Below are 62,394 nucleotides of genomic sequence, written 5' to 3'. Positions count from 1 at the left end.
CTTCATTTTCAAGGATCCCCCCTGCCCCATCACAAGAAAGTACTAGCATGGCAGGACCCTTAAAAGCAGGTGTTTTAAGTGGCTTAGCTGATTATTCACCACAAGAAACTTTACTTTTAAAAACCAATGTAAGGGGGGCTGGGGTTGTGGCTCAGTGGCAGGGCACCTGCCTAGCATGCTTGAGGCACTGGGTTCGATCCTCAAAACCACATAAAGATAAACAAATAAAATAAAGACATTCTATCTATCTACAACTACAAAATAATAATAATAATAAAAATGTAAGACTTTGAGTAGTTTGCTTTGGAAACAAAAACGACTCCTGACAATACATGCAAGAAAGAGCAGGCACCTAGGGAGCCATCTCTCAGGTGGGCCAGTCCAGGTGGAACCCAGGTGAGCACAGCAGGGTTGAGGGTGTTCTCGAAGGCCAGCCTGCCACCCTCTAGCTCGGCACAGAGGGAGTCTGCAGGCCTCGCATGCCTCTCCTTTCTAGCAGAACGAGCATGTGTCCTTTGCGCTCCCACCTGTCTCTACCCTGGTGAGATCTCCATAAGGTTGAGAGACTGTTATGAGAGAAGAAAAAGGAATGTAGTATCCCCAAGAGCAAATAGCAAAAGAAAAATTGCTAATGTCCCACGGTCATTTGTCACTGTGACTTATTATTTTTCCCCAAACAAAAAACACTAGAACAAATAATTACATGGCATTTTTTAAAAAATATTTGTCTTATTAAGCTGTTTGAGTCAGCTTTTTCACTGCTGTGACTAAATGATCTGACTGGTATAATTTTAGGGAAGAAAAGTTTCTTTGCGGGGCTCACAGTTTCAGAGGTCTCAGTCCATAGAAGGCTGGCTCCATTCCTTGGGCCTCCAGGTGAGGCAGCACATCATGGCGGAAGACTGTGGCAGAGGAAAGCAGCTCACATGATGATCAGAGAGCGGAGAGAGAGGTCTCCATTTGCCAGATAAAAATATGTACTCCAAAGTCACACCCCCAATTCCCACCTCCTCCAGCCACACCCTACCACTTTGATTACCACTCAGTTAATCCCTAGCAGAGGATTAATCACTGATTGGGTTAAGACACAACCCATTTCTCCTCTGAACCCTCTTGCATTGTCTCACATGTGAGCTTTGGGGGGACACTTTGCATCTAAACTAACATAAACCAAGAACTCTGCCATGACTATCACAGAATGCATGTATAGTCAAAATGTAGGGGGGATGGATGCTTGGAATCCTCACAATGCTGAATTTTCAGTATGAACTTAGCATCACCAATCACATGGGTGATCACACATTACCCAATGGCATAGATGAAAACCCCTGACTTAGTGCCTGGCATATAGTAGGTGCTCTATTCGTTATAAATGGGGATATTTTATGTAGTGTTCAAGCATCCTAAAATGTTAGAGTGGGAAGGAAAATTAGAGGTCATCTCATTGCAATTTCTTTATTTTACAAAGGAGAACACGATGTTTCCCATTTTTTTTAACTCACAAAAACAGAGAACAAGAAGAGGAGCTCTTCACCGGGTTTTTAAAAGGATGAAACGAGAGACACACGTGGAACACCTGGTGCAAACCAGCACATGCAGGCTCTCAGCAAGGGTGAAGCCTCACCTCCGTCACCTGGTGGCTGTGTTTGACATTGTGGCAGAGGGGATGACATCCTGTGAGCAAGGCAGAGCAGAAAACCCCATTTATTGGGCAAGAATTTCAGCTGTGTCAGAGTTACACGGGTTTCTTAGTTGAACAACCACAACTAAAAGAAGAATGACGAGGATGGAGAGGAATCGTTCATCTGGGACTTTCCTGGTGGCTCTGTCCCCCATGTGGCTGTGTCCCTTGTCACAACCTGATATCAGGTTTCTGCTTCTCCTCTAAGACTCCCTGGGCCTCTCATAGTCTCCCTCCATAGCTTCCAAGGAAGCTCCTGGCATAATATACCAGTATTTGAAGTAGGTGAGCATTCCAATCCTAGCAAGTATTTTTAAAATTGCAATGTTAATCTATTATTAATGATTAGTGATTAATGCAATTTTTTGTTCATTAGTTTTATATCTAAATGTTATCTGCTTTTCAGGAATATTGTTAGGAAGAAATACTGGTTTGAGTAGCTCTATTGTAGCAGGTAGGAAGAATGTCCCTCCAAAATATCTTAGATGGTGTGGGTGGGTGGAACAAAAACACAGCCTTTGTAAGAGGCTGACAGGAGCATCAGAGATAGTATCTGCATGACAGAAAGAGAAGCTGGAGTCCTCTGATTGTCAGAAGGGACCCTGAGCAGTAGTGGCCCCCAGAAGCTGGAAAAGGCAAAGAAACAGATTCTTCCCAAAGCCCCCACCAACACCAAGATTTACCCTATAAGACCCACTTTGGACTTCTGACCTCCAAAGCATTTAAGATAATAAATCTGTGCTGTTTTAAATTACCAACTTTGCAGTACTTTGTTGCAGAGGCACTAGAAGCTAACATAATTGTCAGTTTTGAATTATGTTGCAAACTTTTGCTCAAGTGTACATTAATTTTCCTTAAACATCAACTAGTGGTCAGTGACCTTCTGCTATAGAAAATGGGATTTTTTAAAAAAAAAAATAAAAAGAGCCAGCTAGCATTTTTACTACATGCTTTTGGAAATGTGACAGTTGTTTAATTCAAGCTACAATTTCATATTGCCTGAGGGAAAAGTATATTTGTAACGTAACTGCTCAGATTTGACATGGGAGGGTTCTTGTTATTCAAAAGTCTGACTAATTATGAATTTTAAGTGTTTTATTTTCACTAGTGAGAATCATGAACTACTCAGTTTTTACAAAGTGAACACAGAGTATCTTTTAATCAATGCCTAATTATTTTTCTTAATTATAGTTAGGAATTATTGGCTTTTTGGCTCCTCTAGCTAGAATTAGTGAAAATAATAATAATTATTATTATAGTAATAATAGAACATAATAAGTATATAAATGAATGCAGGGGACAGATTTCTTTAAAGGACATGTGAAAATCAATCATGATTATCACCCTCTAACCAATGTCATAGGATAATCCTAAATTGAGCATTTGGACTCTACACAGACTAGTGGGCTGGAAGGGTTGGGGCACTATTGGGTCATGAGATGTGTCTGTGAGCATCAGGCAGGTGCCACCTCTGTGTGGAGGCATCCTTGAGGGTACAGTTCACCATAAGCTGGAAGACTATTGCCTCGATTGTCCCCATATTTGCATCCACTTTGGGTGGGGTATCACTTTCACAGTCATTTGCAAAAGGCCTTGGGGCAGCCTCCCACTTTTGAAATGGGATTTATGTCATATTTGGATCATTTTCTCTTAGCAGCAAAGATCCTCTCAAGTCTGGAATTGGGGGAAGGAATAAGAGGTGTGAATTACTTGCTAAGAGGAAATGGAGAGGAGGCCCCCACTCCATGGAGCAGGATGCTGTGTTGAGACCTGGAGAGGGTAGACTGATGGACAGGTGAGCTAGACAGAGGACCTGGTGGTCACTCCAGGGTTTCCAGCCAATGGGATCCAGGCCATGACTGGGCTCTGACCCATTTTAAAAGAACATTTCACAAATGATTCCAACCTCAGACTGTTCCTGCAAGGTTGGCAGGACCGGGAGCAGTCAGGTGGATGGAAAACCAAAGAGCCAGTGTGTGTGCCTCCCAGAACCAGCAGGAGGCCTGGGGACCCTTCTGGGAAATCAGGACACGTGTGGGTCTCCCTCCTCTACAGGACTAGAACCATTTTCAAGCGAAGGTAGGCCAGGGAGGTCATCTGAGGAGCAGCCGTTTTATCCCAGAGAGACTGACCATCACGGGAGGGATGGTGTCAATGGTCAGGTTGGGTTAAATTTTTAATTTTTTTTTATACTGGGAATTGAACTCAGGGGCACTCAACCACCAAGCCACATTCCCATGATTGTATTTTATTTAGAGACAGGGACCCCTGATTTGCTAAGCATCTCACCATTGCTGAGGCTGGCTTTGAACTCCTGACTTAGCCTCCCGAGCCTCTGGGACTACAGGCATATGCACTGTGTGTAGCTAGGTTGGGTGACATTTAAACAGGATTGGGCATTTATTTACTCGTAAAGTGACCAAATGAATCATAGTCAAAACAAGGGGCTACATTTTCTCTGTGCACTTGACTAATAATGCAAGTGATTTCTGTGACCCAGATGTTTAATCTCCCTTCTCCCTCACTCTCTGCTAAATTCTATTTAGGAATCGGTTCCATGGTGTCCCGAGAGATGGGCTTCCAGACTGAACCTGAGTCTCTCCAGGGACATTGTGGTGGCTACCTGATGGATCATGGTTTGAGACTTCAAGGTGTCACTGACGCTGATGAAACCCTTTCAAAGGCTGTGGACTTTGTCACTAGAGACACACCCACAGGTACAAAGGCCTGTGCTTTGACTCCTTGGCACACGTCGCCAACTCCACTCTTAGAAGCAAAATTGAGTTTACCGGGCCTCCTTTTCTCAGTGACAGTCTGCACACAGCTCAGGGCAGTGACCGGTCCAAGCCTACAGCCCTGCTCATTTTCTTAGCAGCTTCCTCACAAGCTACCTCTGCGTGAGCCAACCCAGCTGCTCAGAGCATGACTCTCCAGAGGGCAGGGATTTGTTATTTAACTGCTCTACTCTGAGCTCTTGGATCAATTATGAGACTGTGTGTGTGTGTGTGCGCGCGCGTGTGTGTGCAATATGGAGAATTAAACCCAGGTTCTCACACATGCTAGGCAAGTGTATACCTAGCTATACTACTGAGCTACATCCCTAGCCCTTCTTATTTTTAAATTCTGAGACAAGATTTCACTAAGTTGCTGAGGCTGGCCTCAAAGTTGAGATTCTCTGGCCTCCGCCTTCCAAGTAATTGGCATTGCAGGCATGTGCCACTTCTCCTGGCTCAACACTTGTTTTTTGTTGTTGTTGTTTATTTTTTATTTAGATATGATAGTTGAATGCATTACCATTCTTATTACACATATAGAGCACAATTTATATATATATATATATATATATATATATATATATATATATATATATATATATATTAGTTGTAGTTGTCAATACCTTTATTTTTTTTAATGTGGTGCTAAGAATCAAACCCAGGGCCTCACATGCACTTTATCTCTGAGCCACAACCCCAGCCCCTAGAGCACAATTTTTCATATCTTTGATTATATACATCATATATTCACACCAATTTGTGTCTTTATACCTGCACTTTGGATAATAATGATTATCACATTCCACCATCATTTCTAACCCCGTATCCCCTTCCTTCCCCTCCAACCCCTCTGCCCTATCTAGAGTTTGTCTATTCCTCCCGTGCTCCCCCTCCCTATCACACTCTGAATCAGCCTCCTTATGTCACAGAAAACATTCAGCATTTGGTTTTTGGGGATTGGCTAACTTCACTTAGCATGATCTTCTCCAACTCTATCCATTTACCTGCAAATGCCATGATTTTATTCTCTTTTATTGCTGAGTAATATTCCATTGTGTATATATGCCACCATTTTTTTTTTATCCATTCACCCATTGAAGGGCATCTAGGCTGGTTCGACAGTTTAGCTATTGTGAATTGTGTCAACACTTGTTGAAGGAATAAATGTGCCAAGATCCTTAGATCCTTAGAATGTAAACTATTGTGGGATTCTTGTGTACTTATGTTTTTTTAAACCCATCAGCTGGACTTTGTGTTCATCTGGATACGATGCTGACATTTCTTTATGTTTTCGGGCAACATGGTGCTGTTGCTATCCTTTGTTGCTCTCCTATCACATGAACTTCCTTCTAGCCACATGCCATCTGAATTAGTCCACAAAAAATACTGAAGCTGTCCTGGGACAGGGACAGATGGGCCCAGCGGGGAATTATAAGCATTTAGCACAGAGAGGTGCTAAGGAAACTTCCTGAAGCCACCAAATCAGGTGTCCTTTGAGATTGGTTATTTGGAGGCAGGGGTTAGGTGATGTGTATTTGGCATGAACACAGGGGGCTTGGGAAAGGATTCCACCCAGCTGGTGTCACAGAACAATGGGTGGGTTGGGTACTGTATTAGCTAGGGTTCTCCAGAGAAATGGAGCCATATAGGATGAGTGCATGCGTGTGTGTATGTGTATATGTGTGTGTGTGTGTGTGTGTGTGTGTGTGTGTATGCAGGTGGCCCTTCCTGTCCATGTTCTGCATGCACAGATTCAACCAACTGAGGATCCATAATATGGTTAGGCCTAGGATAATTAACATGAACAGGTCTATTTTTTCTTGTCATGATTCCCTTAACAATATAACAAGTATTTACATAGCATTTACATTGTTTTATGCATTTTTTTTACCAGTGATCAAGAAATGATTTTTACATAAGAGGAATGTAAGGGTGACATGCAGACACTATGTCATTTTATACAGAGGATTTGGTCATCCGTGCATTTTGGTATCTGACAGAGATCTTGGAATTAATCCCCAGAAGATACCAAGGAACTGGACAGGGAGAGAGGGATGGGTGGAGGGAAAAATGGGAAAGAGAGGGAAAAGGGGTGGTGGTTAGGAGTTGGTTCAATGGTTGTGGAAGCTGGCAAGTCCAGAATCTGCAGGGTGTGCAGATAGGCTGGGGACTTGGGGAAGAGTTACAGTTCAAGTGTCAAGGTAGTGTGCTAGCAGAGTCCTCCCGGCCCCACCGGGAGGTCAGGCTTTCTTCCATTAAGGCCTTCTACTGATTGGATGAGGCTCACCCACATTATGGAAGGTAAGATTTAAATGTGAATCTCATCAGAAGATATCTTCAGAAAAATATCGATGATAGTGTCTGATCAAATATCCAGGGACCATGTCCTGGCCAAGTGGACACATGAAATCAACCATCACAGCATTTCTTAGGAAAGCCCAACGCAAAGCAACCGGGTTTCTCCAATTAGAGCAGCGTTCTCATCCCACTGAGCATTCACGTGCCTGTGTGCCCTTCTTGGAATTTCATGCCTGTGCCTCGGATCCTCTGTACTGATGCACGCTGCAATGCCCCTCGCCAACCTTGCTTCTTTACCACTGGAAGCAGTCCACTCATCTTTTACAGTGCAGATCAGATATTGGCTCTGTGACACTTTCTTCATGCCACATGCCTTGCTGAAGCTCTAATTCCTTCCTGGGTCCTTTATACCTGTCTGATTTCAGCACTTATCATAGTGCATTGCGATTGCTCCTCTATCCACAACAGGTTAGTAGAGTGGTTAAAAGTACGGATCCTGGTTCCAGGCCTCCTGGACTTAATTCCTGACCTCAGCAAGTCACCCAGCTTCTCCACATCTTAGTTCTTTTATCTGTCAAATGGGCTACAATAGCACCTACCACCTGAGTTTGCAGAGGATCTAACAAGTTAATGTGTGCAAAAATTCTGAGAACAGGGTCCAGTACATAGTAGCCACTCAAAAAATGGTAATTTTCATTCTTAGTGTTATTATTGCTAATTACTGTCATGTAGGAAGATTAGGTGTTTCTCAAAGACCAGGACGTTATTATTGTATTCTTCTTCAGACACCCCCTAAATACTGTGTGGGATGGACCAAGGGTCTACGGACACTTACTGGAGTATATGGTACCCTGGATTCCTAGAGTGCTCTGCCCCCGACACCATCACTCATATCAAACTCATAACAAACTTACGAAGTTTTACAGATGAGGAAATTGAAAAACAGACACTAAGTGAATCGTCCAATGTCACACACAGAGGGCAAGTGGCCAAGTCTCCAAGCCCAACTCCAGAGGCCTGAGAGAGCCTCAGTGTTTGGGGGATTGCTGGGAAGCCTTACTTCTCTGGACCAGAGCCCTCCACCCCAGCTTGCCCCTTCCCCACCCCTCCTACCACCAAGAACAGGGACCCTACAGTCCAGGAAGACTGCACAACCTGAGGTCCCCCTCCCACTGGGGGACCGGTTTAGGAAGGGCGTGAGCAGGAGGGGGCCGTCAGTACAAGATGTCCTCAGCAGTGACTGTGGCCTCTTCGATTTTGGTCTTGATCTCGGGCAGGGGAATCTGGCTGATGGCCACCACGACCAAGTTGGCCGCATGGGCTGACGCACTGGCCACGCAGATCCAGAAAGACTCTTCGTACCGCTCCTCCACCACGACGAACTGGAAGAGCTTCTCCTGGAAGTTGGCGACTCGCTCCGTCAGGTGGTGAGATCTCACCGCGGCCATGAAGCTGGCGATGGCCAAGGCCACCACTCCACCTGAAACCCAAAACCCGCCCTGAGTCATCAGTCACCACAGCTCCCCGCAGTCCTAAGGACTCTGTGTGAAGTGGCATTTCTGTGCCGTGGGTCACAAACTCGCTTTGGGTCTAAAACACAACACAAATTTCAATTTGTTTTAACCAAGCGGCAGCAGACCCACCCAGCTGAAGGTGACGGGTGGCCCAGGTGAGAAGGAGCATAAGCCCTGTGTTGGATCGACTGTGAATCCTTCTCCAACTCCCTCCCTCTCCCAGCACCGTTCTTTCTCAGGGATCATCTGGAGAAGTTTGGCCTCTGAACATCTGGATTTCTGTATGGAGCTGAGGGCTGGTGGGAGGAGCTGGGGAGGGGATTCTGCAGGTTGGTTTCACCTGGGACTGAACTGTTAGGTTCTCAGCTGCTGAAGGCCGTAGAAGGGGGAAAATAGGGAGGGAAAAATCCAGAATTCCCAACCTCATTTACCTCCTTATCACTTGCTTGGAACTTTGATGTTCTTGGGTCTCTGTCTTTTCCTTTCTGTCTCCCACTGGGTATATCTCCTTCCCTGTTCTGATTTAAATTAATATTTTCAAAAATGAATTTTATTATGCTTTTATGAGATTATCACATCCTCACCAAGGAGAGAATCTGGACACCAGTGACATCTGTCATCATGGAAAACACAGATTTACTTTTATCCTAAAAGCCAGGAATAAACACTTTGAACACATTAGTATATATGGCCGCGTTTCTTTCCCCTTCATACAATTGGTATTATGGTGCTCTTACTTGAATTTTAAATTTGAAATTTTTTTCCTTCACTTGAACATTTTTTCCATATTGTTAAATGTCCTGTTGCAGTACAATTTTGAAATAGGTGCAGAGTATTTTATTCTGGACACACACTTTAATTTGTTTAAGTATGACCTTATTTCTGGAAATCCGGATGGCTTCCAGTTTTGAAATTACAAGTTGTTGCAGTAAACATCATTTTATGTACATCTTGGGCTCTTGTTCTGTTATTTCCTTAGCACAAAACCCCATGTGGAGTTGTTCAAAGGCTATCCATGTTTTTATGGCTTTGGACACTATAGTTTTGTCCAACTGCTTGCTTTTTTTTACTCTCATCAGTAGATTTTGAGAGTCCCGTCTCTTTGAGGAGGGAAATTGACAGAGATAATCATTTATTTAGTAAGCAGGATTGAGAACTTTTTATATGCCAGCCGCTGAGGGTGCACACAGAGAGGAACAGGATACCTTAGGTCTAGACGTGGGTAAGCATGTGCACAGATAATTCTACAGGGAGTCAGCATCTGAAGGATAGGAAAATACAAAATTATTGATTTTTTTTTTTTGTGGTGCTGGGGACTGAACCCAGGGCCTTGTACATGTGAATCAAGCACTGTACCAACTGAGTTTTATCCCCAGCCCTAATAATTGATTCTTGATACTACATTGTACTATATGGTAAAATAACACATTATACTTGACGGCCACTTTGTCTTAGGTGAAGGTGGTGAGGGGTTATTGCCGTAATGGTTTTATTAGCCCTTGTTTCGAGGGACTTTGTTACTTTCATTACAGATGATTTGTTAAGGGCATAATTAAATGTGGATCGATTTCTGTGTATCCGTAGATTCACACACACTCACACAAACACACACGCTGTTGTCTTGGAAAAGTTTTTGGTTTGGGAATAAGACCACTGATCAACGAAAAGTCAAAGGACTTAGAATCAGTCATCTTGGGTTGCAATGCCTCTCCTCCTACTCATCGCTGTGTGACCTTTTAACTTCTCTGACTCTTCACTGGTAAATACGGGTCTGACAAACCTCCTCATGGGGATTCTGAGGCTTAAATAAAGTATGGGAAATGGCCCTCTGTGCTGTCATTGTGCTGGCTGCTTCTAGCCCCAGCTGCAGCGGTGGCCACCTTCTGACCCCTCACCATGCCCACCTCTCCTGTCCCCAGCTCTTCCCCTTCACCCTGACCTCTCCTCACTGCTCTGAGTGAAGACTATTCTAACCACACGGTCCTTTATTTTGAAAGCCTCGGGGACTTTTAGTAAAGAGGGCATTTCCTGGCCACCGAGTGACAGCTGAAGGTTGAAGGTGGACATTTAAATCCCTCCACTCTTTTCGCCCAGCCACGTGGAGCCCGCCTGGTGATGGTGTGGACCTGAATTTCTATCCCCATGGGACATCTTACCTGCCAGGACATTCCACAGGCAGATGCCTCCAGGGCCGTTGACCGCCCGGTAGGGGACCTGGACCATGTTGAGGACAGCAAAGCCCATGCTGACCAGAGCCAGGGCCAAGGCCAGGAAGAGGAGCAGCAGAATCGTCACGTGGAGGCCCGTGTGGAGCTCCTTCACCAGGTGCGGGAAGACTGGGGGGAGAGGACACAGCTGGTATTTCAGTCGGAGCTTGGTGCCTTTCAGAGAGCCCAAGCTGCCTCCCACCTGGCGTTGACCGAGAAGAGAGCTTGCACTGGGCTTTCCAGAACAGGGGCTTCCTGGGTGAAACCCTGGCCCCCCAAGTCCCCAGTTGTCAGGTGACCAGCAATCTTCTCTTCCTTGGAGTGACCACAACATCCCTGACCTTGCAGCTCTGAGACCTGCTGTGCCCTGAGGCACATGAGCCCATCCCAGGGCAAGGTGGATCTCATTGCCCCCAAGGACGAAGGGCACTTAATCCTTGTGTTGCACAATATTTTATGAAAATATGAACTCTCTGTACAAGTGTGGCAGGGTGGTTTGGTGAGAGATTCCTTTCTATTTGTTTCCTGTCTATGGGCCACCGGTACTTACTCCATCAAAGGTTGCCTGGGAGGACAGCTTCCCAACAATGGCAGCAGGGGGCGCTGTTGTCACTTTCACCCTCTGACTTGGGGGGGTCATGTGGCCTCTCGGACCCTCCGTTTCTTCGTCAGTGTAATGGAGAGTGATGATTGCCTATGAGTTGAGGGTGATCGGCTTTGGCTGAGCAAAGTCACCGGCTGAGCGTTTTGTACCCATCACCTCATTCAGTCCTCGTGGTAATGAAATGAGGATGATCTTACCAACTCCTTTACCCACAGGCTCAGAGACACGAAGGTTCCTGTCTTGGGGCAATGTGTCTCTGAAGTCTACACAGGGTTTTAGACTGAGTACTGTGTGATATAAAGAAATCCAAGTCAGTTTTTACTAATTATAAAGGACAATGAAAGGACTCCTGAGCATGCCTATTTCTCAGCAACCACTCCAGGGTTTCGGCTGAGTACCTCCTGGGGGAGCCTCTGATTCAACTGACCAGCCCTCCCCAGCCCCATCCCTTCAGGGGCCAAGACCCAAGGCCTTCCTGGTTCTACTCTCACTCCTCCCACCCTTGCTGGCCGCCTGCCTCCCCTTATTCACCAAGGCTGCCATTAGCCAAGCCTGAGAACCCAGGCTTTGAGCTCTCCTTACGCGGACGTCCTTTCTACCTGCAGGGTCTGAACTCCGGGCTTGCGTCCTTAGTTCTGATTGAACTTTCTTTCCGTTTTGTGTTTCCGTGTATTGTTGTCTCACTGACCTGGGAAACTCGACCTGGGAAGCTGAGCTCCTTTCAAGGAGTTTGTCTTTCTAAGGCATCTTCCTTCCCTCCACCTGCCTTCCTTTAGATTTTATTTTTTCACCCTTTCAACTCCTCAGGCTCTTTTTATTCCCAAAATGGTCGCTCACACTTGATTACCTGATTGTTCTGTTGTCCCCTTTCTTGATCATGAAATCCTTAGGATACGCGACCTGCTTAGTAATCAATCCTCACCGAATCCTTCCCACAGAGAAGAGTCACCCGTGAGGTGGTCACGTATAAAATATTTGCTAATTCTCCCTACTCTCAAATGCTGTAGGGATGTTGATTTTCCATCCCAGTAAGAGGGCAATTTGGCAGCATCTGTTATAGCAATTTCACTTCCAGGAATCTATTTTCCAGGCACATTTCTACAGGTGCTTAAAGCAACGTAGGTGGGATGTTCATCACAACAGCAAAAGACGGGAGAGAAACCAACGTGTGAATCCACGGGAGAGTGATTTAATAAATTAAGGAACAACCATGCAATATAGCTTAAAAAAAAACAAAACAACTAATCATACACACGATGATCCCAGCCCATATCCATATTAATTTACTAAAATGCTGAGAAGTAAGCATATTAGATGGTGAGGGAGGGGATTTTGGACATATGGAGGGATGGGGAGAGGGAGGGAGAGAGCCTAAACTTGGGCCTCCATCGTAGGAAGTGTATTAATTATATTTTAAAACAGTTCTTCATTGGCAAAGGGTGAATCTCATCTAATGCCCACATTCACGTGCCACATGCCTGGGCTCAGATGTCCCGGTGTCTTGAAAGCTGACTTATTTTCCATGTGTGCCTAGGTGGAAACTGAGTCTCTGGTCTGGAGTTTCAGGGCATCCGTTCTTTCCATCTGTCTTTGAGGGTGACTCGACCTGTGTTCCTGTCCCAAGTGCTGCCCCCCGAAAGCTGCTGCTCACTTGCCTTCGTGTCTGTCCCATTTCTAAGAGTTTTGGGTAAACTCTGAAATGTAACTTTCCAGCCTGCAATGCGTGACGTAAACACAGAAGATCCACAGTCATAAATGACAACAGCTACCTCCATCAGGTGCAAACGGTGCAGGCACTGAATACACATTTTCTTTTTACTGAGCCTGGCTACCCTCTCTCTCACTCTTACAGATGAGGAAATTGAAGCTCAGGGAAGTTAAGTAGCTTTGCCAAGGGCACACACACAGCCAGCAAGGGCTGCCTAAATTATTCTGCTGTAGTGCTCATCACTGAAAAGTCAGGAAACTTGGATAAATAAAGGTTGACAATGTTAATAATAGCTTAGCTTGAATTCGAGAAGTTTTATTTTGCATTGGAATAAATGTTCTTATTTTGTACGTATTAGAGTTGGCTTGCTTGAATGCCAGAATCAATTAATCATTCTATCAGTACCTGAAGTTTAGATAATTTGTCTGCTCCTGATCGCAGTGAAGTGTGACAGCCTGTTTAGTCCCAGCAAGGCAAATAAGCAGGTCTTGGCTGCCGGAGAAACACTTCAGGGGTAGGAAGAAGGGAGGTAACCCAAGAACTAAAAACCACAGCACTCCTATTATGTTAAGTGCTTTTACAGAAATTATTTCAAGTATCGATTTCTTTGATCCTCAATTAATTTTCTTCACAAAATGAGCATGCTAAAGTCTTTCTTCTAGTGCACCAAGATGGAAGGAAATGAATCTCAGAAAAAAGCGTGAGATCCCAGGGTGCCCTGTGCCTCCTTCACACTTCCTCTGCGAGGTCCTGGAGGGGGGGGCACTTGTCCGATTGACTTGTCCCTGGCTTCCTAGCAGCATCGGGTCTGGAAATCCTTAACACAGTTGAATGTGTGGACACTGTTAATGTTTCTCTCTTTCTTTCCCTAGCCACCCAAGGTTAACTTGTTTTGATTTCAGAAGGTCTAGGTATAAAGGAAGACCTTCACCTTTTGTGATGAATTGGGTTTTCCCTGTGATGGATGGGGAAGTGTTTCTCTTGGGCGGTTCCTGGGAGACCTCTGTGATGGTGAGAAAGGACGCTGTTTGTAAATGAGACCCGGTAAAAACTCCCTGATCACAGTTTACAGAGCGCTTTCACAGACTCCCCTTCCCTGATCTGTGCAAGGCCTTGTAAACAGGGATATTTTTCCCACAGATCCACATTAAGTGGCAGAGGTTGGTAAGTCCTGACTTCAAGTCAGAGGTGGGAGAGTCTGATACACCCCGCAGCTGCCTCAGGGCTACATGGTGCTGGAATAAAGGGCTGTAAATCTAAAGGAAACTAGATTTGCGCCAGAGGACATGATAATGTACGCAGTGTCCTGAAGTGTAGAGGTAAAGTCAGCTAATCACAGGAGGAGCCTGCCCCAGGCTCCCAGGAAAGATTTCAAAGAGAATCACTTCCAACCTTGAAAGCCCCCTCCTCTGGGAGGCCCGGGGGCAGCAGGAAACCAGACTTTCTCAGTAGCTGCCATGCTCATGATACTCACAGCTAGAGACCAATAGCATCTCTTGTGCATCTCATTCAGTTTGGATGCCTGAGGGACCAGACCCTGTTAGAGGAACCCAGAGGCCTGAGGCCCAAGGGTGTCTGTCTCTCTGAGAAGGAAGAGACAGCCCGGAAGGGAACATTGATTTGAGTTCCTCCAGAGAGCAAACAGCAAGTGCTCATAAATGAGCACTATGGCTTGTAACTGAGGCAGTTGGAATTTCTGTGGCCTGGAACGATGGGGTCTTACCTTTAAGACCCCAAGGGCACGTGAGGCCCAGTTGATCACATCTTTTCCAGTTTCACTGATGGCCCCAATGGCATCCTTTGCAGCCAGGGGATGCAGTTCAGAATCAAGTACAGCATAAAATTTTCATGGTCCCCCTTTAACACTTTCTTTATTCTAATTTCTTTGTATTTATAAACCTTTTAGGTTACGATTCATACTGGGGTCGAATCCAGGGTCTTGAGCATACTAGGCAAGTGCTCTATCATTGAGCGATGTCCAGAGCCATTTTTATTTTATTTAGAGAGTGGGTCTCACTAAGTTGCCAAGGCTGGCCTTGAACTTGCAATTCTCCTGCCTCAGTCTGCCAAGTAGCTGGGATTATAGGTGTGCACTGCCCTATTTGGTTTTAGGTTATATTTTTAATGGATCTCTTTTTCCCATGTGCGGGTCCAATTTAATTGCTGAGTAAATAAAAATATGCTCACAGATGTTTCCTAACTAAACATAAGAAACATGTCTTTTCTTCGTGTATATAAAGGACAGCAATTTGTATTACAATAGACAGTGTTGCCAGCTTTTCCTCTTTACACAGGGTAGCTTATGTGCCCTGGCCAGGTTTCTAAACACTGTGACAATCCTGCACTAAATAAAGTTCCTGATGCTCATGCATCAGCACAGGGCTGATTAATGATGGTTTTGTGGGTTGTCATTCTCATCGGCAATCTAATTTTTGGATTCTAAAGGTTTATAGAATACTGTCTTTTTTTGGTTTTCCTTCCTGGAGGATAGTTCTTAAGCCAGATTAGATTCCTGGCTTCATGACTTAGAGGACTGCTTTGTTGACATCCTGGGTGGCTCTGATCCCAGGCTGAACTCAGGCCAGTGCCAGCGTCTGCTCACGTTCCCTGTGAGCCGTCAAGCGCCCTGCCTGGGTGTCCCCACCAGTAAACAGCCACTGTGCCACAAACCCAGGGAGTCTGATCCCATAATCCATGTGCAGAGGCCCCTTGCTTTTTTCTGAGGCTGGGAAGCTGTGATATACACTGACGTGGAAGCAGTTGCCACATTTCCTCAAGGCTCATTTCTGCAGAGGGTCTACACCCGCAAGTAATTGTGGAGGACACCAGAGTCATGTGACATGCTTCTGGCCTCTGGTTGTGCTGTTTCCTGGCTGAAGGACTTCAGGCCAGGTATGCAACTCTCCAAGCCTCAGAATACTCCTCTGCAGAATAGACATGTTAATGATTCTTTCTTTATAAGTTGGTTGTAAGGTTTAAAAAAGTCAGGCCAGGCGAAGCCTTTGATGGAATGTTTGACCCATGTTTTTGACCCAATATTTTAATATTGAATATTAAAAATTTAATTGGCATTATTAGTAGAGATAAACTACAAAAATATGCAAATTCCTATTTGTAATGTTTCTCTATGCCTCTATTAAAAAAAAAAAAAAAAGGAAGAAAGCGAGTCTCTTTCTGGTACTGAATGAGAACCTCTGGCGCACGGCAGGCTTTGACATTACCCCCGAGACTGAGACATCCGTCAAATTCCACATGCACACATGAGCATCCTCGCAAATGAAAAGAAATAACAAGCATCTAAGTCAGTTTTTATGCCCCCAATATACTCACTGGTGAATTGGGACCCGCGGCCCCCGAGACCGCACTGCCGCACCTTACACCCTCGGAAGAGCCCGTAGTAAATGTCCCCAATGAATTTGACCAGCTCTGGATCCGTGGCGTTGACCAGATCCACTCCAGTCTGACACAGGATTTTCCCACTCAGCCAGTGGGGCACCGCCAGGGCGACGATGATCAGCAGGAAGGAGGAGAAGCTGAGGAAAGAGGCCAGCCCGTACCATGCCTTTTTGAACCATCCAGGCATGCTGGAGGGTGCAGGTCATCCCGGTGACAGCTGAGGTTGTTGACATCTTCTGGACACCATTTCAAGATTTTGAGTCCATCCCTTCGTCCTCCCTCAGTGCCGGCCTCCACAGCCCGTGCTGTTACAACCACATGCAGACCGTCTTCCTCGCGCAGTGGAGTGTGTTACTGAGGGGAGTAACCCTATCTCTTACCAGACTAGTATTTCAGCACAGGGTTTAATTGTTCCTCCGTCCAAGTATTTAAACAACCCTCGTTTGGACCTCCTAGTGACGGGGGGAAGTTAATAACCAGCAAAACCAGGCAGACTTGACCATGAAGAGATGCTTGCCAGTCTCAAAAAATGCATACGGTAGAAGAAAAACAAAAATGGAAGAATGAGCACTTGCCCGTTGCCAACAGGGCACGGTATCAAATGTCGATCTCTTTGATGTGTGCCCTGGCATTTCTTTCTCTAAAATGTCACTGCTGTCAGATCCTCAGAACCGTTAAAAACGCCAGCAAACCACCGGTTTCTTGAGGCTTCAACTAAAATGTGTAAATTGGGGCGTTACAGATTTATCCCTGGGTGAAACTGAAAAGGGTAAAATTGCAACATGAATCTATTTGTGGACCCTGATACTTCACATTCCTCTCCCCTTTCTCCATGTTCCATGTCATCTGAAATGTGACAGAGAAGTGTGTGTGTGTTTAATATGTCAGCAAGTAGTGGTTATACTGTTGGGGTATTTATATCTTTTAAAAATGAAGATCTCTCTTTTTCTTTTAACCTGTAGACACTAGGAATGAATTATTATTTACTTCTTGTCTTCTATTGCTTTTTAAATTTTGACTTTTATGGTACCGTGAATGTCAACTTAATGTCACATGTGACTGGCAACAGCCACTCTGTCAATACCTCAGGGAACAAAATTGGGCATAAATGGCACAGCAAATTTTCTTATTTGGTCACAAAAACCTGGAGGGGCCTCAGGAAGGTGCAGTAGTCTTGGGAATCTCACCCGTGGAGTGAGGGGGTGGCAGAGGGATGTGCTATAGAAGTAACAGCTTGCTTCTTCGTATTGGGGACTCACATCAGTGGCTGCTCTACAATGAATGTAAAGAAGAACATTTCAGAAGCATGTGGCTTTACCACACGTTCCATCATCTCTGAAGCTGAAAATGAAATTATGGCATTTGCTGGTAAATGGTTGGAAATGGAGAATATCACACTAAGTGAAATAAGCCAATACCAAAAAACCAAAGGCCAAATATTCTCTCTGATGTGCGATGCTAACTCACAATAAGGAGTGGGGGGTGGGGTGGGAAAATAGAATAGAAGTTCATTGGATTAGACAAAGGGAAATGAGGAGAAGGGAAGGGAATGGAAATAGGAAAAACAGGAGAATGAATCCGACATTACTTTCCTATGATCATGTATGAATACAAGACAAATGTAATTCCATATCACATACATCCCTAAGAATGGGAAGTTATACTCTATAATCTGTCAAAATAATTCTACTGTCATGTATAACTAAAAAGAACAAATAAAAAATTACAAAAAGAAGAATTCTTGGAACTTTAATAAATGATTCACAATGTTAGCTAACATTATTATTTTAATATTAAGTATGGTTTCAGAAAGCAGGATATGTGTAACACCTTGGTATCACTTTTTTTTTTTAAAGAGAGAGTGAGAGAGGAGAGAGAGAGAGAGAGAGAGAGAATTTTTTTAATATTTATTTTTTAGCTCTCAGTGGACACAACATCTTTGTTGGTATGTGGTGCTGAGGATCGAGCCCGGGCCGCACGCACACCAGGCGAGCGCGCTACCACTTGAGCCACATCCCCAGCCCTTGGTATCACTTTTAAAAAATTATTTATTGGGCTGGGGTTGTGGCTCAGCAGTAGAGCAATTGCCTTGCACGTGCGAGAACTGGGTTCGATCCTCAGCACCACATAAAAATAAATAAGTGAAATAAAGGTATTGTGTCCAACTACAGCTAAAAAATAAATACCTTAAAAATTATTTATTTATTTTTATTAGGTATATATGACAACAGAATGCATTTTGATTCATTGTACACAATTGCAGCCAAACTTTTCATTTCTCTGTACATGATGTAGTATCACACCATATGTGCAGTCATATATGTACCTTGGGTAATGATGTCCATCTCATTCCACCATCTTTCTTGCCCCCATACCCCTCCCCTCCCCTCCATCTCCTTTGCCCAATCAAAGTTCCTCCATTTTCCCCATGCTCTCCTCCACTGGCCCATATGGATCAGCATCCACTTATCAGAGAGAACATTTGGCTTTTGGTTTTTTGGGATTGACTTACTTTGCTTAGCATGATATTCTCCAACTCCATCTATTTATCTGCAAATGCCATGATTTTATTCTCTTTTAATGCTGAGTAATATTCCAATGTGGTATCACTTTTTTTTCCCCTTAATAGTGAACTTCTTAACTTTTGGTGCTTTAGGGATTAAGCAATCATTTCCAGGAAATGAATAATCATTTCTATGGATAACACAGGATTCCCAAGGAGCCCATGGTGTGCTGATTGGAGGTGTACTTAAGCAAATCCTGGCTGTTGAAGATCTGGGTTCAAATTTTCTCCTTGGTCATGGGATTGTTTGGTGGAATAAAATGAACCAGCACACAGGAGTCACTTACTGGCATTGACATTTATTGAGCTCCTACCACTTAACTATACCATATATTCCTCTAAGCACTATAGTATTGTCATGGAGAAAAATGTAAATGACACCTCTCTTAGCTGGCTTGAAAATGACTAATTTTGCAGACTGCATGGCTGGACAAAATATTAATAGTTTCCCAGTAGCTTTATTGCAGATGACACCTCTGACTGTGGGTTATGATGACAGCAGCTACTTAGGTTACTCTTCAGAGATTGAAGGCCACTTGTGCCGAAAACAACTCTTCCCTCGGGCCTGCAGAGTCGAACAGGCGCTGGAACTGGATGAAAAGGCTCGCCACCTGTCTCTTTCCTTGCCTTCTTTGCCTTTGGGTCAGATTCCACTCAGCACTGTATGTAGACATGTTGATCATTTTGAGAACTGTTTTGATCAAAACTATAATATAGGGTTTACTTGACACGGACTCCCTAGTCTTTATTCCGGCTTGAAGGCTAAACATAGCTACCTGCCACCAGGACCAGAAACACTAAACCATGAAAGGAACGTAAAACCGTGACCCCTGGGTTCCTGGGAGAGCTCCACCTATTCCCAGAAAATAGGAATATTTTCCTATTCCTCGCCGTTGTTAGCTTCTCCATCTTATTATTTGTACCCTACATGTCCTCCACCCCCTAGAGTTGAGAAGTTGATTTGTCAGCAAGAGAGCTCCTGCTTTTTTCCTTCGGCCACCGGATAAAACCTTCCTTCCTTCCTCTCCTGTTTTGGATCCCGGTTTTTCCGAGGATGTGCTTCCGAACCTGGGTTTGCTAACAGCATTACCTTTTGCAATCCTTCCCCAAACCCCGGGGAAACAGAATATTCTTCCCAATTCACTCCCGAGGAAACTGAGGCAAGGAGTCAGAAAGGAAGTCGCTTAGGCCACACAGCTTTCGAACAGTGGGGCAGGCAGAGTCCGCACTCTTACTTAGAAAAATAATGTATTTTAGGAGGTTTGTTTTGTTCCAACTCCTCGTGCAACGGCGCTGTGCAGCCACGCGCGTTCTCGGTCCACCAAGCTGCGCTCCACTGTCCGGGGCTGGACCCTCCTGAGTGACAGACGGTCGGAAGGCGGGGCTTTGCCGGTGTCTCCGCCCCCGGGGCGTGGTGGATGTGGGCGTGGCCGCAGGCGCAGGTCCGGGGCGGCCGAGCTTGCCTGCCTTGGTGGAGGGCTAGGCGGCGGCAGTCCGCGCGGCGCTCAGTCCGGACCTAGAGAACAGCGGCGCCGGCGGGGAGCTGCGGCATGGCGGCGGCAGCGGGCGAGGCGCGCCGGGTGCTGGTGTACGGCGGCAGGGGCGCGCTGGGCTCGCAATGCGTGCAGGCCTTCCGGGCCCGCAACTGGGTAATGTGGCGGGCCGGGCACTGTGGGGCGGGGCCCAGGGCTGCTTGTGCAGCGGAGGGCAGCCAGGAGGAAGCCAGGACCCCTGTGCACAGGACCCCTGTGCACCTGGGACTCTGGTGCCTGCACGTGCGCGCATACTCTGCAGGTCTCTGTCTTGCAGACATGCAGGCCCCAGTGCCAGGAGGTGGTAGTGGGGGTTGCTCTCTAGACTCTCACCTGGCCCAGAAAGTCCAGAGCAGTTCCAGAGGGGTAGGAAGAGGAGCCAGGGTGAGAGAATGTAGAAGGAAGCCTCTAGAATTAGACTGCCTGTTGCCTCCGGTTACTAGGCCCCTGACCGTGAACTGATTACTTAACGCCTGCGAACCTCAGTTTCCCCTTAAATAAAATGGGATTACTGATGGTGTTTACCCCTTGGGTGAGTTTTGAGGAGTAAATGACATAATTGATGTTGTTGCAGGTAACTTATCTGACACACGTGCCAAAAGCTATTTAAATTCGAGTTATTTTTGATGTTACTATTACCACCCCTGTTCCTTTAGTTCCTTTGGACCTGCCAATTTGAAGACAGCCCGCAGCTGCTGCCAGCTTTTTAACAAAGAATATTTCAACTACTTTTTGTAGTCAAGTGTCCAGTCTCAGAGAGTGGCAGGTGCAACAGGGCTAATGGTGGGAGGGGCAGGGACTCTTGAGCCATTTGCTCAGCACACGGGTCTTCTCTGCAGCTGCCACATGCTCAAAAGTCAGTCCTGCGAGTTTAGTTAGCAGAGGCAACAGCCTGGGTAAGGGAGTCCCCTTGGATCAGAGGGAGGGTCCCAGGGTTTTCCTCTCTCTCAAAACTTGGAATAAGCTTCTAAAGGATTCCAAACACACCTTTCCCTCCTGTCACCCACCTATCGGAACCTGGGAAGACTGGTTAAGGTGTCTTCCTAGGTCTGCAGAGATGGAGGTTAAGATGGCAGCGTTGAAGGAATGTCTGCTGGGGGCTAGGCACTGTGCCCCTACACATCAGAGCTCCCAGACTGCTAATTTCCTTTAGTCCTCCCTGTAACTTTAGTGAGGTGGATCCTATTAGTGTCTTCTTGTTGCAGACAGGGAAGGTTGTGCTTTCACTTGGCAGGGGGCACTTTAGTTTACCTCCGCCTCTGTTGGAGTCTGACCAACTAATTTACCTCTGTTTGTCTTTTTCCCCTTTCTCTGTTGGTTCTTAGGGAGGGCCTGGAGGGAGTCTTTTTTTGTCTCAGTATTCCCCATGGCTTTTGGTGTACAAGTAATGAGAGTTGTTGAATGATTCTGTGGTCACAGCTTAAGGTAGAGATACTGAATTCTGGGGCCTTCAGACTGAAGGACCCTGGAGCTTTCTGAGTAAGAACCCTGTGTCACCTGTGCCTGGAGACTTAGCATCCTCCATTTCATGTAATTTTTGCTAACCTTGTCAGTCATACATCCCACTTTGGGTGGGTGAGGAACGGCTGTAGTGTTTGAGGCTGAAAAAACTTCTCAGTGGCAGAACCAGCATCCACTGTGATCTGTCCAACTCCCAAATCTCTCTGCCATAGACATGCATCCTCCAAACTACTGGCCTCCATAGGAGGAATCTGGTCAGCCACATGCTGTTGTACAGTCTGAGAGCTAGAAAGGGTTTTACATTTTCAAATGGTTAAAAAAATCATATAAGAACAATATTTTGTGATGTGGAAGTTATGTGAAATTCATATTTCAGCATCTGAAGATTCGTTGGAACACAGCCATGCTCCTTCATGTCCTTATTGTCTGTAGCCGGCTGTGTTCTGCTGCTATCATAATGATTTGAGTGCTTGTGACAGAGACCATATGCCAGCAAAGCCTGAAATGATTACTATCTGGCCTTTACAGAAGATTTGCTGACTCCTGGTGTCTCTGGAAGTGTAGAGAAGGAGGGGAAGTGTTTGGAGTGAAAATGCACAGGGAGGAGGTGAAATCTAGGACCAAAGTCACAAGTCCCTGGGAGCAGTCAGTTGCTTCTCTAGTAGGTTTCCATTTAAGTGTTGAGCATCCTTACAGCAAGAAATCTGAAATGCTCCCAAATCCTGAACTTTTTGAGGGTCAGCGTGATACCCCAGCTGAAAAATACCACACCATGAAACTTTGTAGCATGTACAAAATTTTAAATATATTATGTAAGATTACCTAGAGGCTTTGGGTATAAGGTATATATGAAATGTAACTGCACTTATATTTTGACTTGGGTCATCCCAAGATATATTATGTGTGTGCTAATATTCTAAAATCTGAAAATCTCCAAAATCTGAAACAAAAATTTTACATCAGGGATCCTCATCCTGTGAGCCTCTTTTTCTTTTCTTTTTTTTTTGTCTCCTCTCCCCTCATTTCTGGGTGTGGATGTGGATCTTTAAGGGAGTAACTTGGTGTCTCTGAATCAAAACTATTTTCTTCTCCCCAGTGGGTTGCCAGCATCGATGTGGTGGAGAATGAGGAGGCCAGTGCTAGTGTCGTTGTTAGGATGACGGACTCCTTTACCGAGCAGGCTGCCCAGGTAACTCCAGAAACATCCCCAGGGATGGGCCATGAAGCCCCTTACTATGTATTCTTTTTTTTTTTTTTTTACAATCATTATTTCTATAATTACGAAAGAAAGCCATTTGTGCTCTTGGAAAATTTGGACAAAGTGATAAAATACAAAGTTAATTATATAATCCATGTCTGAGTAGCCTGTTTTCTTGTCTTTCCTATGCAAACCATATGTATTACTTTTGAAAGTTGGAGTAGTTTTGTATTTTTTTGTACTAGGATCAGCTAGTTCCTGGTGGAATCAGGAACATGGGTCCTGACACTAGCGTGGCTTCTAAGTGGGTCACCTTTTCCTTTTTTTTTTTTTTTTTTTTAATACTTTTTAGTTGTCAATGGACCTTATTTTATTTGTTCATATGTGGTGCTGAGAATAGAACCCAGTGCCTCACACATGCTAGGCAAGTGCTCTACCACTAAGCCCCAACCCCAGCTCCCACTTTTTCCTTTTCATGTAGTTGTGCTTTCCTTGATGATCTTACACTGATGGATGTTTTCTGATTTTTGGCCGTTTTGACAACAAATTTAAGGAATTTCTAAGGTGAGGTGTATATGATGCAGAAAATACAGATCAGCAAAAAGAAGAAATTGTTGATAGTTTCACAATGAGGTTAATATATTTTTAAGTTCACCACCAATCCATCTCTCCAAACATGCAATTCTAAAATATTTAAGAATAAAATTGAGCATAACTTGCAGCTCATTTGCTCTTTCTAGAGTATCAGATTGATGTAGGATAGAATTAAAAGCCGGATGACTTACTGAGGAACATAGTCATCTCTTGATACCTATTGGGGAGGTGGTTCCTGAACTTTCTGTGGATATCAAAATGTTCAGATGCTCAAGTCCTTTATATAGAGTAGTATAGCATTTTCAGTAACCTACATGCCTCCTGTATACTTTTACCCTCTCTAGACTACTTATGAGAACTAATACAATGCTGGTGCTATGTTAATATGTGTTGTACTGTATTGTTTAGGTTATGATGATAAGAAAAAAGTCTATACATGTTTATTACAGATGTAGTTTTTTCCTTTGAAAAAGGTTTGTTGAATCAGATGTGTAGCCCATGGATGGCGGACGGTGTTTTTATTGTTCTTATATGGTCCTAATGTTTGCTCTACTTACATGTTAAAAATTGAACTTAATGAGTATAATAATAAAGTTGACCTGGCTTCTTTAGTTGCTAGGCACTGTTCTAAGTGCATTATTTACTTTAATTCATCTAGTCTCCATAATACCCTCAAAACAAAGTTTCTAATTTTATCTCCCTTTTAGAAATGGGGAAATGAGGCACAGAAGGACCTTTGGTATTTGCTCAAGGTCAAACAGGTAGGAGGTAGCATAGTCAGAATTTGAACCTGGGCAGTGGGATTAGTTTAATGACTGTGTTTTTAGCCATTGTGCTGAGTTTCCCCAGAGCAAACTACTTCATATGAACAAAGTAGCTGAAAAACAAAATGGAAGGACAGTGCCAGGGCTCGGCAGGCAGAGGGTCTTTTGGGTGTGGGTCTCTGCAGTCAGTTCCTGCTATCTGCAGGTTCTGAAGCCCCTGTGGGTTTTTGAATGTGGCTGTTGTCCCTACCTGAAACTTGAATATAGAATGCATCTGTAAGAGACTGAGGAATGCCTTAATTATTATGGCTCAACTTTTAAAATTATTTATTTCTGGACCAACAGCATGATAGTCAGTTTTTGGTTTTAAAACTCCACAAGAAGAAATTCAATCCCGAGATGTGTGCAAAATTGGCCAATGGGTAGGAAATTCAACTAGTGAAAAGATTTGAAAGACATTAAGTGTATAGAAGATTCTTGGGCACAGAGCAAAATTTAAGTGGAGGGAATTTAAAACAGTCTCATTTAAATTTTATTGTAAACGTGAAATGTAGATGCTTTAAAAAGAAAAAGAAGTCAAACAGGTCATGGTTGCTGGCTCCATGTGTCCCTAAAATGTAGACTGTGCTGGGTTAGGTATGGGGTCTGTGCATGTGCAGATGTCAGGGAGCTGATCCAGCTTCTGGCAAGCAGATGGACTCTGAGCTCTAGACACAGCTTCAGAGAGGAGAGAGGGGCCAAGGGGCAACTCAGAGCCACAGGAGGAAGGTCAACAAAAGATGCATCAGGTTAGGTGGAGGCCAAGGGAGATTTGGGAAACTTCTGAAAAATGGAAGGTGAGGCATGTAGGGGAGGGAAGATTGGTTTCCACTGGAGATTGAAGGAGCAGTTGAGCCCACAGAAATTGCCTGGGAAGAGGTAATAGACCGAGGTGTTGCTGGAGAGACCCTGGGTCCTGATGTAAATCCTTAGAAGATTGACGTTAATGAGCACTCGGGAGGCATCACCTCAGCCATTCTAGAGAACTCAGGAAGAGTCACGGTCCCTGAGCAGAGTGGCCTGTCTTGCCAGACTGTTCTTTTAATAAATTGAAACAAGAAGGCATGAATATATTTTTTTTGTGCTTTCAAATTTCAACAAATGTGGATCATTAAAATGAACCCCATGTAATCAGTATTTACTAACATTTTACCTTGACTATCTTTTTTTCTTGTGCTTAATTTTTCTTTAACATTTTCTGTGAGTTTCAGTTACAGGGCTTATCAACTGGGAACAGAGTAGAATTGATTTTCTTCTCAGATTATGATTCCATGATTTGCAAAGAAAGTCTGGAGAGGAGTTCACCAGAATGTTAGCTGTGGGCCATGAAACCTAGGGAGAAACCTTGTTCTCCTTTTCTTTTTTTCATTGTTTTGTTTGGGGGAATCTGTCCCTACCTTTTTAAATATTATACGGAGGCTCTAGATTGCTTAATGAAAATCCCACTGAAATGTAATTGGGCTTCTCTATTCAAAACACCCCTTAGAGGTGAGTCTTTCTGTCTGGTGTCCTGTGTTGATAGCCAGCACTGTAAACTGGCTAACAATGAAGAGGAAGAGAAACCAAGACAACTGTCAGGATACAGACTGTCTCAGGCTGCCCTGCAGCTCATGCATCTGCTTGTTCCCTTGTTCAAGGTGACTGCTGAGGTTGGAAAACTCCTGGGTGAAGACAAGGTGGACGCCATTCTCTGTGTCGCTGGAGGATGGGCTGGGGGCAACGCCAAATCCAAGTGTGAGTTCTTTTCCGAGTTAATCATTCACATTACTCTGCTCTTTGTCCATCTGATGCGGATCAGGTGTTGGCGAGATGCCAGGCCAGCTGTTTTTCTGTGTGTCTCCCAGAATCTTTACAATAGCTCTGTGACTTAGTCCATTTCGTGCTGCTACAACAGAATGCCTGAGAGTGGGTCAGTTATAAAGATCAGAAATTTATTTCTTACGGTTCTGGAGGATGGAAAGTCCAAATCTGAGACTTGGTATCTGGTGAGGGCCTTCTTGCTACATGATCCCATGGTAGAAAGCAACAGGCAAGGGAGCAGGAGGGAGAGGGGGTGGGGGGACAGGAGTTTATCCCTTTATCAGTAAATAAACTCCTGCAATAAGGACATTAATCCGCTCATGAGTACATAATCACTTTTAAATGTCTCAACCCACTTTACTTTTGCACTGAGGTCAAAGTTTCCAACAGGTGAACTTTTGGGGACACATTCAGACTACAGCACTCTCAGGTAGTGATTAACACCTGTCTTTTAGAGATGAAGAGAAAACGTCCCATAGAGGGAGAGAGGGAAGGTAGACATTTGAGTTTGAAACTCAAAATAGAGATAGAATGAAATCAGCTGTTTCTGCCCAAATTCTCAGAGTTGATTCTATTCAGGAATTGGGGGATGTGCATGAACTTGAGAGATTTTTCTGCAGGTCCAAAGAACTCAGATTTGACCTTTTGCTGCATCCGATTACATTTTTCAACTTTTTATTAGGAACATTTTTCACACACACAGAAAATGCACACAAGGCTATTTTACCAACCCGATTACCGCACAAAATACCAGCCTCATGTTTAAATGTGGCTCACAGAACTTCAATTCCTCTTTAAATGGCTTTGTTTAGTATAAAAGAGATGGTAAAATTAGGAAACTTCCTTTTTCTTTATTAATTGTTGCTTTTGAGGGGGCTCCTTAGTGTTATAAAGAGGCTCTAAGTTGCTTCATGGAATAGTCCTATGACGCCATTACGCCCTCCAAGAAGACTCAACAGATGTTAATGTTTGCCAGACTTAACGCTCTCGTGCTTTCTTGCATGCCTGCACTTTGTGTCTGGCTTTTTTGTTAACCATTGGAGGGAAAGTACATGTCACCTCACCTCAGCATGCACCTTTCCCAACAGTGAGCCTGTTTTCCTACATTATCCCAACACCATTGTACCTATGAAGATTGACAGTAATTCTATAGTTAATAATGTCAAGTTGCAAACTGTTGCCATTTTTACTCTCTTCATGTAGAATTCTTCCCCTACTCCCATGAGACTTTTTGTCGAGTCCCAGGCAGTTTTCAGAAATAGAATGTCCCGTGTTCTGAACTCTGTTGTTTCCTCTAAGATATCATTTGACGTGTTCCTCTGACCCTGCTGTTTCCTTGTGAACTGGAAGTTAGGTCTAGAGACTTGATTAGATTCAGGTTAAACATTTTCCAGGTGAGAGTTCTTTTTTTTTTTATTTCAATATTTATTTTTTAGTTATCGGCAGACACAACATCTTTGTTTGTATGTGGTGCTGAGGATCGAACCCAGGCCGCACACATGCCAGGCGAGCGCGCTACTGCTTGAGCCACATCCCCATCCCCCTAGGTGGGAGTTCTTGAATGATATTGAGCACTGAGTATTATATCACACCAAAGCCCAGTGTGTCAGGTGGCCCTTCCCCTGTCAATGCCAGATTTAATGCTTGGTTAAGGTGGACTTCCACGTTTTCATGTTTGCAAAGAGTACATGACCCATTAAATTATATATAGAACTGCGTCCCCCATGATTTTAAGCACCCGTTGGTGACCCCTGCCTAAAACCATATGCTGGCAACTGGAAAGTGGTAGTTTACTAATTTTAATATCCCTTTTTATACGTATTAGCTAAAGCCATTTAAAGAGGAATTGAAATTCTGTGAGCCACATTTAAATGTGAGATTTTGTGTTTTGTGGATGGGTTGGCAACATAGCTTGATGACCTTGGATGTATTTTGGAAGCAAGAAATGATAAATATGGGTCCAGCACACTTTTCCCTAGTGTTTTTTAGTAGGAAAATGCAACCCCTGGTTTGCGCCTGCCGATCCCTCTATGAGGAGGGCATTCTTTCTGGATCATGGGGTTCCATGTGTTCTGTTAGTCGCCCCCTTGGTGGGGTAACATGTTACCACTTGTCTCTCCTGCCTGTCTGACAGGAGGCTAAAACACGTGTGACAGGGTTGTCATTTCAGCTCCCTTTGGGAGCTTTAGCTGACATTAACCTTTCAGCTACAAACAATGTGGCTCTGCCAAAGCCCTCTTTATGGCCATATGGATAAAAGCCCACACAGTCATATAGGTTCTTGTTTTAAATCTAATGCCTTTTGTAAAGTAAAACAATCTTTGAATTAATGCCAGTGTGTCAGTCTGGTGACTCCAGATTTACTTGCTAAAATTTATTGGCTAAAATTTTCCCAGTTAACAGGTGAGGAAGCTGAGAATTGGTGGTCACATGCCCGGTTTTGAGCCCTGTGCCTGCCTCTCTGACTACCCAGCCCTGTGCTGTTGGTATTAGACCCTGCTGTAAATGCAGGCAGGGGACCAGGGGGCTGTAAGGACTCCTTTGAGTTAGGGCTTGATGTGTTGAGCTCTCCTTTGACTTTCTTCTCTGGGAAACTGAGCCCACATGTTTTTCTGCTCAGCTCTCTTTAAAAACTGTGACCTGATGTGGAAGCAGAGCATGTGGACATCGACCATCTCCAGCCATCTGGCCACCAAGCACCTCAAAGAAGGAGGCCTCTTGACCTTGGCTGGTGCCAAGGCTGCCCTGGATGGGACTCCTGGTAAGCCTTTATTTTCCAGCTGTGAAATGGGAATGTTGGCATTGCATGCAGGGGCTGCTGGGCACTTCATGGGATGAGGACTACTAAAGCCCTTTATGCTCTCAGGTGCTTTACAGTTGGATGGATTTTACTTCCTTTTAGGCCTGACTCTGTAGTGGGAGGGGTCCTGGTCTTTTCATTTGCGTTTGTCCTCATGTCACACTGACTAAGGATTACTAGTCTGGCACCCTATCTGGTCCATTTAGGTGTGGTCCACCCTGGAGTGAATGGTGTGGTGGGTATTCTCTGGTTGATAAATAGGTTTTATTATCATTGCACATGGTTCCAGAGAAGGAGCTTGGCAGCTGGAAGTGGTGAGGACTCTGGAATGAGAGGCTAGGAGTTGATTCCTCATTCTGTTTTCTCTGACCAAATTTCTGTTGTTGTTTCCCTAATTGTACAACAGTGACAATAATATCCAACTTGAAGAGTCACTGTAAAGCTGTAGAGCTGTTGAAGGGTGGATAGTGTCCAGCATGGGGTGAGACCAGTACACAGAAGGTCTTACTAGGTACAGATATATTTCAGATATATTCTCATTTAATCTTGGGGTAGGTATCACTGTTTGCTGTTTGAATATGTAAGTTTGGGAGTTAAGTCTAGGTTTATACAGTAGAGATGCAAACTTGCTTTGAACAAAAACTCTGACCCTTTCTGAATTGTGTGCTTTCTGAATTGTTTCCATTTCATTGTGCAGACTCCAGCGTCCTTTGCATTTGTTGTTTCCTGTATTCATTTGCTGGGACTGCCACACGCTGGGTGGCTTAAACAATAGAAATTCATTTTCTTGCCTTTCTCGAGCTGAAAGTCTGCAGACAAGATGTTGGTTTCTCCTAAGGCCTTTCCTTGGCTTAGAGGTGGCTGCCTTTTACCTGTGCGCTCACTGTCTTCCATGAGTTTGTGCTAATTTCCTCTCCTTAGGAGGATCACATTTGGGCTGGGGATGTGGCTCAAGTGGTAGCGCGCTCGCCTGGCACGCGTGCGGCCTGGGTTCGATCCTCAGCACCACATACCAACAAAGATGTTGTGTCTGCTGAAAACTAAAAAATAAATATTAAAAAAAAAAAAAAAGGAGGATCACATTGGTCTGGGTTCCCACCCTAATGACCTCACTTTAACTTAATTACTTCCTTAATGACTCTTTCCAAATATAGTCACATTCTGGGGGAGGACTGCTGACTAGGATCTCAAGATGTAAACTTGGGGGATGCACTCCCCTTGGAACAGGCTAAAGTGCACAGAGGGGAAGAAAGTGCCCCCTAAACTCCTGGTTATTGTTTTTTTCTTTTTTTTAAAGGGAACTTTTTTTGATCTAATGATGGAGACCTGGGACACCTTCTCAATTTTAATGTAACTCCCTGAACTGTGAGGCCCTTATTAATTAGTGATTTCTTTTTCTTCTTCCTTTTTCTTATTTTGGTACCAGGGATTGAACTCAGGGGCATTTGACCATGGAGCCACATCCCCAGCCCTATTTTGTTTTTTATTTAGAGACAGGGTCTCACGGAGTTGCTTACTGTCTTGCTTTTGCTGAGGCTGGCTTTGAACTCATGATCCTCCTGCCTCAGCCTCCCGAGCTGCTGGGAGTGTGCCACCATGCCAGGCTTAAGTAGCGATTTCTTGCCACTCATTTTCTTATTACATTTCCCAGAGCATATGACTGTACAAGTCCATGGCTGTGGTTATAATTAAATCTGTGTAGATGTTAGATGTTTGGTTGAGGTCTGATTTTATTAAAGGTGACATAGGCCAGAGGCACTAAAAAGTAAATACAGAAATGAATAATAGTTTGACATTTAAAAACAAAACCCTAGGACTGAAAGACTTAATTTTTCTAAAGGACAAAGCAGTCCTCTCTCTTTTCCTTTGGTTTATAAGTTCAGATGGTCCCCGACTTTCAATAGTAATTCAATTTTCCAATTTTTTGACTTTGCAGTATGAGAAGGCATACCTGTTATTCAGGTGTTCACTTTCAGTACAGTATTCAACAACTTACATGAGATAAGCTCTGTGTTAGATGATTTTGCCTGATTACAGCTCATGGAAATATTTGAACATGTTTAAGGCAGGTGAGGCTGAGCCATGCTCTTAGATGCGTTTTCAACTTGCTGTTTCAGCTGTCCATGGGTTGATCAGGATGTGGCCCATCTTAAATTGAGAAGCATCTGTATCCTTCTTGATGTGCCTGCAAACCCTGAAAGCATCGACACTGGTCTTCTGTGGTGACTCTCACACTTTCTCACCATTACATATTTGACAAGTTCCTTGACTGCTTTGAGCCTTGTTACCTGTAAAAGGAGGATAAGTAATGATTCTCCTGTATGTGGTGGTTGTGACTTGTGTCCGTCTTGACGGAGGTAAATGGCTCAGAGGGTATTGCAGCAAGTCCATAACGTGTGAATGAACTCGTAGTGCACGCTCCAGGCTTATTTTTGCCCAATGACTGCTGCTTACAGCAGTCATAAATTTATCTCTAAACTCTTAGGTTAGATGTTAAGCTAATTTGAGGCGTGAGATCTTTTGTTGTTGTTGTACTGGGGATGGAACTGAAAGCCTCATTCATGCTAGGCAAGTTAAGCTATGTCCCCAGCCCTTTTTAATTTTTCTTTTTATTTTCAGAGAGAGTCTTACTAAGTTGCCCAAGTTGGCCTTGAACTTATGATCTCCTGCTTCAGTCTCCCAAGTAGTGGGTCTTACAGTCGTGGGTGTCTATGCCTGGAGAGTCATGATATCTTTCAACTTTGTTCAGATCTCTCTCCGCCAAAAAAGAGATTGGTGGGGCTGGGTTTTGTGGCTCAGTGGTAGAGCTCTCGCCTGGCATGCGCAGGGCTCTGGGCTCGATCCTCAGCACCACATAAATGTAAAATAAAGATATTGTGTCCACCTAAAACTAAAAAATAAATAAATATTAAAAAAAGATTGAGGAAATCTATTTATATTTTGAAAATAAATGATGAATCAAGAAGATATGTTCAAACATGATTTTTTTTTTCTTTTGGAGAGATACTGAGTGAATGTCCCACTGAGTAAATCTTCCCCCTCTTTCCACAGTTGTATTTGAGGGCTGTTTATTGGAGGATAAATCTACTAAAATGATGGATCACTGTGCAGTGACTGGAGTCTTTGTAGGGACTACACTGATCATTGTATAATTTGGAAGACAGTGTTTTTCTTCTTTGTGAGGTGTACTTTTGTTTTGGGTTTTGCAGATGAGCTCTTACCCACTTTGTGTGCCAAAGGTGGTGTTCTGTAGGGCTCAGCCATTAGGGTTGCTTGTTGCTTTCTTCCCTTCCCCAGATCCCCTCTCTTGGGACTTTGCTGAGTTTGTCCTGTTTTGAATTCACTATTGGCTTCCTGATCCCTGATTAAACAGAGAAGCGCAGGATGGTGAAACACTCTCCTTGTGCTTCTGAGTACTTTTTGAGACCTTGACCCTCTTTTGCAATTCTTGGTGGTTGTGGAGGCTGGTTGGTGGTTGGTTCCTGGCTGGGCTGTGGTGTCCCTCCCCCTGGGCCTGGCTGCCCCTCAGTGGTGGCACTAGCAGTACACGCAGTGCTAGGGTTTTTAGGGAGGCTGCTGAGGTCTGGAAGGAATGGTAGCTTTCTGAAGGGGGAGGTGTGATGGGATCGCCCATGCTCACTGTTGCTGTGACAGCAGGATCCAGTGAGCAGCTGCCGTTGGGTGCAGTGGGGAGCACAGGGAGGAGGGACACCCCATTCCTGCCACATGTTTGTGGGGCAAACAGACCTCTCCTAATAAAAGGCATCTCTTGCTTCAGGCAAACCTCATTAAGTAGTGGGAGGGAAGAAACAATTAAAGGTAGCATGATACATAGGTCAAATTGGCTCAGGTGGTGTGCCTCTCACATTGTACAGTTTATGGTACATCAGTTCATCTCAGTAAATTTGTTTGGAAAAAAAAGTCTAATTTTTTTAGGCATCTATCTTCCAGTGTTAGGCTTATTGGGTCAAGCTCTGTATGTACTTAATGTCACGATGTCTGCAGAGGTACCTCTAAAGTAGGTGCAATTGTTATCCCTTGCATGCAGGTGAGAAAACCAAAGTTCAGTGATGCTAGGTGACTTGTCTAAGACCACTCAGCCAGTAAATAGTGAGTGGCTAGTAAGTATCAGATTGGTGTGGGTACTGCATCGATCCATTGACTTGGTCTTTGTATTGAGAGTCAGGGGTGCTGGTGGGTGAGCATGGGACACTGTGCCCAGTTGAGGTCTAAGCAAAATGCTCTGGGGAGAGCAAAGGGGAAAGGGAACCCCAGCTCTGGGAGGTTTTGTGGAGGGAGCTGATTTGATCAGGATCTAGGAATTTGAAATGAACCTATTTTACCACATAATCATCGCTTCTGCATTAATTATGTTCACAAGGATCCTGTGCATCCTACTTGTACCAAAGGTAGTTTAGTAATAAATGATTTTTGAGTAATACTGGCACAATTTTTCTTTTAAAGCTTCACATTGTGGACGCACCACTTTTTTGCTAAAGATTTTGGCATAAGATCTGTGACAATTATGCAGTGAAATATGTAGAACTTAAGGAGAAAGATAAGAAGTTGCTTTAGTTTTTATTTAAACAATTTTATTAATCAGCTTTTTAATTGGAAAACTAACCAATGCATGTAGCAAACGTCCACATGGAGCTGAAAGAAGTACAGTGAGCAGGAACAGTCCCTCCCACGCAGCCCCTGGTCCTGCAGCTCTCCCTCCCCGGCTCTGCCAGCCACGCCTCTCCTGCACCCTTATGGAAGCATCCTGTGCGTATTCTGTGTGCACCCACACAACGCCAGGTGCATTCACATGTTTAAAACAGTAGTTCCATGGCTTTATAGAGGCATTTTGGTGCCTTGCTTTTTTTCACTTTCTCATAGATTATTCTTTCAAAGTTAGTCTGGAATACTGAGAAACCAAGGGTAGTGGGAAACGTTTGCACAGTTTTAATGAAGCAGAGCTCCTAGGCAGAGCTTCGTTTGACTTCACACACTTTTTTGAGGACCGGTCCCTTGATTAAGCCCTGTTCTCCACCCTCACCTGTTGCCCTTTTCTGATTACAGTGATTTCAGTCCTTATCGAAGGCCACTCTTTGGATTGGGGCTACACTGTTAAATAGTTAAGATCCCTCCCTTGGGAGCGTAACCTCCCTCTGGGAGTGAAGGAACCTGCTTGAGATGTAAGATGCCTTTTTGTGTGAGTGCCTATTGACGTGGGCATTAGTATTGCATTTGATGGGGATGAACTGGAGGCTGAAGGGGCCGCTGACACTCGCCTGAGTCTCAGTGGTGAGGAACCACGCCTGGGTCCCAAGCTCTGACTTGGGACCTAGGTTCTTTTCCATGGGCTGTGGGACTCCTTGGAGCCGGGAGTTTCTTTGTGTTCCCAACACTGGATCTGTGAATTCACACATAGAAGAGGCTCGGTAATGGGATGGGTTCAGGGGGTTTCCGAGTCTGGGAGTGGCAGCCCCTGGCAGCTGCTTCCCAGGCTCTGGCTTTGTAGGCAGTGGAGTGATGGCAGGTGGGCCCTGTGACACTAAAGAAATAATGTCGAGACCAGAATTGACAGTCGCGCGGAAGGAGTGCAGGCTGCTGTCCCATCTCTGGTGAGCAGACAGGCTGTAGATGCCTTCCAGTGCATGCCTGCAGGACCTCGTGAGTAGTGGAGAGCTGGCTTGGAGGGCGTCCTGTCTGCCCCGGCCCCAGCAGGGCATCTCCCAGGCAAGGGTGTAGCTGGTGCCCCCTCACGAAGTTGCGCTCCCCGCCACCGACAGATGGGCAGTCCCTGGCACCATGCCCTCTGATTCCTGAGGCCTTTTGTGGATATGGTCTCCTTTGGTCCTCAGCCTTGTGAATAAATTGAGATCTGAGTCACCACTTCCATTTACGGATGGAAAAACAGATCCAGGGGTCTGTGATGTTGTAGTTGTTGGTAAAACTGGAGTGAGAGCCCCACTATTTGAATTCTAGGTCCAGGACCCTTCCTACTGTTTTTATTACAGCTGGGGAAGAAGAATTGGCAGTGACACCTGGGGGTCTCTAGGAAGCCTGTGTTCCTGGAACCTGGCCAGAGGCTACAGCCCCTGCCTGACCTGTCCCCTCTTTCTCTTTGCTCGCTGTCTGTTTGCAGTGTGAGTGTGTGGGTGAGGTGCCCTGCCTGAAGGAGGCGGCCAGATGTGGCTATTGATAAAATTTTAAGGAAACAGAGATGCACAAAGGAGATCACGTGTTCTGTGGTCACTCTGGAAGCCAGTGGTAACTGAGCTGTTTTTTTTCTCCCCATTTCCCAGGAATGATTGGCTATGGCATGGCCAAGGGTGCTGTCCATCAGCTCTGCCAGAGCCTCGCGGGCAAGAATAGCGGCATGCCACCCGGGGCTGCTGCCATCGCTGTACTCCCGTAAGTGCTTGGGGGTTTCCTGGCTGCCATTCACTTCTGCCCACCTCTGTCCAGTGCCAGGAGCTAATGGTTGTCTCAGAGTTGCTTTCTGCCAGGGACTTGTGTGTTCATCATCTCAGATTCCAAAATTCACCAGAGACCCTTGTCTTGGTCTGTTCCTTCTGCTTTAACAAAGTATCTTAGGCTGGGTGATTTATAAGCAACAGAAGTTTATCGCTCACAGTTCCGGAGGCTGGGAAGACCAGGCTCAAGTTGCCTGCTGGTTTGGTGTCTGGTGAGAGCTTATTTCTCATAGATGCTGCATTCTCTGTGAGGTCACATGGTGGAAGGACAACAGGGCTCCGTCAAGCCTCTAATCCCATACATGTTGAGGGAGCTCTCATGACCTGATCGTCTCCTGAAGGGCCTGTCTCTCTCTCTCTCTCTTTTTCCCTGGATCTATCAATTGTTTATCACTTACCAACTTTTGAGGTAAATGAAGAGTAAGCTTCTTAAAAACTCCGTTGGACTCACCCCTATCCATGGTCCCCTTTCCCTTCTCCCACTCTCTATACTCAACTAAGTGTCACCAGAGCATTTAGTTAAGCCATTATTTCGGCTAAGCCAAGTGCACTGCTGTTTTTTTTTTTTTTCTTCTGGCCTCAGTTGTTATAGTTTCTCACCTACTGCACGGATTCATTCTCTGTCTTTACCATACACACCAGTACTGACGGGCCTGTCTCCCAATACCACCTGCAGATGGTATTTCAGCCTGTGAACCAGGGCTGGGTGGCAGTAGGCAGGGGGTGGCATTCAGCCTGTAGCAGTACATCTTCAGCTGATGGGTTAGATCAGGGTGTCCAGAGTGCTTGATTAGCTGGTGGGACGGGACTGTCCTTTTGACTCTTCTTTTCTTAGTTTCATTTCCCTCCCATCTTTCCCTGCTTCCCGCTTCCTTTAAAAGCAGTTTACACGTTCTGTTTTACTATATGTTCATGTTGTTAGGAGGTCAGTGTGTGTGTGTGTGTGTGTGTGTGTGTGTGTGTGTGTGTGTGTGTGTTGGGAGACATGCATGGGTGGCAAAGTGAAGGAGGGTTTAGGGGGGAATGTGGCAGCTATGGGCTGTGATCAGCAAGGAGGTCCCCAGTCAGTGTCCCATGTGGTGGCAGCTGCCTTGGCGGTGGCATGTTCCTTCTCCCTGCAGGGATTCCAGCACCCACTGGCCTGCTTTTCTTATGATCCCAGGAAGGGACACCGAGGCTTCTCAGGGACCACCTTTCCAGTTCCCTCTCAGTTGTGAGGTTTTGTGACTCTGTGAACATCTGGCAGCTATTTTGAATAATTCCTGAGGCCAAAAAATCCAAAGATTTCATGGAGAGTAGACTTCTACTTTAATATTTTAGTATTCTCATGTTTGAAGGAATGTCATTCCACTTGAATCCTTGGGAATGAGTCTGCTCCCCTTCAGGGAGCGTGTGGAGACTTCACAAAGCAATTCACTCCCATAAGGAAGGCAGGATGTGGCTCTTCCCAGTTTGTTCTTGTCTGCCTCAAGGGTGAGTGGCAGACAGCTTGACAGAGTTACGCTCAGGTGTGATTTTTGTTAGAGTGGACAGTTTCCTGGTCTCTCTGATCTCTCCCATGGACGTCTGCTGGTGCCGGAGGCTCGGGGTGGAAATGGTGCATGTTTGCCTTTTCCTCCCCAGGAGGCCTGGGAACCTGCTATAAAGGTGATGCACAAATGACACACATATCTCTCTTTCTGCGTTACAGGGTCACCCTGGATACACCAATGAACAGGAAATCAATGCCGGAGGCTGACTTCAGCTCCTGGACACCCTTAGAATTCCTAGTCGAGTGAGTATTTCAGAGATGGCACTAACTAAGCAGCCCCCACCCCCCAGTCTCTGCATTTTTTGTGCTAAAGGATAAGCCCATGCTCTGTCAGTTCATCAGTAATCCCAGGGTGGCCTTGGGAGGTCACTGGGCCTCTGGGGATATGTGACACTTCAGCCCAAATCTCAGGGTAGGTGGGTTGGGAGCTGAGCAATAGTGGAGGGGTTTATAGTGAATCCTGATCCCCCAGCCACTTTCCGCTAAGCTGAAAATGTGAGTTAATGCTCTGGGCCTCAGTTTGTCTGGCTGTGTGGCGAGGCCCATGTTGATGATTCAGAGGATGAAACGTGGTGGTGTGTGCTGGGCCCCTGGCACAGTGTTGGACCCTTAGCAAGTAAACCTTAGCTCCTGTACTGTCATTGCCGATGTGACCAGGGACAGCTGTGTAGCAGTGAGACTCTGGCTGGAAGGTCTGGGATCATGTTCTCAATCTGTCGAGCCATAGACCTGCAGAAAGCTGAAATCTGTCCACCTGTTTGTGAACGTGGTGGCATTTGAGAGCCCACTAGAGAAAGGGTTGATTTGCTCTTCTTGCTTTTCCCATCTCAGTTTCTCAGAACCCTCTGTTTCATAATCCTGTATTCACTGAGCCCTAACTGGGACCAGGTACTGCGCTCAGCCCTGGGCGCAGGGGGATGCAATCCCCTCCCTCATGGAGCAGGTGGGCCCAGCAGGTGGAGGCTGAGACCTCGCCCAGCAGAGCTGGCGTATTAGCTGCTCCAGTGGCTGTAGGGATGTTTGCACAGTGTGAATGTGCTTCTGGTCTAATGTTTCAGGCTCATTTAAATTACATTGGGATACGTTTGGAGTTTGCATTTTATGTTTGCAACAAGTACCTACACTGCACTGGTTACGTGCCAAGCGGCCCTCTGAACACTGCATTGCAATTACTTAACGCTCAAGGCAGACTCTTTCCTCACTTAAGGCTTGGGGACTTGGGGACATTGTGGGGGTGAGTAACTTGCCTGAGGTCACAGAACAGAGCCAGAAATCAGACCCAGGCATTGTGGCCCCCAAACCTGTAGTCTTAATAAATGGTATGTTGACAGTTGTTTCTGCCTGTGCTGGGAATCATGCTTAATGCTTTGTTTATAAAAAGAAAAAAGTTCAAAGTAGCGGAACAGAGCAAGCTTTGAATTATGATTGCATTTGAATTCTTTTTCTTTGACAGTGCTGGGGATCAAACGTAGGGCTTCAGACCTGCTAAATGGGCACTTGACCACTGAGCTACAGCTCCTGCTGACTGATTTATTTATCTATTTATTTTAAAGCCAGTGCTCCCAACAGCACTTGAGAGAGACATTGATCTAGGACCCTGACTCTAGATGGAATATATGGACTCCCATGTGTGAATTTGTGCTGAGCCACAGACCCCAGAGGAAGGGCTGTCTCAGGCATCCCTGGTCTAGAAATCATATTCAGCCATTTACAGTATTTGAAAATTCGCTGGATGAGCTGGTGTGCAATTTGCTCTGAAATGTCTGTGAACGCATTGCTTCCTTAGCATCCATGGTAAGGTTCTCTCTCATCCGCTCCAAATTAAGAAGACAGACAATCAGAGACATGTACAATGAGCACGGGAACCTATACACCTCCAGTGTGACCGGTCTTCCCCAGCGGGGCCGTGCTCTGCCTGCTCCAGGACAGAGGACCACAACGTTGTCGTTTTTAGGGAGTTTTGCAGGCTCCGATTTCTGAGCCTGGACTTCTCTTAGCTCATTCAGCCCTCAGAGAAGGAGCTCGGATGACCTATAGCTGACCACCAGATCTAGTCTAGAAGGTTATAGGTTGGCACGAGAGTGTCCCTAGAACCTCTGAGTGCTTTCTAAGGAGGTCTGGAGGACCAGCTGGTGAGCCGTCAGAGTGGATGCTGTACTCCAGTGTCAATGTTTTGTTTTTAAAAATGTCACCTAGTCGTGGCTATTCCCTGTGACTTCATAGAATTCTTGCAGTTGTGTCTCCCAGAGAGGTTCCTCCTGGCTGCCGCAGCAGGCTCAGGTGCCCCTCTCCCAGTGCAGTTGTTGCCTGCTCTTGTTGCGGCTCTCAGCGTTTTATTGTAATAGTCTGGTTTTTGTATCTCTTTTTTTCATTGCTTGGCACATCTGTGGGTGTGCTGCACGACATTTGCTTAAAAAAATAGAATTAATTTCCAAGGTGTAAAATTCAATTGGTTCCCTCCATATCTGTGGCTTCTGCATACTTGGAATCAACCAACCTTGGGTTGAAAATATTGGAGGAATATTTGCTTCTGTGCTGAACGCGTGCAGATTTTTTAACTTGTCTTTATTCCCTGACCATTTGGTGTGACAACTGTTTACATGGATTTATATTGTGTTAGTTGTCTAGAGATGATCTGAAGTGCCTGGGAGGATGTGTGTAGGTTACATGCAAATGCTGTGTCATTTTATTTTATTTTTATTTTTTTTTAAAGAGAGAGTGAGAGAGGAGAGAGAGAGAGAGAGAGAGAGAGAGAGAGAGAATTTTTAATATTTATTTTTTAGTTCTCGGCGGACTTTGTTGGTATGTGGTGCTGAGGATCGAACCCGGGCCGCACGCATGCCAGGCGAGCGCGCTACCACTTGAGCCACATCCCCAGCCCCATGCTGTGTCATTTTATATGAAGGGCTTGAGCCTCTTCGGATTTTGGTATCCTCAGGAATCCTGGAATTACTTCCCTGCAGATACTGAGGATGCCTCTGTTGTACATGTATCTTTCTCTTAAATTAACTAAAGTCCTTTTTAATCACTTAAGATAACATCACCCTTATAAAGAATTTCAACAGTGCATGTTAAAATGAATGTTAAGGTCACATCAAATATTGTCACTCAGAAGTTAGAATGAACCAGAGACTGGATTCCCTGGGGCCCTTTCACAGCTGCTGCTGTATATCACCCTCCTTGCAGCCACTGATGTGAACGTGAGCATGCCCAGACTTTTGTTTTGAAAATGTAAAGCTTTTCTTCTTTGTTCTAGAACCTTCTATGACTGGATCACAGGGAAAAACCGACCCAGCTCAGGAAGTCTAATCCAGGTGGTGACCACAGAAGGAAAGACGGAGCTCACCCCAGCGTATTTTTAAGCTTCATCTTCAGTGCCTGGGAGGGGCCTGCCATAAAAGTCACTAACCTGTCTCAGTGCGACCGTGTCTGGCCTTGTGTTTTCTGTAACCCTGTGTGTGGTACGAGATAGCGAGTCCTGGTTTTCTCTCACCTAACGTTCATTTGCTCTCCCTGGACAGTGTAATATGTTTATGTGAAATAACACGTGATCGGGGCCTGCAAGTAGCACCGCCAGTCTGTGCTGACTGCACGAGGCGGTCTCGGAACAGCCCGTCTGTGTCAGCGTTTGCTGGATTGCTCTTGAGTCACTCGTCTGTTCCTGACAGAGGCTGCTGCCTCCACTAGATCAGTGATTTCTTGGTATTGGGTGATTTTGAGGGCTATTTTTGAATGTCACTTATTGTTTTATGTCATAGATGTAGTTTTTGTGACCTTGAATTAAACTGCCTTAAAACTACTTTTGTGGTGTCAGCAAAATCCCCTGGACTCTGTCATGGTGTCCTTTTCTTGTGCAGTTGTCAAATGTGCCCTGGCCTAGGGCTAAGTGTGCAAGAGAACTACTGGTGAGTCTTTGGAGTGTTTTCTCCTAATAAATGCACTTCATTTACTGTGTTGTCTTCTTGAACCAAACTGAGCGTCACGTGCAGTTGTCACAGACAGGGCGCTGGAATCACAGGCTGCCTGGGGGCTTTTATCTGCTGTTCTCAAAGAAGGCGAGTGGTTTTCTCCACACAGTAGCTGTCTGTGTTGGGCACATCTGACTTGGAGAGTGGGGGCATGGCATGGCCTTGTGCCTCTAGTAGTGGCTCTTCATGTGACTGACTCGGGCCCACCTGGTTGGGAACTCATGGTGTAATCTAATGTAGTCATTTTGCAGATTAGGAAATTGGTCCAGAGAGACGATAACCATTGTTGCCAGTAAATGCCAGGACTTAGCCCACAGCCCCTGTCACAGACAGCTGCTGTGGGTAAAGGGCCATACTCTGTGTTTTCTTCTTTTTAATGAAGTGGAAATTCTCATAAAATTAACCAAACTTATTAAATTAAAGTCAAGGTGAGCAATCAATCCAGTGGCATTCACACACCCACAGGTTGTACAGCTGCTGCCTCTAGGCCCCAAATATTTTCATCTCTCCAAAATAAAACCCCGGGGCCTTTAAGTATGACAAGAAAGAAACTGGGAGCTCCCAGAAAGGTAGGACTGCTTGTTCAAGGTCTCCCAGCTGGAGAGCATCACACCTGGAATTGGAACTCAGGTCCAGCAGTTGATAGCACCTGCATAAGTTGCCTAGGTCCTCACACGTCCAGTCCTCCATCCAGTCTTCCGTCTCATCCTCAGAATTTCTAGGATGGGGCTGGGGTATAGCTCAGTGGTAGAGCACTTCCCTAGTGTGTGCAGTACCCTACGTTTGATCCCCAGCACTGAAAAGTAAAACAAATGAATACCTAGGATGGATGCTCCCATTATTTAGTTGAGGAAACAGTCCCCTATGTGACTTGCTCAGGGTACAGTTAGGTTCAGGAAAGCTGGTAGTTTTTATTCTACTTAGAAACCAGACCTAGTAAGTAATGATTGAGGTGTGTTTTTATCAGCAAAACTCAACATCATGTCAGCTATGCAGGGAAACTGCTTCCAGAGGCCAGCTTAGTTATCACAGAGAAGGTAAGGAGGGGTGGCTTTGGAGCAGAGAGGAAATAAACTGGTAACTGGAAATGCACTAAATATGTGCCAAGAAGAGAAGAAGATCAAGGACTGAGTTCTCTAGAAGATTAGGAAGAAGAGAAAAATTAATAGAGGACACTGTAATTGTCCATTTGTGCTACTATAATGAAATACCTGAGGCTGGGTAACTGTATGAAGAAAAGAGATTGATTTAGCTCACAGTTCTGAGGTTATAACCTGCATCTGGTGATGGGGGCTTACGTTTTAACACATGAACCCTTAGGGGACATACCCAAACCATACCCAAGCCATAGGAGACACTGATGAGGAAGAATCAATAAGGCAAAAACCAAGGATGTGGTGTCATGGGGTAAAGTGAAGAAAGTATGTTAAGAGGAGATGGTGAACAGCAAGGCTGAATGTGGCTGAGAAGTAGGATGGAAGCTAAAACTGACCACTGTCCTTGTCATGGGGGGGTCATCACGATCCTGACGAGCATTTTCAGGGGTAGTGGGAGGACAAAGATTTGAGTGGACTTTAGAGGGCCTGGGAGGAGAGGGATTGTGTGCAGACACTAACTCAGTTTAGATACTTTGTAGAGTCTTGACCTCTATCCTTGGCCAGAATCTAGAAAAATCTACCTGGTTTTGGACCTGCTTTTTGCTTTAATCATTTCTTGGGTAGCTGATCTGAAATGTTATATTTAGCCTGACTTTTGAATTTTCAGGTTCTCTCCACCTGAGCTTGCCTGAAGCATACTTGCCCCTCAGTGCTCATCCTCTGCCCTGTTGCAGATTGTGGCTTCTGCATCTCCTCAGCTGCTATCACTGGTGTGGTCAGCCTGCACATTCCTAGAAGCTGAAGGTGCATACAGTTTCTGGGAACAGTTAGAGCTGTTGCATGTCCTGGGGCTGCAGAGGACTGGGAGGAGCCACTGTTGTCTGTTCCATTAAACAATTGCAACTTTTTCTTGGAAACTTTCAGTTTGAGTCTAACCTAATTCCAGGAGTAGGACAGAGTAATAGAGAGATGGTGGAAGACTGTGTGCATTTGAACTTGGCTCTTCCACCTACTTGCTGTATGACAACCTGGTGTATATGCCTGTCTCAAAGGGGAAATGGGGACAATAGTGTCGGTGATCTCCAAGGATGCAGCAAATGAATGCAAGTACTGGGATTGGCACATGGGAATGCTCAGAAAGTTTTGATTGTTATTTCTTATCTTTGCATCAACATATGGAAAAATGATAAAGTTCCTCCATGTTGTAGCATATTTTGGTTTTATTGCCAAACAATATTTCTTTGTACAGATATATCCATCCATCCACTGATGAGGCAGTTCTTTTTGCCTTTGGCCATTATGAATTGTGCTGCTGTGAGCACATGTCTGCTAACTTGTTTGGACATATGTTTATTTCTCTTGGGTATATACCTAGTAGTAGAATTGTTGTGTATTAGATGTTTAACCATTTTAGCAAGTGCTAGAATGGTTTCCCAAGTAGCAGCACCATTTAATACTCCCACCAGGAGCATAGGAGGGTTCCAGTTTTTACACTCCTAGACCGACACATGCTGTCTGTCTTTTTTTTTGTAGCCATGCTGATTGATGTAAAGTGGTACCTCATTGTGGTTTTGACTCACATTCCCTCACTGATGACGTTGACCATCTTTTCATGTGCTTTTGGCATTTGCGTATCTCCTTTGGTGAAATGTCTGCTGAGATCTGTGTTAGCTTTTTATCACTGGGATCAAAATACCTAACAAGAACAGCTTAGAGGAGGAAAAGTTTATTTGGGTTCACGGTTTCAGAGGTTCAGTCCATGGTTGACTGACTGCATTGCCTTTGGTCTGAGGTGAGGCAAAACATGGATAGCATGGTGGAGAAAAGCGGCTCTGCTCACGGCAGCCAGGAACCAGAAAACAAGGAGCTGGGGCCAAGATTCAGTCCAAGGCATGCCCCCAGCGACCTTCCTTCAACAGTGTCCCATCTGCCTACAGTTACCGCTCAGTAGTCCATTTAAATGATTAATCCATGAAGTGGACTGACTCACTGATTAGGTGACAGCTCTTATAATCTAACATTTCACTTCTGAACATTTCTGCATTGCCTAATATGGGAGCTCTTGGGGGAACACCTCGTATCCAAACCCTAACAAGATCCTTTGCCCATTTTTAATGGTGTTGTCTTCCTATTATTGAATCCTAATATTTTTATATAAATATTATCCACGTAAGATCCTTTTCAGCTATGTGATTTGCAAAAATTCTCTCCTAGTCTGTGAGTTGTCTTTTCACCCCTTATCAGTGGTGCCTCTTGAAACATCAACGGTTTAGTGATTTTCATTGAGGACCTAAACTTTTGCTTATGACTGTTCTAGGGAACCTAGACAGAGACACTGGATGAGTAGACTGATGAGGAAGTTAAGGTCATGAGAAATTCACTGTCATTTCTCCAATATCTATAGCTAGAATAGAAGAAAGCCAGAATTTGCACTGAAGTTTGTGGGATTCCTTAGCCCTGCCCCAAACTATGCTTTGCGGGGACATATTACATGTGGCATGACATTGCACACCTTGGTCCCTCGGGTGGTAATGATAAGGGGCATGCATAGATCATCTGCTTTGAGCATGGAGTTTTATGCACATTCTTCTTGGTGCCTCTTCCTCATATATCTTAAAACACTCACATCTTCATTCTCCAGGAAGGGAAGGTTTTTGCAGGAATATCTTTTCCTCTCTTGAGGAGTTCCTCACTTGCTCTTCTACCTTGGGGGAAGAGAATGGACTCTTCTGATTGGAGTGAGTGGAAATGGAGACTGATGGGAATGCAGACATGACCCGGGGCAAGTCCACTGCATGGGCTTTGGGCTGTATGGGTCTTGCTTTTCTACCCTTTCCTTGTAGAACTGATTTATTGTCCCTTGTCTTTTTGTTGTTGTTGTTGTTGTCTTTTTGGATTGGTTAGGAACTTAAAGGAGAGAAAGGATGAAGATCAGATTCTCCTTAGTCCTTGAAGCATTATTTTTCATTTTGCATCTGTACACACTTGGTGTTCAGTGAATGTGGAATGGGTGGACAAAGAGACAGACTTGGAGAAGTTAACTATCCTGTGTGTTCCTACTAAGAGATGCAAGTACTGCAGGGCTTTGAGGCTGAATTTAAATCCCAGTGGCATCCTCTGTGATTCACCTGTGGGGGCTGCCAAAGGCTCCAGACAGCATCTCTATCTGCCACGGATACCTTAAGTGCCATTGGGATTTGGGAGCAAGGTCTAAAATGTCAACTGCATACAACTGCCCTTCCTTTGAGAACTGCTCTTGGCCTGCCCCTAGGCCTTAGTGAAAACTTGAATGCTCAACCAAGGACTGCCAAGTTGCCACGTGACCAGACCTGCCCATCCTGAACTGGGTACTACCTCTTCCAGAAACCACAAATGTGAATATGCACAGCAGCAATCCTTCATCAAATACAGGTGGTGAGGAGAAGTGGGGTCATTGCTGTGACTAATCTGACCATGTGGTTCAGAAGCCTTTGCAACTGGTTTGTGGGAGGAGTTTGGAAAAATATTCGATGATACAGGCTGGAAAAACGCTCAAATGTTGTGAGCATAGCTTAATGGGTGATTCTGGTGGAAGGTCAGAAGACCAGAATGCCAATAGTAATGTGGACAGTAACGACTACTCCTGAACCAGGACTCTATTGGGAATAAGATTAGAGGCCATTCATATTGCATTCTCTGTACTTTGCCCATGTGTGCAGTTGAATTTAAAGATGATGGACTAATTAGTTTGGTGGAGAAAATTTCAAGGCAGAACAGCAATCAAACTGTGGCATGGGTATTGCTGCTGGCTTCTAGCCAGGTTTACTGTGACAGTGGGAAGCAGAGGCAGAGAAGAAAGATTTTAAAAGCTTACAGTTTGGCCAGAAAAGCACATGTAAAATTGGGACCAAGGAAAATAGGATTCAGAAGAGATTACCTTCACTAAAGAAAAGCTAAGTATTTTGTTCAGAGATAATAGAAAAGATGCCTTGAGGGATTTGAGGAATCAGCAAGACAATACTCCTTGCAGGCTTTGAGATGTGACAATGAAAACTCCTTTGGGAAGAGACCCTGGGGCTCCCTGCTTACACAGGGGTGGGGTGCCCAGGAAGTTGTTTCACCAGAGGCAGGTGCCATTCTTCTAAAGCCCGAGCTTGGATTGCTGCTGCATTGCTTAAGGACATTGGATTCCAGCTCCTTCACTCTTCCAAAGTGGACTCTGACCAGGGATTCTCCAGGTATTTTCCAGGCTTTTGGTCTCAGACTGGGGTTGCACCATTGTTCCTTTTGAGGTTACGGCTCTTTGGACTGAGCAGCTGCTGGTTCCTCCAGCTCTCCAGTCTGCAGATGACCATGGTGGGACTCTCTGACTTCTGATCCTGGAAGCTAATCTAGTAAACCCCTTTTATAATTATTCATACAGATAGACAGATATCAATCGATGTATGTATTGATACCTGTCCTCTGTCTGTCTGTCTATCTCCTGTTCCGTTCCTATAGAGAATCCTGACTAATAGAGATATTCCAAAATATCAACAGGGAGGGGTCCCTGGGATGTGGGTGGTCACGTTTATACGAATGAGTTGAAGCCTCAGCACTGGTTGCTGCCTTCTCTTGGAGAAGTTTGGTTCATTTCTTCATCATTGAGTTAATTATTTGTCCTAATTAATTTATTATCTATCTTGCCTGTTGGATATAGCTAGCAAAAGGAAGACTGTGTTTATTTTGTAAAACTCGGCATCCCACTGTTGAGTTTCTGGTGATCTAGCCAGTGGCTGAAGTGTACCAGCGACTCACAGACTGACTCCCCCTTCCTCCCCTTTACTCCTGGGTCTAGGGGGATGAGGGTAATACGTGGTGCCTGCCACGTGCCAGGCTCCATTCTTACTCCTCATGTCATTTATTTCCTCTTCATAACTGCACAAGGCGGGCACTGTCATTCCTCATTTTGCAGGTGAGAAAACTGAGGCCCAGTAAGGAATAGCCAGATGCCCGCAGCACACGACAAATAGCTTTTTCAGTTTGTTTTTTGTCACTGTGACCAAAATACCTGACAGGAACAACTGACAGGAGGGGAAGTTACTTGGGGGCTCTTGGTTTCAGAGATCTCAGACAGCTGGGCCCAAGGTGAGCAGCACATCATGTGGAAGGGCCCAGGGGAGGGAAGCTGCTCAGCTCACGGTGGGGTCAGGAAGCAGGAGGAAGGAGAAGGGGCTGTAGGGCAGTTGCCCCCTTCCAGGGCACACCCCTAGTGACCCACCTCCTCTGCCATGCTCCACCTGCCTACAGCTGCCACCCAGTCAGTCCATTCAAGCTAGGATGGACTGATTGGGTTCCGGTGCTCACAATCCAATCATTCTACCTCTAAATAGTCCTGCATCAACACAGGAGCTTTTAGGGGCCACCTCACATCCCAATTACAACAGTGGCAGAGCCAGGGCCCCCTCCTGGAAGGACAACTCCAATCTCTTTACCACCTTTTCCAGAGTTTGCGCTTGGAAATTTCCTCTGGACTAAAGAAATGCTGATCTGCTCTAACTCTGGATGTTAAAAAACAGACCGCGAACTACACCAGCAGTTTCTGATCCAGGCACAGCCGAAGCTCCATGACAGCACGGGTGACGGATGCTCCCTCCCCCCCCCTTCCCCATTTTCTTTGCCTCTGTGGCCCTCAGCTTCTGGGAAATGAGATTTTACGTAGCTTTGCTGCCCTATAAAATGCTCTAAGCAACTAAATCCTAGGTGTAGAAGGTAAACCTCCTCTTGAGTGTTCACTGAAGTTTTAACTATGAGGCAGGAGAGGAATGTGGTCTGGGAAGCTGCCTTTTCTGTTGTCTCCCCCACCCCCACCCCCACTCCAAAGGGGCTCTACGTGCCTCCTCCCTCTGTCCCATTGCCCTGTTACCTTCTCGTCCCACAGCTCGAGCATCACTTATGGGGAGTGCCTTTCCTGGTCCTCTAAGTCAGAGCCTATACGCCAAGCTTTCATAGAACTTTCCAGAACAGCAGTTTTGTCATCGCTCCTGTGGCTGTGGCTTGATGGCCCCCATCAGCCTGTGAGCTGCAGGAGCTGGGAGCAGTGCTCCTTGCCTGTTTGTCCCTAGCTCACCCTGGTCTCTCCAGCACAAGGCACAGTGCCTGTAGTAGGGACCGTATGATGAAGTCTGAGTGGGCAGAGTGCCCTGGAGGGGAAAAGAGGTTGTGGTCCTCCTTGAGGAGGTGGGGTCTGCTTCACCTTGAATCATATCTTCCCTGATGGTCTGTGAGCTTCAGACCCCGGTCAAGCTCCTCTTGTCATCTTTGTGCCCTAGGATTGCAGCAGAGTGACTCAAGAGACTGGACCCAATGTGGCCCAGAAACATGGTGCTTTGGACTAAACGAGGCTGCCATTGAGTGGGCTGCAGCTCAGCACTGCATGTGGCCTGGACATTGCATTTGAAGTGACTTAGGAGTGAGCGTAGGGCCTCTGCTTTAGTAAAACAGCATGGACATCAGCATTGGTAATCATCATGCTGAATTCTTTTATCCCTCTGACTCCAGTGTCCTCCTAAAACATCTCCCCATGTCCAAATGGTCCAAAGCTCATATCCACCTCTAAAAAGCACAGACAAGCCTCCTCGGGATGTGCAGGTTGCCCAGAAGGGCTAACAATTTGGTGCTTCTTTGAACAGATATTCATTGCATCTGTTAAGGAGGAATGGGTTTTTGCTTAGCTGGGTGCTGTGGCGCATGCCTGTAATCCCAGTGTTCAAAGCCACCCTCAGCAATAGCGAGGTGCTAAGCAACTCAGTGAGATCCTGTCTCTAAGTAAAATACAAAATAGGGCTGGGGATGTGGCTCAGTGTCAGGTGGTGTCCCTGAGTTCAATTCCTAGTACACCCCTAACCAAAAAAAGAATTTCATGTAGAATGCTTAAAAAAAAAAAAAAAAAAAAGCCCAAAGCAAATGTATTTCTACAGCAGAAAACAGACCCAGCATGCAGAAGGTACTTTTGTGATAGCACTTCTTTGCAGGGTCTGCTCTGTGTTCAGTTTTCCTATGTGGCTCTCCAAACCAGATTTCCTGGGAGATGGTGAAGGGGCTGATGGTTCAGGAACTCCAGGGCTGGGACACGGTGGAGGGGCGTGGATAGGAACCAGCATTTCCGCTGCTGCTGGTGGAGGCTCTTAGCTGCAAAGTACAAAAAGAGAAACTCAGAGGAGAAGTCTTAAAATGTCCACTAGGTGGAGCTGTGAGTTTAGGTGTTGCGATTTCCAAAGATGCTGCCTCTGTCCTCCCCTTCCTCTGACTTTAGTTGGTCATCAAAGAAATCATCTAGGCAGCTTACTGAAAACGGATTCTGGGGAAACTCCCCAATTCTGATTCAGGGGTTGTGTGGTGGAGCCAGGTATCTGTTGCTTTATAACAAATCACTTAGTGGCTTAGAAGGACAGTACTTACCTTTCATAGTCCCAGTAGGACAGGAGTTTGGGAGTAGTTTATGTAGGGTTGTTTTTGTGTTCTGTTGCTATCACTGAATACCACAAACCGGGTAATTTATAAAGAATTAAAGGTTTGTTTACTTCAGAGTACTGGAGACTGGGAAGTCAAATAGCATGGTGCTGTCATTTTGCTCAGCATCTGTGAGAACCTTCCTGCTGCTGATGACATGGCCCAGGGCATCCCATGGTGACAGCGAGCAAACAGCTAGCTTGGGCTTCTCTTCCTCCTCTTTCTTACAAAGCCACTAATGCCACGAGAGTGGGCCCTACCCACATGACCTCATGGAACCCTAATCACCTCCTGATTCATTACTAGATGAACATGGGGATTAAGTTTCCAGTGCACAAACTTTTGGGAGCTGCGTCCAAACCATGGCAGGGGGTTCTAGTTAGAGTCCCTCCTGAGCTTGCTCTCGGATGTCACCTGGGCTGTGTTCATCTGAGGTCTTGACCGGGGCTGGAGCACCCACCTCTGAGGGTGCTGGCCACTTGGCTCCAGGAGCAGGCTAGGGCAGAAGGACATGCTGGCCTGGCTCAGGTCCACTCAGACACACGGCTGGCCTTTAAACTTGCTGGATGTACTCCTGTGGGGTCCTCTGACCGCAGCAGCCTGGAAGCACACAGTCTTCCCCTCCAGCAGGGGTCACCCTCGGTCCCCAGGCTTCACTGGTCCCCTTCTCTGCGAGGCCACTTGTCTTTCCAGGAGTCTCTCTCTCTCAAGATGGCTGGAGGTGGCTCCTTCCCACACATGGCCACAGCTGGGCGATGGGACAACAGGAGCATTTGTCTCCTCCTTCTCTCCCGCTAGGGTCACAGGAAGGAGAAATGCCAGCAGCCCCACCGCTTCCTCCTGGGACCTGGTCCTTCTGGCTTCTCGGTCTCCCTGTTGGAGACTGGAGTTCAGGGAGCTGACCGTGACCTCCCAGCCTCCCCACCCCCCTCGCCCTCCTTCTCTTCTTGCTCATGCTGCCAGTGGAACCCTCGGGTGCTCTACCACTGAGCCACATCCCGATCCCTTGTTTTTTATTTTGTGACAGGGTCTCTAAGTTACCCCAGGCTGACCTTGAACTCAAGATCCTCAGCTCGCTCGGCCTCCCAAGAAGCTGGAATTACAGGTGCCATCACCCTGGGTGGCTTCCCCGTCTCTTGATGGACTCTGTACCAGGACCTAACACTTTGCTTGGGATGTGGGGACTGGGTACCTATTCTGTTCTCAGCCTTTGGGCTTCAACGGAGAACCTGACACACCAAGCGCCTTTCCAGATCCTGTTCCACCTCTATGCTCCCTGGGACCCCGAGAGCTTTCCATCTGGTTACCCAGAGCTAAGCTGGACACGCATGCACGTCAGCCCTCATGATCCGCCCTGAGGGCCACTTCTCCTTCCTTTTTCTGTCTTGGTCTGAGGCACTTGGGGCAGAAACCAGGGATCACCCTGGACCACCCTGACTCCCCCTGCTTGCTCCTGCTCCATCCAGCCCCTCCCCAAGCCCTGGCGGCCGCTCCTGCCTGCTCCAGGAGCCTGCCTTCCCTCCCACGCTGCCCTCTACTCTCCCGCAGCCCCTCTCTGCCTGCTGTGGTTCAGATGTTGAACCTCCCCACCCCACATGCTAAACGCCTGGTCCCCGCGAGGCACTCTTGGGAGGTGGTGGAACGTGTAAGAGCCTAGTGGGAAGTCCTTAGGTCCTGGGGGACCTTCTCTTGGAGTACTTCTCATGCAGCTCCTTGAATCTCATCAGATGGTTGGAATAAAGCAGCCAGCCTGCCTCGCCCCCCTGCCCTGCCTGTTCTCTCCCTCTCTGCTCCTGTTGGAGATGTGACTGCTCCTACATGTGCCATGGTATGTCATCATCTGCCACTCTCAATAGAGGCCAAACCCATGAAGCCACCTAATTTTGGCCTTTGAACCTCTAAATCTGAGTTAAATAAATCTCTTCTTACTTTACAGGCAGCCTGCCTCAGGTGTCTCCTTGTAGTGGCAGAAGGGAGACGTCACCTCTGGTTTAGCTAACTAACTCCTCCCGTGCCTGGAAAGCTCTCTCCTCCAGGAACTTGACCAAATGAAATCCTGTCTGTCCAAATCAGGGGCTCACTGTGCCCCTCACTCCTGGGCCACCCGTGGCCACCTCTGTGCCCGGCCTCACATCCTCGGCTCATGTTGAGTCCAGCCCCCACTCTGAGTCGGTGCCAGCTGACCGCTCTTCCCCAGGTGTCCCACCGCCTCACCTCTGTCCCTGGTCTTGCCTGACCTTGAGGCACAGGGTGGACACTAACCTAGGCACAGACTTGGCTGTTATGATTCTTTGTCTATATTTCTGTCTCTTTTTACTTTACTACAAGCTCTTTACTACAAGCTCTTGAAAGCAGGGCCTGTGCCTTATTAGTTATTCAGGGAGTTTACAGTAAATACTTGTTAAATAACGGCTTGGAGGTAGAAAGAACACGATGTGTTTGCAGATTGCACTCCCGGGCACTGGGGGCGTCTGACCTTCACAGAGTGCTTTATCATGGACTGTATCTCATTTAACTCTGCAGCCTCCACAGGAGGTAGGTGCTATTATTACCCCCTTTTTACAGAAGAGGAACAAGCTGAGAGAGGCTCAGTGACTTACCGGAGTCACACAGATGGGGAACAAGGTGGATCTGGATTTTGAACTCCCAGTGGTCTGATTCCCATGTGGGCTTCTTACCTACTGGATCACACGGAGGCTGGAGGCTCATTTCTCTGTGAGGAGTCGTGGAGAGGGAGCTGGTTAGTGGGCAGGGGCTGCGTCTAGAAGGACCTCTCTCTAGAGCTAGAGGTGCATCTTGCACACTGTGGGGCACCGCGGAAGGCTGAGAGCACAGTCCCGATACAAGCAGCTGACAGCATTTCCACAAGGGGGCAGCCGCTGGCAGCAGATGAGGACTTCCCAGCGCGGGAAACCGGGTCCAGTCTTCTCCTCCCAGGGGGACCTCACCGGGCCCTCAGGGCAGATCTAGGGTGGTGGTCACCCCACCGGGGGCTACAGTGCTGCCTCCCTCTCCTGCTGTGCCCTCTCACCCCTTCCTATCCCCCTCCCCTCGTCCCTCTTCATCTTCTTCACTGGAGTGGAAACAGGGTCACAAACACAGCAGATGCTCCCAAGCACCAAGTGGGTGCTTCCAAATCATCACCCTTGCAATGTCTTCACAGTCCAGTGTTCAAACACAGCACACAAATGGTTCGCACACCACATAAGGTGTGCCCCAGAGTGGGTGCCAGCCTGGGAAACCGTCCCGTCCCTGTCGTTACCTTTCAGGAGTCACAGTGTGGATCCCGTCACCTCTGCATAAGTAGAGAATGGTTCTGATCCCACGTTAGGCCCAGCCAGCCCTCCTGTGCGTCAGGTGGGCGCTGTGAGGTGGAGCACGTGTATCTCACTGAACCTTCACCTTCATAGTTTGAGTTTAGTAGGTTCTTCCCTATGAACAGACAAGGCCATGACGTCTCAGAGAGTTGAAGATCACTCATGGAGCACATCGTGGAGCCGTGAGGAGATATTTGGACCTGTAGTGGTCCTGCCTCGAGTCCGGCTGGATTGGCTGATTTGTCACCACGCCCTGTGGGTCTGAGTCCCAACAGGAGCAGGGCGGTGTTAAAGGCCCTCTCTGTATATCGATGTCAACTGGGTTCAATGCGGAGAGAACGACCGGGACTGGATTGGGGGCTGCGTTCCGGAACCCTTCAGCTTTCTGATCTACATACAGGCTGCAGGGCTAAGAAGGAGTGGCAGACTTAGGGGACCAGGACGTGGAGACCCACGAGGGACCCAGTGTTCTGGGACCCCCTGCATAGCACTGACTGCCCTTGGAAGTCCTGGTGGCCAGTGGAGGCCTGAGACCCAGCAGACACTTGTTCTGTTGAGCTCCTGTTCCAAGGAGAAGCCTAAGGAGCCAGAGTGTCAGAGTGACCGGTCCAAGGCCAGTGAGCAGAGAGCCTGTGTGGGGCTCTGGTCTCCCAACCCAAAGCTCCATTGCCCCCTGCCTCAGAGCTTTCCAAAGCAGGACACAGGCTGTGTCATTGGGACAGTGTGCAGGAGGGAAGGGGTCAGCAGATGACAGGTGAATGCTTTTAATTAATAATCGTGTTTACTTAACCACCACTTCAAAACCATGATTCTGTGGATACTATTGTTGCCATGAGTTTAAGCAGACAGTAAGCAGAGGTGGACAGGCTTAAATATCATGAAAAGAACACAGTACAGGGCTGAGGCTGAGGCTCAGTGGTAGAGTGCTTGAATAGCATGTGCGGGGCACTGGGTTCGATTCTCAGTCCACATATAAATAATAAAGGTTCATTGACAAATAAAAAAATCTTAAAAAAAGAGAATACATTACAGGAAGGGTATGAGTTTTCAATTGCTGCTGTAACAAATCACACCAAAGTTAGTGTCTTGAAACAATATGTATTTATTATCTTGCAGTCAAATCACGAGCTCGGGGTGTGGCAGGACCTTGTGGATTTGAATCCTTGCCTCCTCAGCCTGCCTGGTTTGGCTTGGGGCCCTGTAACTCACATCACTTTCACCTTGGCCTTGTCACCACACCTCCTCTTTTCTGACTGTGACCCTTTTGTCTCCATCTCACAGGAGCCTTATAAGTGCATGTGGCCCAGCTGGGTAACATAGGATGCTCCTTCCGTCTCAGCTCCTCACTTACAATCACAAAGGTCCTTTTTTTTTTTTTTTTTTTTAAGAGAGTGGGGGGGGGAGAGAGAGAGAGAGAGAGAGAGAGAGAGAGAGAGAGAGAGAGAGAGAGAATTTTTTTTTTAATATTTACTTTTTAGTTCTCGGCGGACACAACATCTTTGTTTGTACGTGGTGCTGAGGATTGAACCCGGGCCGCACGCATGCCAGGCCAGCGTGCTACTGCTTGAGCCACATCCCCAGCCCCACAAAGGTCCCTTTCTTGCAAGGGCACATTTTCCTGGGCTCTGGGGACTGGAACCCAATCCTTTTGGGCCAGGAGGCATTATTTCTAACCTCTAGTGGGACAGTGGAGATGGATGACTGTGGGACAGGCTGAAAGGTCTTATCTGGACACGCTGCCTTGCATCCCTGCTGCCTCCTTAAAGGCCTTTCTCAGGCTGCACTGGACGCCAGCTTCCTTGGATCTGGGTAGTTATGGGGTCAGACAGAGGAGAACTTTGGTGTTTGGGAGCATAATTACCCTCTGAGTGAGGGCAGGCAGTGCCATGAGAAAGCTCTCTGCAGAACTGTAGGCCTGGAGTTGTACTTGGGGTACTGGGGCTGGGGCTGGGAAGAGCTACCAGTCCATAGTGAGGTGTGAGCGTAGGGCCACGGCAGCTCTGCTGAGGGGCTGAGGGGTTGTGTGGCTGAGGCGCCTGTGCAGAGCCAGGCATCTGGCATTTCACCTGGAGTGGTTCTCACGCTTGCTATGGAGCTTCTTGTGCTTGAGAAAGTGTGTGTGTGTGTGTGTGTGTGTGTGTGTGTGTTTGCAAAAAGAAACCACAGGCTTGCACAGGCTGAAGTTCTTCTCTCTGCCCCCTTCCCCTGGTTGAGGGAAAGGCTGGTGGGAGAAAAGCATTGCCAGATATCTCCGAGGGGATCTGGGTCTTCCTGCATTTTACCCTAAAAGTGTTCCCCGAAACTTGGAGATCAGACAGGTTGTGCTAAGACCTTAAAACGTCCAGCTGGGATTTGGGTCACTTCTGCGTGACTGCAAGGCTGGTTCTGGGACTTGTTGTTGTGGACAAGCTGCCTGTTTCCAGCTTTATGGGGACAGGGAATTCTCAAATCTCCCCTGGACCTCACTGTGCCATCCACTCAAAGACAAAGTTCCACACTGAAGTGTAAGGACAGCTTTAATTGGTGATGTGCTGTTGCAACAGTGAACAGAATTCAACTCTGATCCCTACAGAGGAGGCTGGCACTTTAGAGGGAGCATGAAGGAGGAGGGAGGGGGTTGGGGTGCCAGGAGAGCCAGGGAAATGTGGGATGGGTGGTCGATCCATGGGAGACCCTCAGGTTTTGAAAAGTCACACTCCTGCCTCCCACGGGGACCGGGAGAATGGTGAACCGAAACAGATTTCCATGCATGCATGAGTTTGTCCTGATGAACACAACTATGTCCAATCAGAAGCTCTAATTAAAAAAGGAAGGAAGGAAGGAAGGAAGGAAGGAAGGAAGGAAGGAAGGAAGGAAGGAAGGAATGATGTCAGAGTTTTGCTGGGCGTGATGGTGCACGCCTGTAATCCCAGGGCTTGGGAGGCTGAGGCAGGAGGATTGGAAATTCAAATCCAACCTCAGCAAGTTAGTGAGACCTTGTTTCAAAATAAAAGATTAAAAAAAAAAGAAAAAAGAAAAAAAGAAGGGCTGGGATGTGGCTGAGTGGTTGAGGGCCCCTGGGTTCAATCTCTGGTACCCAAAACAAATCAACAAAACCCCAAAACAAAACAATAATGTTAGAGCTTTGTTCAGGTCTCTACAGACCAACTCGGAAGACCAGTCATGAAGGGGGACCTGGCCCGCGTTTGGCTGGGAGGGAATCAGTCAGGAGCATCCTCAGGGTATCAGATGTGGTCCTCCACTCTTCCCAAAGTGTGTTCCTTAGGACCCGATTGTCTTGGGATGGGACCAAGTTTCCATGAAAATAAAAGGTTCTACCAGCAAGGAAAATATGGAAAGTCAGTCCATTTTCTAGCCACCTACCTGTCATCGGTCACCTATTTCTATCATCATGTATTGCTCTGTATCTGTGGATCATCTCTGTTTCAAATCTATGTAGCATCTGTCATCAATCTCTGTCTGTCTGTCTGTCTGTATACTATCTCTCTTCAGTCTCTATTACCAATCTATCTGTTCCCTGCAGACTTTCTCAGAGCCTCAATATGTGCGCTGGGAATCTCCAAGAGGGGGACTTTCTTGGGGATTGTTATCTAAAGATCGTGCCTGGTGCCAACTAGGACTCGGTGAAGGTCTGTGGCACAGACGAATGAAGGATGGATGGACACTCCAGATGGTGGCGTCTCCGAGGAAAAGAGGAATTCCCTGATCACTGGCAGCCCAGAACCGTAGTAACGATCAAATCAAAACGGATATTGTTGGCCGGGCGTGGTGGCACATGCCTGTGATCCCAGCAGCTCCGGAGGCTGAGACAGGAGGATCGCAAGTTCAAAGCCAGCCTCAGCAACGGCGAGGCACTAAGCAACTTAGTGAGACCTTATCTCTAATAAAATACAAAAATTGGGCTGGGGATGTGGCTCAGTGGTTGAGTGCCCCTGAGTTCAATCCCTGGTACCCCTCTCCAAAAAAAAAAAAAAAAAAAAGGTATAATAATTACTAGGCTCATAGCTACCATTTTTTAAAAAAGTACTTACTGTATGCTAGTAGAGACTAGATGCTTTCTTCTGTTATCTTTTTAGCTACATTAGTCATTTGTAGGCCTGGTGTGTAGTGGTAATCATTACAAGGCATTTGCGAAGCTTTGACCAAGATTTAACCTAACTCCTGATCACAATATGGGAGACTACAGACCTGCTGACCCTCCAAGCCACTGGAAACAGTAATAATTAGAGGCAGCATGTTATGCATAATTAGACACCACCAGTGTGCAGCTCTTTTTAAAAGGCAGCATGTATACTGGCTGTCAATCTTTCCTTAGCCAGGGAACACTGCTGTATAGTCCATTGCTAAGTGAAAGCAGGCAGCCAGGTTAAGTTCTAATTAAATGTTACCATTGTTATTTGAAAAGTGGAAGCTTAGTGTTGCTGTCAAATTGACTTTTGTCAGTGGATGGGATTAGAACATTCGTCACTTTGGACTCATACACGTGTATAACACAGCCCGAGAAACCTTCTTTGACTTCACAGTTGAGTTGGATGGTGAGGATCGAAGCAAGGGCTGCAAATTGCACATGGAACTGTGCTCCTGGGCGGCAGCTCACGCTCTGGCTCTTGGGCCTTCCCGTGCCCACCGTCCATGCAGGGATGGAAAGAGGTGGGAAGAGACACTGTGAAGAGAAGCTGTGAGCTGAGGCTGAGCTTCCCGTTCTGTTAGGCTTCCTGTAGCCCTCTGCAAGGTGACCAATCCTATTCCCGGGGACGGAGCCCCTCCTGAAGGTGCTGCTTCTCATTACTGGGTGGATTTCCAACATGCAGCCTGGGGGCACAACTGTTCAAATCAGTGATGTCTTAAAGACTAATGTGCAGGGCAGGTCTTTCTTGGAGAGTCCTGTGGTGTCGTGGCCGAGTGGGCGAGCTCTGGAGTCCATCCTGAGGCTTAAACCTCAGCCCTATACCTACCGGCAAAGTATGCATATCTGGATCTCAGTTTCCCAAACTTGAAAATTAGGCAATAATACGCCCTCCTAGGGTTTTAGGAGAATTTGATGGTATATAACGGATTTCTGCTTAAGGGTGAGGGAATAGTTGTTAATGGAATAATTCTTCCAGTGGTGACATACACAAGCTGGGAAAATTACAGAAAAATTGCTCTTTAAAGGTGTTGGAGAGCAACCAAGACAGCCACGAATTTTAATTATATCTTATTTCTTGATCCAGGTAGTGGTGATGGAGTGAAAACCGATTGCTCACGAATGTTTTCATGTGTAGGTCACGCCTAGGAAGAAAATTTACCTGGTTACAGATACCTTCCAGGCACCCCTTGTGCCTGGGACGTGCCGACAGAATAGATCTCATTTTGAAGAGGTGTCATTTCTTTGATACGTGATAGAATTGTTTGCCAAAGTTGCATCTGACTTTTCAAACACACCTTGGATATGCTGGCAGAGGCGTGGGTGATGTCCTGATGATCACATGCTGTCACTTCAGTGGCTTCTATAGGAAACATGCCGTTTCCACTGAAATCCAGGCAGCGGACTTCTGTGGAGAGAACCCCGAGCAGGTGATGGTTTTCCCTGTGTTCAGGATTAGGAGAAAAAGAAAAACATCTTAATAAAGAAAACCCAGCTGTTGCCTTGCAAGGAAGACACCCTGTGCTTTGTACCCTTGAACTCAAGGACAAAGTTGGGAAGAACCTTCCATGAGCTGGGCATGTGCAGGTGCGGTGCACCAACCATCCTCACGTGGTGAGGCTTCATTCCCAGAGGAAACAGAGCAGGCCTGGCCCAGCACCCCACACCCCATCTTTTCTCCTCCTCTGTCAGGCTCTTCCCTCTACAGGACAGAGCAGTGCCCTGCTCCTGGGCTGTGGCCCTTCAGGGTACCAGTTTTAGATGTTGGTGAAACTATGGTAAGAACTGGAGGCCAGCCTTACAGGGTAAAAGTGGTAAGAAGAGCAGGCCACCCTGAGCAGACCCTTAGCTGTGTCTCCTTCCTGCTCCCCAGAACCCCAGCCAGCAGAGGGCAGGGCCCCCGGAGCGCGGAAGGCCTCACGGTCAGTCAGTGTCCCTGTCCTGCTTTCATCTTGTGTGTGTGTGTGTTTACCTTGGCACATCCCTTACATTTACTCCAGCTTTCTTGGTGATGAGTTTCAAAGACACTTGAACATTTTTTTTTTTTTTTCACTTGGGATTTTTGTGATTTTCCCCTGGACAGGTAGTTTGAAGTACTTAGCTGGCTAACCTCAGAAACCAGGCTCATCAGGTACGTGTTAGTCCAGGCTCTGCAGTGAAAAAGATTCCACAGGACAGTGTTAGGAATTGGCTAGTGTGAGTATAGAGTCAGAAAAGCCCCAGGTCTACAGTTTGCAAGCTGGAGATGCAGGATAGCTGATGGTGGGAGCTTCTGTTCAAAAGCTGAAGGGCCAGAGACCCCCAAAGAGCCAGAATTCAGTCCAGGTCTGAAGGCCAGAAAAGGACAGGGTCCCATCTCAAGCAGTCTGGCAGGAGCAGTCCTCCCTGTTCTACCTTTTGATTCTCTTTAACTGATGGAGTGGGGCCCACCGTGAGACGGGCCCTCTGATTTTTTTCAATTTAATTGATTCAGATGCCAATATCTCCCCAAAATACCATCCACAGACATGCCTAGAATCAAATAGGACCAAATACCTGACCTTCCATGGCCCAGTCAAGTTGATGCATAAAATTAATCACCAAGGAGAAGAATTCAGCTTTGCATCTTGAAAGGTTTTTCTTCTCTTTTCCACATACAATATCCTATATGGATCTTGTCATTTCTTCAGTCAGCAAATACCTCCTGAGGGCTGTTGTGTGCCAGGCTCAGCTTTAAGTGCTGGGTATACAATGCACCAAATAGTTCCATTGTGTAAAAGAAATTCACACGCGGGTGTTATCTGAATACTGTGTAAAGGGCTCCTGACAATGTATATGAAGTCAGAAATTAGAAAGTCTCTGCATTAGGTTTATCTGGCATAAGAGAGGGGTTTGTTCCTAAAAACCGCCATAAAAATATAAAGCCTCCATTTTTCTCTTAGTTGTAATTTTGACAGTGCATTTCCAAGATTTCAGGGTGTTTCTCAACGTGCTTCTGATTTTGTTCTTCTACAATTGGACATGGAGTCGATCATGGTAAGCCCCACGCATGCTCCTTGGAAGCTAAAGATTTACCTCTTCAGACACACAGAGATAATAATCTCCATCTTCATCTCACCTTCTATGACGTTTATGACATTTGCATTTTTTAACGGTAGTACTCACAGTTTCTTTCCTTTTTGTGTGTGTGTGGGGTGTTTACTCATTATGTGAGCTAAGGACCTGATATTCTAGATATTCTACAACTTTACCAAACAACCTAATTGCTGATCTTTACGTACCGACCGACTCTCATGGGCACTTAGCTAAATTCTCGATGAGCAGCACCTTATTTAACTGTGGGACAGGGTGCATGTCTGGCCCATGCCCTAGGACTGCAGTCTGTTCAGTGAGTTATTAGAGAGAGAGAAGGACGTGGACGTGGTGGGAAAGATCAATGTGTCATGATGAGTAGGACACAAAAGAGATAATTAGCCTTTTTTTTCCCCCAAATTTCAACGTATTCAAATAGAACTGCAGTTATTCCAATAAATGAATGAGCTCTTGATTACACTTTCCAAGTAATACAAAGTCTGAAATTACTGTAAGTCAACAACTTCTAAGTTCTAATTGATTTGGAGTGGTATGTGGGATTCCTTATTATCCACTAGATGGATGTGAATTCAGATGCCCGCTTCCCATTACGCCTGGTCCCGACCCTGGACAAACTACTTAACTCTGAGTCTCAGTTTATTTGGTTGCACAGCGGAAGTGATACTAACAACCTGGAAGGGTTGCAATAAGATAAAATGGGTTATTATTTGTGAAGAACAGATGGTGGGAAACTCAAGAGATCATAGTTATCTAAAAAATACTTGATCTCCATTTCTTGACTGCTTTAACAAGTTTTTTGTTTTTTTGTTTTTTTTTGCTTCTTTGACTAAAGGATCTGACCAGGACAACTATAGAGGAGGAAGAGTTTATTTGAGGGCTCACGGTTTCAGAGGTTTTAGTCCATAGAAGGCCGGCTCCATTCCTTGGGACTGGAGGTGAGGCTGACCATCATGGCGGGAGAGGGTGCAGAGGGAAGCAGCTCACATCACAGTGATCAAGAAGCAGAGAGAGAGAGACTCCACTCGCCAGACATAAATACATGCCCAAAGCCAGGCCCCAATTCCCACCTCCTCCAGCCACACCCTGCCACTTCAATCAATCGCATCAGGGATTAATTCACTGATTAGGCTAAGGCTATAGCCCAATCATTTCTTCTCCAAACCTTCTTGCTTTGTCTCACGTGAGCTTTTGGAGGACCCACATCTAAACCAAAACATTGACGTTAGTATATTTTAAGAATTCAATGATTATTTCTTGGAGATGTTGTTTTATCAATAATCAAAAGATGACGGGGCTGGGGATATATCTCAGTCAGTAGAGTGCTTGCCTCACATGCACAAAGCCCTGGGTTCAATCCCCAGCACCACCAAAAAACAAACAAAAAATAATCAAAAGGGGTATGATACTGAAATAAAATTAGCTATTGAAGTTTGAAAGAAGGCTGAAAACTTTTGACTTTATTTTTTTTTTCTTTTCCGAGCCATGAAACTCCAAGGCAGAATGTTCTGGAATGACTATTTGCTTAAATTGCTATTTATTTATTTTTAGCCAACTGGTTTATAACACTTATGTAAACAAATCGCACCTCTGTAGGTAGGATGGTGGTGAGAAGGGGAGGGCACATGCACTTCTCTGCAGGGGTTTCTGCTCCAGGGTATGCTGAGGATGCCCATTCTTAGAATGGTCCTTGGTAACAGCCATGAGCTGCCCACTCTAATCTGATCCCCCTCAGGTGCAAGCTGTGGTTCATAGTGCACTTTACAGGAGAGTGTGTTGGGGGGAGGTGAACTCGTACATTTTAAGCTGACCAAGTCCTTGTGAAGTCTTTGGAAGTGGACGTTATCACAGCTCACCAACATCTGGTTTTCCTCCTCTTTGTGGGTCCACAGAGGATGGCACTTCCTTGCCAGTTAGCAGGATATGTGTCTGGTTTTGGTTGCAGTGTTATGGCTTATGTAGTTTCTCTTTGGAGCCCAAATGTGAACCATGCTAACATGAAATCTCCATGCTGTCTCTTCAACCTTGTCTTAAAAGATTAGAGTCATGAGGGGAGAGTCACCTGAATTCTTGCATGGATCATGGTTGCCCTGGTAATTGGCATAGGCCCATAGTGGGCTCCACCAAAGTGAGAAGTAAACACAGATGGCATGAACATCTGGTGTCAGAACATGTCATGTCAGTACTATTGGGGACTATTTGTTACTACCCTATGATCCAGTTTATCCTCATGGATACAGACTTTTTAAGGAAAGTTTAAAATGAGCAAGGGAATATACCAGACTACCCAATAGCTTAGGATTCTGCCAACCAGTCCTGTCTTAGATGATGAATGATCAAGGCTGAAGGTAGGAGATGAAGAAAAGGGGAACAATGAATGTAGACAAGCTGCAGAATTGCTATATAAAAGAATGCCCAA

The 62,394-nt window shown here is 46.0% G+C and overlaps 2 protein-coding genes across 3 annotated transcripts; one reads left to right on the top strand and one right to left on the bottom strand.

Moving 5' to 3' along the window:
• Positions 1 to 5,471: 5,471 nt before the first annotated feature.
• Clrn2 (clarin 2) lies at positions 5,472 to 16,820 on the bottom strand. The gene is made up of 3 exons (XM_005318944.4): positions 16,117 to 16,820; positions 10,424 to 10,603; positions 5,472 to 8,233 (listed from the first exon to the last, which is right to left on the bottom strand). The coding sequence occupies exons 1-3, from the start codon at positions 16,367 to 16,369 to the stop codon at positions 7,968 to 7,970; spliced, it is 699 nt and encodes a 232-aa protein (XP_005319001.2). The 5' UTR covers positions 16,370 to 16,820; the 3' UTR covers positions 5,472 to 7,967.
• A 3,342-nt stretch (positions 16,821 to 20,162) lies between these two features.
• Positions 20,163 to 40,877, top strand: Qdpr (quinoid dihydropteridine reductase). Of its 2 annotated transcripts, XM_005318945.5 has the most exons (7): positions 20,163 to 20,394; positions 22,835 to 22,927; positions 25,971 to 26,067; positions 28,754 to 28,894; positions 35,227 to 35,335; positions 37,088 to 37,171; positions 40,185 to 40,877. In XM_005318945.5, the coding sequence occupies exons 1-7, from the start codon at positions 20,296 to 20,298 to the stop codon at positions 40,288 to 40,290; spliced, it is 729 nt and encodes a 242-aa protein (XP_005319002.2). In that variant the 5' UTR covers positions 20,163 to 20,295; the 3' UTR covers positions 40,291 to 40,877. The 2 variants fall into 2 exon arrangements, with proteins under 2 accessions (XP_005319002.2, XP_077877243.1); XM_078021117.1 differs by lacking the exons at positions 20,163 to 20,394; positions 22,835 to 22,927 and adding an exon at positions 25,059 to 25,130.
• Positions 40,878 to 62,394: the final 21,517 nt, after the last annotated feature.

This window comes from Ictidomys tridecemlineatus, chromosome 9 (genome assembly GCF_052094955.1).
Source record: "Ictidomys tridecemlineatus isolate mIctTri1 chromosome 9, mIctTri1.hap1, whole genome shotgun sequence".
Taxonomy (NCBI): domain Eukaryota; kingdom Metazoa; phylum Chordata; class Mammalia; order Rodentia; family Sciuridae; genus Ictidomys; species Ictidomys tridecemlineatus.
This window is presented reverse-complemented; position numbering and strand designations above follow the sequence as displayed.

What these genes read in the sequence shown, in the direction of transcription:
- Qdpr (XM_005318945.5), top strand. Translation starts at nt 20,296, where the DNA reads ATGGCGGCGGCAGCGGGCGAGGCGCGCCGGGTGCTGGTGTACGGCGGC. An exon ending in CCTTCCGGGCCCGCAACTGG is followed by an intron (nt 20,395 to 22,834) that starts GTAATGTGGCGG and finishes TCTTCTCCCCAG; the next exon opens with TGGGTTGCCAGCATCGATGT. An exon ending in CCCTTAGAATTCCTAGTCGA is followed by an intron (nt 37,172 to 40,184) that starts GTGAGTATTTCA and finishes TCTTTGTTCTAG; the next exon opens with AACCTTCTATGACTGGATCA.
- Clrn2 (XM_005318944.4), bottom strand. Translation starts at nt 16,369, where the DNA reads ATGCCTGGATGGTTCAAAAAGGCATGGTACGGGCTGGCCTCTTTCCTC. An exon ending in CCGCGGGTCCCAATTCACCA is followed by an intron (nt 10,604 to 16,116) that starts GTGAGTATATTG and finishes CTCTCCCCCCAG; the next exon opens with TCTTCCCGCACCTGGTGAAG. An exon ending in CCTGTGGAATGTCCTGGCAG is followed by an intron (nt 8,234 to 10,423) that starts GTAAGATGTCCC and finishes TTTGGGTTTCAG; the next exon opens with GTGGAGTGGTGGCCTTGGCC.